This window comes from Nicotiana sylvestris, chromosome 5, assembly GCF_000393655.2.
Source record: "Nicotiana sylvestris chromosome 5, ASM39365v2, whole genome shotgun sequence".
In the NCBI taxonomy this organism is placed as follows: Eukaryota; Viridiplantae; Streptophyta; class Magnoliopsida; order Solanales; family Solanaceae; genus Nicotiana; species Nicotiana sylvestris.
The window spans coordinates 54,203,198-54,275,286 of NC_091061.1; the positions used below are offsets into that span (position 1 = coordinate 54,203,198).

Consider the following 72,089-nt stretch of genomic DNA (forward strand, 5'->3'; position numbering starts at 1 on the left):
TTATTATTGCTTGCTTGTTTGATTTTTGTTAAAATTGTTTGAATGACCGTGGGATCGTGGGGAGTGATAGAAAGGTCGAAGCCCATTAGCAATTAATTTGTTCCATGTTTTAGGCATCGGGTTCAGCCGGATAGGAGAAGGGGTTAAAAGGGAATGTTCATGAAATATCGTTTAGTAAAAGTATTCCATAACTCATGGCCCTCACGAGTGTTATAATTTATATGTTAAAAATGAACTTCGGGGGTGCATTTCATGTGACCCGGTTCTAATTTCTATCAAGGTTAAATAGAATGTGTCGTGAATCACGGGTGCATTTCATGTAGCGTGATTTGCGATATGTTTTAAATAACCTTGAAATAATTCTTTAAATAAATAAAAGCGGTTTTAAAATTAAAAATGCACATAGGTTTAAAAGTGTTTTAAAATCAGATAATAGGCCAATTATAACAGTTGAGCGACCGTGCCAGAACCACGGAACTCGGGAATGCCTAACACCTTCTCCCGGGTTAACAGAATTCCTTACTCGGATTTCTTGTTTGCGGACTGTTAAACAGAGTCAATCTTTCCTCGATTCAGGATACTAAACCGGTAACTTGGGACACCATAAAATTATCCCAAGTAATGACTCTGAATTTTTAATAAAATAATCCCGTTTCGATTGTCACTATAAGTTGGAAAAAACTCCCATATGCCCCTTTCCGGGGGTGTAGTGAAAAAAGGAGGTGTGACAGCTCTGGTGACTCTGCTGCGGATCGAACCCAGAATCTCTGGTTCAGGGTTCAGAATTCGAGCTTAGATTAAGTGTTATATTTGGCTTTATCTAATTTTGTTACATGTTTGGGCCTAATGTGCTAAGTGTTGCTTTTACCGCCTTGATATTATCTGAACTGTATATATAAACTGCTACGAAACCTCCCTTTTCTCTCTCCTGAGGAGTGCATGCTGGTCATGACTTCTTTCTGTTAGTGTCATATCCCAAATAGAAGAGGTTCGGACAAGTTGCAAAGCCAGATGATCTTTTAGTTACCGATACGTAGCCCACCCTCGGCTCGAGTTGTCCGCTCGGGTAAGCCAGGTCTAGAACAAATAAACCCAGGTTTTTAACCTAGTATAACAATACCTTATGCCGGATTCCTAGTAGGAGCGTTTATTTGCATCATGTGCATTTGACTTTGGAGACTCAACACAGGGGTTGGGTATGTCTAGGACAGGTGTACCCGAAGTGAAAAGACCATCCTGATGCATCATAATGTGCTACATGTTGCAATTTTCAAGGGTAAAAGGGTCATTTGGTGGACCAATGATAGTTGAGGGTCATAATGTGCTACCTTATGCCGGATCCCTAGTCAGTTGTTTTTTTTCTCACCAGTATCCAATCTGCCCGAACTACGCGAACCTGATTCTCGTCTTTCGGGGCGTGATACGTAGGCAACCCACATAGGGTCCAGTCTTCCTAGTAAATCTTAGGTTCTCGGCTTTGCGGGGTCCTAGCCAAATTTTGCATTTCTAGCCACCTTTTGGCCAAATAAGCCATTTTGCAAAAATAGCCTAAATCATGTCTTGCATGTGTCTAGTAGGGAATGTTATTGTCTCACATAGTGTTGGTTTAAGTTTTCTTATACAGGTGAGGATTTACTTACCAGAGTTTGAGCATGACAGATACCCTAGGATCACTGCATTCATGAGCTGCTCGAGTAGCCATTTTATATATTCGAGTCTATTGTTCATGTTATACTTTCTAGTCTTGTATAGTAGTATTCAGTCATTTAGTTGATTTTTTTTCTGTCTGTCATAGTCTAGTTAAGTTTGTCAGTATTTTGTTATTATTTCCCTTTTTGTATTTGAAAATGTATTATGAATCAAAATCCAAAAAAATATATTTTGCGTTTTATATTTCTGTTAGAATTTTCGCTAGAAATACTACTCCTAGAAATTGAAAAAAAAAATCAATTGAGATGGCTTTTCCTTTAGGCAATTAATACCTAGAACTTAAAATAATTGTTTTTATATTTCCCTTAGTATATTAAGACTAAAAATCCAAAAAAGAAGAGAATTTTCTCTTTAAAAGGTTTTCTTTAAGATATTAATTCCCAAAAATCAAAAAAAAACTTTTGAGGTTCTTCTTTGGAGAATTAATGAAAAATGAAAAAAAAATCTTTTTTATTTTACAAGAACTTTAGGACATTGTACATAGAAGAAATAACATACCTTATCTTCTGCTTATTTTTAAAATTTCTCCTTTAGGTAATTAAAAATTGAAATTCAAAAAAATAGTTTTTATCTTTTTCATTTCTCGTTACGAAGTTTTTCTTCAGGGATACCAAATGAAAATTCAGAAAAAAAAAGAGTCAAAAAAAATATATCTTTCTTTTCTACGATTTTTCCTCAATAGAGTATTTGTTTCCAAAAATAAAAGAAAAAGAAAAAATCCGTTAAGCTTGAGTTTAGAATAGGTTATAGAACATTAAGTCTAGAAAATTTAAAAAAAAAGGGTTTTGCTTCTTTTATTTCTCTTTTCTCATCGGATTAGTCATTAAGGTAAAAAAAAAGAATGTTAGTCTGTTTCCTTTATTCCTGATTTTCCAGAACTACGCAAAGATCTGATTCATGCGGCGTCATGATACGTAGGCAACCTACATAGAGTTCGGTCGAATCATTTTTTTATTATTAAAAGAAAAAAAAGGAAAAAAAGAAAGAAAAAAAGAGGTGAAATTGTGGGATGTGAGATATGAGAGAAAGAAAGAGTGATGATTAAAAAAAAGGAAGTAGAAATGAAGGAAAATGGGCAAGCCAGCAAATGCTAGAAAAGCAAAGAAAAGAGAGGTTGAAATGAACAAATTGGGATGATGTCAACTGACCTTTGTACCCTCGAAGTCATTTTAGAACCGATAATTATGGCTAGGTGTATTGCACATAAAGTGAAATTATCTTATGTTAAATGCTCTAACGCTAACGTGATGGCTTCATTTTGTTATATTCATAGCAGAAGAGTGGTTGGTTTGTGGTTTTAAAGTGGTAACTCTTCTCTTCAACATAAAGTCAAAAGGAAATGGTAGATAACAACAGAACTGAGTTGGTTGATACCGGCGCTCGAAAGCAGTTGGTTGAACAGGACAATGGGTTGGTTGAAGAGGTAAAGATGTTAAAACAACACATGGCTGACATGTATTAGGCTTGGACGACTGGGAAGGCGCCACCCCCGCCACCACCTAGCTTTCTAGATGTTGCCCTTACCCAAACTCCTGACGCAATGCTAGATGATCCTTCATACTCTCCAGATCCACCCGCTTATCTCCAAGCTCATGATGCCCAATATTACCCCTCAGAGGTTGCCCACAAGGTTCCTTACTCATACAAACAGGGCCCAAGGGACGAGCCTCATGTTAAAAACGAAAGGTTCACAGGAAGAAAAGGGAAAGATGGGGCACCCAGGAGGCCGAAAGGCATAGAACCATCCTTAAAGAACAAGCAAGGAATGGGAGACCAGGGAAGCATGGCTTACAAAGAACTGTTTGTGTCCCCTGACGTTCGCCTGCCGTGGGGTTTAAAGTGCTAAAATTTAACTTGTATGATGGGTGTGGGGATCCGGTAGCCCACCTGAAGCTTTATTGCAGTGAAATGAGAGGTGTTGGAGAGAAAGATGACTTGATGATGGCGTATTTCAGTAAGAGCCTGACTGGGGCAGCTTTGGACTGGCATGCTCGTCAAGATGTTGGTAAGTGGCCTACATTGGGTGACATGGCTCAAGATTTTGTTCAATACTTTCAATACAAATCAGGCATTACCCCAGACCGCTCCTCCATATCTAGGATGGGAAAGAAACCGGAGGAAAGCTTTAGAGAGTTTGGGCTCAAATGGAGGGAGCAGAATGCTCGAGTCAATACCTCGATTGGTGAAGAAGAAATGGTTGAGCTTTTCCTACAAGCCCAGGGACCCACCTACTTCAGTCATTTGATCCCGCCGCTGGGGAAACCTTTCAATGATGTGTTAAAAATGGGGGAGCTAGTAGAAGAGGAAATCAAGTCAGGCAAAATCATGAGTTGTTCGAAAAACATTCAGAACATCCCAGTAAGCTTGGGTAGAAGAAAGAGAAACAAAAAAGATGATCCAATGGGCTTTCCCGATCAACACTTCTAGCCTCGACATCGTCCCCGTGGATATCCTTATGCACCAGATGATCTTCCCCAATGCCACTTATCTCCATAGAACTCCCAAAGTCGTACATCACTCTCCCAGTACCCAGCTTTACAAAATGCCTATCTACCCCCGCGAGCCTACCAAAAACCCCTTGGATCGGGTTCCCGGCCTGATCAATCCTTTAAGAACGACAGGTTATAGAAGAAGAAGACATTCACTCCGTTGGGAGAGTCATATGCCAGTCTGTTCCAGAGACTAAGGAAATTGGACATGTTGAAGCCGACCCAGATAAAAATGTCAGACCCTCTTCCAAAGAAGTTTGATTTTTCTCAAAGGTGCACATATTTCTCGGATACCTCGAGGCATGACATAGAGAAGTGTTGGAATCTAAAGAATGCAATTTAGAAGCTTATTGATGCAGGCGACATTGTCGTGCAAAATCCAGATGCAGCAGACATTACCCAAAGTCCGTCACCTGTGCATAATGAGACGCATATGGTGAGTATGATTTATTTTGAAAAGGAATGTGAGAATTCTTCTGGGATCCTAGGAGGTCTACGTGCTACGAAGCTTTCAGTGCTATCAGAGGATGATCCTAAGAACGAGCAGGCAAAGGGAACCCAAAGGCAATCTGTTAAGAACAATGTGATGGAGACTTGTGAAGGTCCTAGTATTGTTGATGCAGAAGTCAGTGGCTAAGATGTTGAGTTTGATGATTGGAAAGACGCTCTTTTCTTGGTTAGCCAGGGAGGAGTTTTGGTGGTTTATTTTGTTGTCATTTCTGCTGTCCAGGTTATTTCAGGGTTGTAATCCGGATATTGTCTTGTGACTTGAACCCTTCTATCCTTTTATTTTGCTTAGTTTGTTTAGTCATAATAGCCCATTTAGTGTTGTCTAGGTTTGCTCTAGGTTTGTAACCCCAGTTTAGTTTGTTTGTTTTGTTGTCCAAACCCTTCACCATCTGTCTAATGCAATTCTCTGTTTTCTGTGATTTCTAGTCATTTTCGTTTAGTTCTCTTTTTTTATAGTTCTTTTCCTGTTGACTCTAGTGACATGACATGCACGCGTAATTCTCAGCCTGGTGTTAAAAGTCAGTTTAATCACGAAGCAATGAAATAATGCTGAAGATGTAGGGACATTGGAGGGAAATAAGTAAAGGCATTTTGAGATCACTTCAAGCCCGAATTGTGTGAAACTGGGGCAGGTAGAACATAAAAATACACTATTGAAATGCATCATGTTGCATCGGGTGAAGATAATGGCAAGTTTGCCCCAAATTTGTAGGGGTCGTTCATGGTAATGAGAGTGAGGGTGTTGTCCAATGAGGCTTGGTAATTAACAGATGTAGAAGGCGAATGCGTGGATATGGTTATCAAGTCTAATGCAATCAAAAAATGTTACAAACGTTTCCCTTGATTTGTTTAAATTGTGTAGTTTTCACTTGGCATGTTTTGGAGATTGGAATGAGGAAGGCATTTTGTTCTTCTATCTAAACACTTTATCCTTCGTTACCCCTTTGAGCCTTATTTATTTTCTTTCATACCCCTCTTTCAGAATCAGTAGCAAAGATCAGAAACACAAGCGTGAAAGATGAGTAAAGGAAAAAGAGAAAAGAAAAAGAATGAAAAGAGAGAGAAAGAAAAAGAAGAAGAAAGAGAAAAGAAAAAAGAAAAAAAATAAAAAGAGAAGGAAAACAACAACAAAAAGAAAAAAGAAGGGAAGAAGAGAAAAGAAAAATCACAACAAACAAAGTAATTCCTATAACATGAACTACGTTAGACCTGATTCCTTTTAAGGATACGTAGGCAGCCTCACGGTTCGGTCCCATCAAAATAAAAATCCAAAAGTCCCCAAGCAAGAAACTGGGGCAGAAGTTGTGGTTGTTGTAAGAAATCTGATTCTGAAAGTTGTAATTTTGAACCCATATAAATTGTTTTGAGCCTTTGATATCCTTTCTTTCTAACCCGATCCAAAAGCCCACATTACGGTCCAAAGAAAGACCTTCTGATCAGTCTTCGAGAAATGCCAGGTCAAACAATGAGAGGTAATGCACATCAGGGCCAACACTTTGGTCCAAGCAGGGAAATGTTAAAAATGAGAGGGTCTTATTGGTGAAAACCTTCACGGGCACCGTAAGATGATGGAAAGATGAGAGAAATAAAAAATGAGAGAGTCTTATTGGTGAAAACCTTCGTGGGCACCTTGAGGTGACGGTAAGTTGAGAGAAAGAACAAATGAGAGACGGGCACTACAAGTCGAATAAGGATTGTGAATCAGATTGGATAATCGGAGCATTGAAGACCAGTTTCACGGTTTAAAGGTACAACAAGAGTCGAACATCAAGCATACTTGACAGAATAGGCCACAGGTGCATGTCATGGTCATTAGAGTTGGTATCCACAACTGATAGGTTTCTACTTGGTAGTTTTCTCGTTAGGAATCATTTTTTTCCATTGTCCTTCACTCTGTTTTTTTTTGTCTTGTCACTTCCTCTTCCTAAGTCTGTGCGGTTAGAACAAGTAAGAAATGACTTCAAAATTTGCCACCAGCTATCCAATTGCACAAAACAGGGTCTGGCTAACACATCAAAATGTCATAAGTCAGAAAAGAACAACAAGAGCATTGAGCTGGTAATAATCAACATGTTTTGGGATCCTTATGAAATACAAAGGTTTGGTACATATCAATTCAAGAACAATGCAACAGATGGAGGGTATTAGGTGAATGGATCAAAGGTATTTTTGGTGAAACACGACAGTTTGGTACATATCAATTCATGAACAATGCAACAAGATGGAGGGTGTTTGGTGAACGGGTCAAAGGTATTTTCTGTGGTAAGATTGACAAAAGGTGTTTAATTAGTGACAAGCGAGGTCTTCCGAGCAGAAATCAAAGTTATCGTGGCAAGTGAAGGAGCAATAGACCTCAAGGCCAAGGCCAGTGGTTTAAGTCAAGAAAGAACAGCATACGCACTAAGTGAGTGGCAATTGACGTGCTTTGGGATTTATGTGAGACACAAAAGTTTGGTAAATGTCAAGTCATGAGCAATGCAATAGATAGAGGGTATTGGGTCTGAAGGGGGAAGAGGTATTTTCTGTGATAAGGGTGATGAAGAAAGCGGTCAGTCAATAAACAAGTAAGGTCTTCGAGTGGAAATCAAAGCTATCATGGGAATTGAAGGAGAAATCGCCTTCAAAGTCAAGGCCACAAACCAACCACCATATTTTAAACTGACAAGATTTTTTTTATCTGAAACAGGGGCAGGAAATTTTGTTTGTTTCGGAGAAACCCACCGCAAGGAAAGGCAAGCACCAGATAGGTTTGACCGTAAACTCTCAGGACCCTCCTGGATAATGGGATTTCATTTGAAGTTTTCAGGACCCTCCTGGATAATGGGATTTAATTTTTAAATTTTCAGGACCCTCCTAGATAATGGGATTTAATTTTAAAATTCTCAAGACCCTCCTGGATAATGGGATTTAGGTTTTTAAGTTTTCAGGACCCTCCTGGATAATGGGATCTAGTTTTTAAATTTTCAGGACTCTCTTGGATAATGGGATTTAATTTTAAAATTCTCAGGACCCTCCTGGATAATGGGATTTAGTTTTTTAAGTTTTCAGGACCCTCCTGGATTATGGGATTAGTTTTTTAAGTTTTCAGGACCCTCATAGATAATGAGATCTAGTTTTTAAAATTTTCAGGACCCTCCTGGATAATGGGATTTAATTTTAAAATTCTCAGGACCCTCCTGGATAATGGGATTTAGTTTTTTAAAATTTTCAGGACCCTCCTAGATAATGGGATCTAGTTTTTAAATTTTTAGGATCCTCCTGGATAATGGGATTTAATTTTAAAATTTTCAGGACTCTCCTGGATAATGGGATTTAGTTTTGAAATCTTTAGGACCCTCCTAGATAATGGGATTTAGTTTTTAAATCTTCAGGACTCTCCTGGATAATGAGATTTAGTTTTTAAAATTTCAGGACCCTCCTGGATAATGGGATTTAGTTTTAAAATTTCAGGACCCTCCTGGATAATGGGATTTAATTTTAAAATTTTAGGACCCTCCTGGATAATGGGATTTAATTTTAAAATTTCAGGGCCCTCCTCGATAATGGGGTTTAATCTTAAAAATTCTCAGGACCCTCCTGGACAATGGGACTTAGTTAAAATTCAAAACGTTCATGAGTAACAGATCTAGCTAGGCTCTACCTTGAGGAAATATAAGTCTGGCTTTGAAGTTTTCATGCTTAGGATAAGATTCAATTTGAAATTTTAAGGACCCTCCTGAATAATGGGACTTAGTTTAATACCTCCCTTAGATGCTAAGATTTAGCCTAAGTTTCACCGTTAGGAAGTTGAATTTAGCTCTAAAATTTTCACCCTTAAGATGAGATTTGATTTTAAATTTCAGGACCCTGCTGGATAATGGGATTTAGTTTTAGGTGTTCAGGACCCGCCTGGATAATGGGATTTAGTTTTAGGTATTCAGGACCCGCCTGGATAATGTGATTTAGTTTTAAGGTTTCAGGACCCTCCTAGATAATTGGATTTAATTTTTTGTTGTCAGGACCCTCCTGGATAATGGGATGTAGCTTAAGACTTTCTTAGATAACAAGATGTAGCAGGAGTAACACCTTTAGAAGATATGATTTAGATTTTTAAAGCCGTCATTTAACTAGGAGTTTTCAGGACCCTCCTGGATAATGGGATTTAGCCTTCAAATTCATAGAGATATTTGTAACATGATTCAATGCGCCCAGCATCAAACTGGGGCAGACATTTTCTTTGTTTTGTTTATTTTATGGAAATCAGGCGCCCACCTAGAGAACAAGGGAATACATTTTTCAAATTCAGTAATCAGGCGCCCACCTGAAGAACAAGGGAATACATTTCAAGTTTCAGCAATCAGGCGCCCACTTGGAGAACAAGGGAATACATTTCAAAGTTCAGCAATCAGGCGCCCACCTGGAGAACAAGGGAATATATTTTAAGTTCAGCAATCAGGCGCCCACCTGAAAAACAAGGGAGTATAGTTCAAGTTTCAAGGGAAAACAGTTCCGTAGGAAGACAGTTCAAGATTTGGCAATCAGGCACCCACCTGGAAAATAAGGGAATTCACTTCAGAATGCAATTCAAGTCAGCAACAAAAGAAGATCGCGGCAGGAATGCGAGTCAACAGTCCGAGATGATCAACAGAAGTTAGTCACAATCCAGAATGATAAAAAAAACAAGGCAAGAAGTGAATCCAAATGCAGAAGTTGATGAAGGATGTGAGTTGCTCAAGACATGACCGAGGTCACAAGCCCTGCATGCCTAGTCTTGATCCGAAAAGCTGAAGAAGGGGGAACTAGCACCTGCAACTAGCAAGCAACAAGGTTCAAATCTAAAGTTTGCATGAAGAACCACTCAAGACTCAAGATCAAGCTTCAGAAGACTTATATATAGGAATCTTGTAACTCGTAGTTGATAGGCTTAGCTAGTCTTTTTCATGTTTTGATTTTTGGTGTAACATCAGGACCGCGGACCGGAACCGCGGCGGAACGGCATCTCGACTGGCTCTCCACCTCGGCATAGTCCATCATCTCACTCACCTCTGAACTACACGTGGCCTGATTCCTTTATAGCCAAGAATATGTAGGCAGCTCAGATACCAGAGCTCGGTCACATTCCTCTATCTCTTAGTTTTAGTCTCTCTAAATAAGGGTCGGGTCAAAAAACCTGTCTAGTCGTTCTTTGTCTGAAAATACTTCGTCTTTCCAGTCAAAGAGGGGCAGCTGTAGACATATGATTTTTGACCCTCCCCAAGATTTTCCATATTTTATCACGTAAATATTTAATTTAGGCTTAATATAGCTATTTCAACTATTTTTACTCTTTTACTTTATTTTATTACAAGAAAATGAAAATTACAAAAATAAAATAGGTTCATTAATGTTTTGTAGTCATTTTTAATCTTAAAAAATACAAAAAATAGTATCGTATTTTTATTTTAATATGATATTTGAAAATACCAAAAATAGGTTTGTTTTAACGGTTAGTTTTATTTTAATAATTATTTCAATAGTAGGATTAATTAATAAATAAGATCGTATTTTTAATCTCGTTCGCAAGGAAAAAGTAAAACTTGGGCTCGAGCAACCCATTTTTAGGCCTAATTTTGGACCTAGCCCATAATCCCCAAGCCCATAATTCCTAGGCCCATACCCCTTAACCTAAAAAACCTTCTATATAACCAAAACTAGTCTTAAAATAACCCTAGACTACACTTAGAGAATCAGCCGTTACACCCAAAGGAGTTATCTTCTTCAGGACCTTAAACCTAGGGACTAAAGATTTCCCCCATCGTTTCCATTTCCGTGAACACACATAGAATCCGCCACATAAGAGACAACGACTCCCTTCATCGTCTTCTTCAATGGAGACGGGTATGTTCCCCTTCATCTCCTAAAGGCCCCAGCTCTTTTATCTCCTTTCCAATTCCATAGGAGAAGTTTCAGCCATTGATCCAAAACCAACGACCCCAACTTCATATCCAAAAGCCACAAAAATCAACCATGAAACCCAGTAAAACCATGCCCCAAAACTGTCCAAACACAGCAAAAGCACAGCAAAAGATCTAGCAAACCGCAGTAGCTCTGGCTTTCCCATTCCACTTGTGAAATCGGTTCTGAAGCCACGTAAATTTATCTCCGCTAGGTCATTGCTTTTTCCGGCATTTCGCCAGAGTTTCACCTTCTCCGACCAGTTTGTTCTTACTATAAAACGTAGCATCTTCAGCTTCTTTAACTACTGCTAGTCTCTTAAGTCGAGCTCAGGTCGTCAAGGTCGTCGAAGTTTTCGGCGAGGTTCCGGCGCTACTACATTTTTGTTCGAGTGCATGTCTGTTATTCGAGCGTCAAAACAGTGTTGTGAATAAAGATGTGCTTCATCGAAAGTTCAGTGTAGGTAACGGAAACTGAGGTTCGAGGTTCAGTCTAGTCGCCGATTCGAGTTCTGCCGAGATTGTCCGTTCGTTAGTTCCACTCGCGGTTCGAAAATTGGGCTTTTCAATGGAGTTTCTTTGATGTTAAAAATAAAGAAGTTGCTATTAAAAGGTCATATTCTAACTTTGCTCATCTTTCAATTTCCAGATCTTGCGCCGTGGGTGTTTGAGTTGTTTTGTTCAATTTCCTTCGTTCCAGTTTTATGACTCACGTGATACTAATATCTTGGCCCTTTCATTTGTGATGTTTGTTTGTTTAATTAATGAATCACATCTGAAGTTTTACGTAGTTGTTTGTCTCTATTATTTGTCATATTATCTTGTTTCCTTTTAGATGTGGTTTATGTATTCATATTGTTGCAGTTTGCCCATTTGTATGAGTTGAATTAGCAGGTTTACAAATTTGTTTGGTTGATTAATTTCGTGTGTTACAGATTAGTTATTGTGTTGTTTTAATCAACTGTTGCCTTGATTTAAAAAGTGCACATATACTAAATATATACATAGTAGAAAAAGAATAGCAGTGAAGTGGAGTGGTGGTCTCTCTACCGTGAATGTGTTGGTTGGTTCTCTTATTTAATGATGGAGAATTATGTGTTAGTTTCTACACTGTCCCTTTTTTGGTCTCTTGCATTTGATATCCAAGAAATCAAATCTACTCTTGTCATTTATCATATGCACAACCATAGGGAGGCAAACAAATTTTCTATTTGTCACTTGCCTTTAAGTTGTAGTTCGCAACAGTCCAATTTGCGCGCAGCCTTGGGGTTGGAAGAGTATCATGGTTGAGGTCAAAGATATATTTTGAATTAATTTATATTTACTGATTGCAGTCATTATTATACAACCATGACAGAGAAGTTCAAAAGACTAAGACTAATAGGCTGCTTAATTAATTTAGTTCATATAGTCCGAGGTGTGCCATCCATAATTTAATTATCCATGGCCCTCGCAAAGTACAAACGCGTAGTTTCTTTAGGCGCGTATTTTAATAATCTATTTTCCTAAACTGGGGTGCATATTTATGTGACCCAAATCCAAATATGAACGATGTTAAAATATGTCAAAAACCATGGGTGCATTTATGTGACGTGGTTCGAGACGTGTTTTAATAATGTTGACATTTTCTTTAAAAAATAAATAAAAGCGGTTAAAACTAAAATTTGCACATAGGTTCATAGTTGTTAAAAATTAGATAATTAAGCCGAATATAATAGTTGAGCGACCGCGCTAGAACCACGGAACTCGGGAATGCCTAACACCTTCTCCCGGGTTAACAGAATTCCTTACTCGGATTTCTGGTTCATGGACTGTTAAACAGAGTCAAGCTTTTCCTCGATTCGGGATTCAACTAGTGACTTGGGACACCATAAATATCCCAAGTGGCGACTTTGAATTTAATAAATAAATAAATCTTGTTTCGATTGTCCTTTAATCAGAAAAACTCCCTTATACACCCTTTCCGGGGGTGTAGGTAAAAAGGAGGTGTGACAACCCTTGACTCGAATATTCTTGCTATGTTATCTTCTAACCACGAGGGGTAGAAGTACACATAACCGGCGTGATATTGATCTGGCTCAATAGTATCCTTTTCCACAATAATTTTCAAGTGCCATATATGTTGCACCTCGCATTGTATGGAATGGCGTCACCTTGAAAATCGGCTTTGTAATGACTCATTTTGGAGACTCGTGGTATGAGTTGATTTCTACTAACTTGTCTCATAACCTTGATAGGAACATAGGGATATATTCCGGTTAACCCAATCAACACTAAATGTGGAACGCCCCTGGATCTGATGATGAATTCATCGGTAGGGAACCACTCGAACATCCAATAAACCTGGTCCTCGGTCAAATTGTTGAAAAACTGTGCCCATTCTGTAGCATTTTCTGGCTGTGCAAATCTGTCTGGGATAAAGGTCATTCTTTTGGGATGGTAGAAAGCGATGTGATCATTCCAGGGTCTCCTTAGAAACTCTTGGCGGTACTGACCGCTCTGAAGATGCTCTAACAACCAAATTTGTAGTAGCAAGTTACAACCCCCAAAGTGTTTGAATCCCTTCTTGCAATGATCTAGAGGCCGGTATATGTCTGCTACAATCATCGGGACAATAGTATAGGTTTGTCCATTAATTCCCTCTATTAAAGCTCTGGTTACCATGGCCAACCTGGTGTGGATTCTATCCCCCTGTCTTGGGAACACTATCATACCTAGAAAGCAGACGATGAACACAAAAACCCTACGATGAGTCCAACCTAGGGAAGTGATGGAGAATTTATCATGAAAGATACGGTAAGATTTATTGTGTCTGTATCGTTCATAGAGGAAGTCAAAGGGTATGTAAGACTTATTCAGGCACTCCATTTCCTCGTTCTTTCTCAGGCCCATCATTTTCAGAAACCCCCAAGTATTGTGGTTTTCTAGCACTAGTAAACCGGGACTATCCCATGGTAATCCAGCGAACCCTCCTATTTCCTCCCGCAGAGAAGTCATTTCTATGTCTCCAAAATGGAATACATCTCTTTCTTCATCCCAGAACATAGTAGCAGCTTCGATCAGCATGTTGTTTGGTTGAATGTCCAATAAGGAAGGTAGATTTCCAAGAACCCTTTTCACGCGGTTTTTATCGCTTGGCAAAATATTTTCCCACCAGTCCAACAACAACGATGGTATACTTCGGACCATGCCAAACATGGGACTTCGTGCCTCATTTTCTGCAAAATAAATAGAGTTAGACCCTTGCCCCCTCCGGATTCGACTACTTACACATTAACGATTAGCATCTCGGTATTTTATCTCTCCAAATAATGCACATATCATGATTGCATCCATTGGGATTATGGAAATCTCGGTGGAATTTGGACAAGGCTTTCTTAGAGGGTTATTATGTGGACAGCATATTAACCTACTAGTTTTGACCATGATACATGTACAGTTATTTATCAGAGCAAGGTTTCTATAGAAGTCTAGACTGGTACCCTCAAGAGGACAACTTGAGGGAAAAAGGCACGGAACTGTCGACTGCACCACTGATCAACTAGTTTTATCGCAAATAAACCTTTTCAAATTTAGAGGGTAATTTTAGGAAGAGCGCGGACACTCATCAAGTGCCGCTATGGTATTAGTACGCATGAGTAGGGTATGATTTTGAGCATGGATTTATGCAAAAAGAAAATAATACGTTGTCAATTATTTGCATGTTGAATAATGATAAAATGCGGTATTTAATAATTGTAAAGACATTTAAGAAAAGAGAAACAAGGAGACAAGTCAGTTTCCATAGTGAAAGTGATAAAGCAGGGGAGGGAAATCATAAATGAATAAGGATAGGCAGACAAATCAACATAGAAGGTAAGGGATGTGAAAGTATTAACGGAATAATAAAGACATACCTAGAGACTAATTCACAGACAAGTTCGTTATGGTAAGAGCCTAAAGATATCCCCAGCAGAGTCGTCATACTGTCGCGCCCCCTTTTTCTTGCAAAATCGGGTTTCGACATTTTTTGGGGACAACTCCTTTCCTTTTGGGATTGGGTAAGGGATTTGAAGAGTCGCTACCTAATGGATTATGGTGCATTAGGGCACCTAACAGTTAACTCATATAATCAATTTACATCACCAGAGATCACGTAAGGGCTTGAAATTACCTTGAGGGAAAGGTATTAGGCACCCCTCGAGGTCCACAATGGTGGGTCCCGGCCGAACTTAAATTAAGTGAATTAGTCTTATGGGAAAATAAAATAATTTAGACAAATAGATATTACTTTAAAACAGGAATTAAAGGGTCTTACGTTTTTTAGCTTATAGGATCATTTCCATGCAATACTTGGTAACTTTCCCCAAGTTGGGGTGCTACACATAGCATTAGCGCACGGGTCATCATTTCCTTTACTACCCAATTACTATCTTTCAGTTGTTACTTAAGCGTTCTAGTAGCTTATAATGCGTACCTTATGCGTGCTCTACCCACCCCTTACTTATGATCCTGGAGGTATTTAGGATCTCTATTTTGGATAGTTCTAGACTTACCTATGTTGCTTAAAATGGGAAAAAGCTAGGCGACAAACAAATAGACACCAAATGCACGCAGTTAAATAGATAACTTTTAGGATCCTAAAGGCAGGATATCTATAAGAAAGCAGCTTATTAAAACGAGTATTGGGATCTACGGGCTTGCCTACTGATTTGATTAAGTTCTAAATCTGGGCATGTTTCAAGCAGTATGAGATCACAGTGTTTGGCCCAGGATTCTTAATAATCCTACAGGTTTGCCTACTGATAACCAGAACAGAATCCTATAAGCATGATATCTAAAGGTTGACTAAAGACCTATAACATGATTTCTAAGCGAATTACAGATTTTTAACTCATAGAAACAGATTTTATCTCTTTAGATCTTATAGGCATGCTTTCTAATTAATTTAAATCCCTATAGGCAGGATTTCTAAGTTTATAAACTAATTTATACTCTATAAACATGATATTTATTAGATTAAATCCTATAGACATGATTTCTAGGTTTGAAACTGATTCCATTATTTCCTATAGGCATGGTATCTAAGTGAAAACTGATTTTTTGCTCCTATAGGCATGATATCTATTAATCATGTATGTGCAGAATTTTTCAAGCACATTGCTAAGGAAGCTAATATTCAAACAGATAGGATCCTATAGACATGGTTATTGATGTATGTAAATTAAAAATGTGCATGGATCCTATGGACATGATTTCTAATGCAAAGGGTCTATAAACAGGATTTCTAGCATGCGAGTGAAATACAGAACAAACAATCAAAAATCCTATAGGCATGATCTCTAAACAAGTAGTAGCGTCCACATGATTCAACATGAAGAACCTATAGGCAGGATCTCTACCCAAGTTTAAGGATATAAGAAACCCCCCCCCCTCCTAATTTTACTAATAAGCCCCAAATCCGTTTATAACAGAGGTTATTACAGCCCAGAATGAATAAATTACATAACAGAATCTATTAAACTATAGGGAGCCTTAGCAGGCCCAATATAAACCTAGGAACCTGGTCTTCAATCACAACAACTTTGAAGCAATAGCAGTGATCCATTCATAGCACAGTAAGTCGGGCTTCCAGTGTGTCAAAGTAAACAAAGAGTCTTAGGGACCCAGGCAATGCTCACATTAGAACCACATGTTTAACACAGAATTCATAAATTATTGGAAAACCAGCCCCAATGTGCCAGAGTTCAAAGGAGTCTCAAGAACCCTAGGTAGTGCTCACACTGGGGTGGTAGGAACCGAATGGATTAATAGTAGAGATTTGAAAACCAGTACATAGAAGGTAAGAGGGACAGCTTTAGAAAACAGTTTAATTTTTGGAAGCAAATAGATTCAAGCTATAGGGTTGAAAACAGAGTTGTACAAACAGAATCCATATTTAGAACATGATTCAAGCATACTGGTATTTGTGTAAACTGGATAATCATATCAGTAATCACAAAGCAAGGACACTTGAATTAACAGACATAATTAGCCACATTGATTAGATGCTTGCAGTATCCATCCATGTTCAGATCAGAGAACATATAACTGATTTAGACAGGGTTTCACATTATTGGAGATAACTCAGTTTAGCATGATCAAGTGGAGTCAGGCAATCACATAGCAAACAGAATCAGGATAGGAATTGAAACAGGTTAATCAACCAATGCATAGAGGAAGGAATTGCAAATATTAGGACATACCAATTGAGAAGAAAGAAAATAAAGATGCAATAACAGTTGAGTTCCAGAATAATTTAGCCTTGGCTTTCAGCCGGCCAAATAATAACCACTTAGTACAGAAATTATAGCAAGAGAGAGTTTAAGTTTTGTAGTGAGAATATGAGAGTTCCCTTATTTCTGAAAGGGAAAAGGGGAAGGGTTTTATAGCATACAATATAGTAGAACAAATAAGGTAATGAACCAATCACATGCAAATAATGTATAAAAATCAATTAACAATCAGTTAAGGTCTACATAGGTCAATTAACAGGCATAAAATCAGGTTAGCATCAGTTAATGGAATCAATCAGTAGTCAAATAAGGTAAGGAATAATTCCAGAATAAATTAAAAGTCGACTTTAATAATTAGAACATAAAATCAGGCCAGTAAGGTTAACTTAAGGGAAGTACCACAAATTATTAATCAAACATTGGTCCAAATAAGGTAAGAACAGGTAAATCGAACAAGATAAGAAAATATCAGTATCGTACAGGAAAAGAAAGATTAAAATCTCAGTAAAGGGTTTCAAAACCCTAATTTTTAGGTAAACCATAAAGTCAGTAGAAAAACAAGGGCGAAATAATCACACACTGTGTACGATGAACATAGACAAGAGATTTATTCGAAAAGCACAAATAATCGAACTAGAGAAGATCTGAAACCCTAATTTTAGGATGAGTAAATTAATTAAAAAGAAACTATAGGAATAACATAGATACACAAAAACATTAAAGAGAATATCCTCAAAATTAGGGAACACTAACAGATCTGAAAAAATCTGGGCCTTAATTTTAGGGTAAGCAATTAGGCGAAAAATCTTTTTAACGAAATCATGAAAAGATTCACAGATAGTCATGCAGAAACATATATATGATTTTTTATGAAAAATAAGCATCAAATCTCAGCAGATTTCAAAGGACCTAAACCCTAGCTTTAGGGTAAAATAAGGAATAAACAAAATTTCAGAGATTCAAACCATAAGGAGACAGAGAAAGAACATAGATGGAAAGAGATAAAGATTCGAACCAGATTTGGTTCAAAACAAGAGAGATCCACTTGCCATGTTAGGCAAGTGATTATGTAATGCCATAATCGGTTAGCCAGTAGAGAAAGGGAGCCGGACAAGGTGAGAAATCACCAGATAATTCCATATCTGGTTGGAATCGAAGGGGATTTGGGTGACAACGCTTAGGGTTTGACAGAGAGAAGGGGGGAAGTTGAGAGAGTTCAAGGGCGGCGGGTTTGGGTGAATTAGGGTTAGGGTTAGGAGTTGGTTAATTAAAATGAGGGGAAGGGATATGGACCGTTGATCTCAGAGATCAACGGCCACGATTAAAGGGGTTCTGGGTCGGGTTGTTAATTAGGTAAGGGTAATTGATCTGGGGGTAATGGATAGTGGGCTAGGTCCGAAAGTAGTTAATTAAAAAGGGGCTAAATTTTAAATACTCAATTAATTTAATGAAATAAATTTATAAAATAATTTATAAATTCTAAAAATGTCATTTGTGCATAAAATGATTTAAAATAATCACTTAATATTATAAAAATATAAAAAGTTATTTTTCGTATAAATAATGTAATTATGCATATATGGGCTATTATTGCAAAATTCTTGCACTTATAGCTTAAAGATACAAATATAATTATGCATAAAATGATTAAAGCTTAATATAAATATAAATGATAAAAATCAAGTAATAAATTATTTAAAAATTATTTGTGATGCAATTAATAATTATTTAGGTAATAAAATGTTAGAATAAATTAATTAAAATCCTTTTTAAAATTACAAAAAATTATGAAAAAATACTGGTTGATGTTCATGCACTATTTTGAAAGTATGTGTGCATTTAAAAATATATGAGGAAAAAATTGACTATCGATAGCTACCACGTTTTTTTGGCTTTGTCTTTATCCAAAGATTTCAATTAATCAACCACTAATTATTAATTAACTTGTTAATTACCCCATCATCCAATAATTCACATAATTACGGATTATCTCATATTACTTAAAATACTTACTCACTTTTATCATACCTTATACACCTTACTATCATGATCATGTGGTACCTTATATGGTAGTAGTCCATAAATGCTGGGTATTTTAGCTCGGGCCATAGTTTATCCCAAATTGTCAAACTTCGACGAAATTCACTTTCTTCGACTTTCTTACCCTCTCACCTTCACGAACTTACTCATCACTTGTTTGAAATAGCATAATGCTTATAATCTCAAAATAATCCCATTCCCGAACTTACGTCGATTAACTTACGACGAAACTTTAATGTAAACAAAAAATACGGGATGTAACATCTCATTTCCGAGCTTTCATCAATTTATTTATGGCATACTTTCACGTACGAAAATATGGGGTGTAACAAAACCTATGCAATTCCAAAGAAAGATTCATCTTTATTAGTTTAGTGAACATGTTGCAATGACATGGTAATAGCATGGCTACTTAATTCTCTAAGAAAAGAAATAGCTGAGAGTGTTATTTACTCACAGACAACTACAATTCTATAAACTGAACTAGAGAAAAGGTATGGACAACCTGATGGTACAAAGCTATTTCAGCTTCAAAGAGAGCTGAACAATATCAATCAAGGAACTAGTGATGTAGCTACTTGATATAGGACCAACTGAAAGAACTAAATACTTTTATGACATGCAGTTGTAGAGCTAAGGAGCACAATCGCAAAATGCTTGAGGATCAGAACTTAATACAATTTTTTATGGGGACTAAATGAGACGTATAGTGCAGTCAAAGAAAATGTGTTGATGATGAAGCATCTTCCTATCACAGCACAAGCTTACTCTATCATTTTGCATCGGGAGTCATAAAGAGAGGCACATTCTACTCATCAAATTCCTAATGACTCTTCTACTTTCAAGACTGGGCATAAATGGACTTCATAAAAGAAAGTTATGGAAACTAAAGGGGCAAGTTATTATCCACTAAGAAAGAATGATTCATTTGCAAGAAAACAGGTCATGAAAAAGAGCAGTGCTATAAATTAGTAAGATATTCTCAACACTTCAAGATTAACAGGAAGAACATGGGAAATTTCGAAAACCAGCAAGCAAATGTTGCAGATGTTGAAGGATCTCTCACCTTAGGAATCAGAGGAAATGCAGTCTCAAATTTGATTAATAGCTAAGGGTTTTCTAAGGATCAATGTGCCCAATTGATTCAATTATTCCAATCTCTGTAGCGAAGTGGTTTTATTGCCTCAACTTCTGAACCCACCACAAGTGCAAACTTGGCTAGTATTGAAGCTGGTTGCAACACTAATTTAACTTCTTTTTTTCTAGTATTCCCAGCGTTCCTTGGATAATCGACTCTGGTGCTGCCCAACACATAACATTTAATAAATCTCTGTTACATGATGTTATAGTACTTAGAACACCTATATCAGTTAATTTGCCTAATTCATATAAAGTAAAAGTTACTTGTAAGAAAAGCTTCAACTATTTCCTCGTGTTGTGCTTCACAATGTACTCCATATTCCAACATTCAAGCATAACCTTCTTTCAGTTAAGAAAATATGTAAGCAATTCAATTGTGGTCTAACATTTGACAAAATCGGTTGTTATTTACAGGTCCCTTCCTTGAGGAGGGGTCAAGTTTTTGGTGATTTCTCTATTGAACTTTACTTGGTGTTGAATAACTCTCTTCATATCCAAGCAACACATGTCAAGAGCATTGCTCCAGTGTCTTCTTCCAACGAGTTGTCCAAGTCAAGTTGGTTAGAGTTTGTTTCTTTTCTAGTTTTTGTTTGTCAAAGGCCTTTGTGCCTAAGTCTTCAAAGTCATGAAAATCTCAGTAATAATAAAAGTGCTTCAGTTTACAATATTACTGAATTGGAGAATTTTTGGCATAATAGACTGGGACATTTGCCCTTTCATCGATGAAACATATAAAATGATTACCTACAAAGTTCACAGAAAAGAAAAAATTTCCCTGTGCCATTTGTCGTTTAGCCAGACAATCCAAACTCCCTTTTATTGCTAGCACTATCATATCTAAAAACATATTTTGATCTTATTCATTTAAACATATGGAGACCATATAAAACTTATACTTACAAAGGGAAGAGGTATTTTGTCATAATTATTGATGATTTATCCAAAATCACTTGGACATTTTTTTCTCGATACTAAATCCAGTGCATTTCCTACATTGAAATCCTTCTTAGCACTTAATTGAAAGACCTTTTTTTGCTATTATTAAGGTTATAAGATTTGATAATGCTTTTGAGTTGGGTACATGTCAAGTTTCTAAAGATTTTTTCTCCTCACAAGGAATACTCCATCAAATCTCTTGTGTTGCGACACCACAACAAAAATGGTGTTGTAGAGTGCAAACATAGGCACCTTTTGAAGACTTTTAGAGCCCTTCTTTTCAGTCACATGCCCCTAAGAAATTTTGGGGGAACTCTTTGTTGACTGCCACCTACTTGATAAATAAGTTTCCGTCTAAGGTACTTCAAAATAGATCACCATATCAGGTTCTTTTTATAAACAACTAGTTTATTACTCTCTTAGGCCTTTTGGATGTTTATATTTTAGTTGTACCTTGTCTCAGTATAGGGATAAGCTTGATCCTAGAGCAATCCTTGGTATTTTTCTTGGATATCCATTTAAGAAGAAATGGTATAGGATTCTAAATTTACTCTCTAATCAGGTCATTGTTTCTAGGGATGTGAGATTTGCTGAAACTATTTTTCCTTTTTCCTATTCCACTCCACTGTCTAAGTTAGTTCCTGCCAGCTTCCCTCCTACTCATGAGTCCTTTACTCTCAATTTTGTTACCCCACGGACTCAGCATACTTACTCTCATAGTTCACTTGTTCAATCGATACCATCTCATTCCTGTCATAGTTACTCTCTTATCCCTCTGTCTAGTCCTAATGTATCTCCTTTCTCAGTTCAATCTACAACCTTCATCAGAAGTTTTATCCTCCCTACTAGGGCCAATTTTGATACGATCACAAAGAAAGCATCACCAACCAGTCTATTTGTCAAATTAGATTTGTAATACTGCATATTCTACTTTTTCTCCTAATCCCCCTTTACTTTAATACATTCTTTTGCCATTACTGCCTAATATAAGATAATTAGACAATGATAAATTTCATCTGTCAAATACAAGAACCTACTTCTTACCATCAGGTAGGCAAGGATTCAGGTTGCCAACTTACTATGGAAAGAGAATTTGAGGCACTGGAATCCAATCACACTTGGGACATTGTTACTTTGCCTGAAGGAAAGAAGTCTTTGCCCTACAAATGGATATATAAAATGAAGTTAAAGTAAGATGGATCCTTAGAAAGATTAAAGGCACGTTTTGTTATAAGAGGGGTTACACAAAAGGAAGGTTTTTATTATACAGAAACGTTCTTGCTAGTAGTAAAACTAACAATAGTTTGATGTATTCTTATCATTGTAGTGAAAAGAAATTGGAAATTGTACCAGCTGAATGTAACAATGCCTTCTTACATGGAGATTTATATGAAGAATTTTACGTGTGTTTTCCTTCAGGTTTAACTCCTACTTCTACTTCTCTTGTTTGTAGACTACACAAGTTGTTGTATGATCTTAAACAAGTATCTCACTAATGGTACGCTCGTTTATCTACTGCTTTAGGTACAAGGGTTTCAAGTCATCCCTTAATGACTATTCCCTCTTTTTTAAGATCTCAGGTGAATTGGCCACTTACTTGCAATTTATGTTGACGATATCCTAATTACTGGGAACAATGCCAAATAAGTTGTCATAACGATTCAGTCGGTCATTTTGAGTATTTAACGTTGTTCCCCTATTTATTACCTTCTATATGTTATATGTGGTTATGTGACTCATCGGGGTATTTGGTTTTGGTTTTGGTTTTGGGGGAGTTTCAGAATGACATGGGATACATAGTCTCTAAGTTGGAAGTTTAAGTTGAAAGAGTTGACCGTAGTTTGATTATTATGTAGACGACTCTAGAATAAAGTTTTGACTGTTCCAATAACTCCGTATGGTGATTTTGGTCTTAGGAGCGTGTCCGGATATTGATTTGGATGCCCGTAGGTCATTTCGGCTTGACTTAACGAAAGTTAGAAAATTGAAATTTCATTTCCGTTCTCCGTTCTTCTTCTTCTCCTCCTTCCTCCTCCTTTTTTAATTAATTGTGAGCACACAACTATAACTATAAAATAATAAGGTATATGCTGCAGAAAATCGAAGGCTTATTTGCTTATTTACAGTTAAAATTGAGTGGATAATATTCCATTAAACTTATATCACCTATCCTTAATAATTTGAATTAGTTTGATTTGAGAAAATTAAAGAACATCATTGTGAGTTTTGTTGAACTTAAAAAAGTTAAAATGGGTTTATTGATTTTTGAGGTTTAAGTTGAATTTAACCATTAAAATTTGTTGGGATTAGTACTAAAGGTTATAGATCAAAGTTGTAGTTGATTTAGCCTAATTTTAAAGCAGAACTTGGTAATAATTTATTTACATATTTGTATGGGTCTAAATTTGACCAACCACGACCTGCGACGAAGTACGACAAACGACCGGATATCTTCGAGTCGATGTCCCGAGGGAGACGACCTTAGGGCAAAAGAATAGACCGTACGACCCTTGTAATAGTGTAAGCCCATTAGGGAACATTAGGAATATTCCGTCGAATATTCCTTGTATTTTGTTTCTTACAATTTAGAAGAGTTTCTCCCTGTTATAAAAGGGGGGGGGACAATAACCATGTAAGAGAGAGAAAACTATGGGAAAATCACTATTTGAGAACGAAAAGAAACTTATTGACGATCATCTCTCTACCTATTACTTCTTCTAGAGTTTATTATACTCAGCTAAGATTTACCCCTTCATCTTTGATTGATTTGTTCAAAAGGTTTTAATATCTTTTGAGTCAAACAATTTGGCGCCATCTGTGGGGATTTCTATAGTTGAAATCATAATTTCCATCTAGATTCTTGAAAGCAATAATCAATTTTTCCTCAGCTTCATAAAAATCAGCGATGGCGGGAAAGGGAGAAACGAGGCTAAAGGCAGTAGTGGATGTCACGAACAACCTCCTGAATTACCTCAACGAAGCCAGCGGAGAAGATAATGAGAATGCAACAACAAGTGTTACACCGGAGGGGGAGATCTCACCTCCTCCTCACGGGGATCTAACGATCCTGCGCGAGAGGGAAACCTCAACCTCCATAGCAGGAGAAGCGCCACCAGTAGTCAAAAGGCTACTGGAAGAATGGTTAACGAGTGCCTTGAGCAACATGCTTGAGAAACCCATTCAGGGAGGCGTCGAAAATGCGCCACCCACAGAAATCACAACTGCTGCCGATGAGCCAAATGCTACACGAATAGGTAATACCCGCACTGTTGCTGATGCATCTGACGACGCACTTATGGCCATCTTAAAGAAAATGGAAGAGATGAAAAATAAGAGCAAAACACTCCGCGACCAGATGAAGGAACATCAGGAAAGGGTCGATAAGATACCAAGCGCTCCAAAGCTATTACGAAAATGCGATATGGGCCGATTCGTCGAACAGTCGTACAACAAAGAGGAAGCTCCCCATTCTATTATGAAAACCTTCAAAATGCCGCCATACTTGAAAATATATGACGGGACCACAGACCCGGAGGACCACTTAATCAATTACGTTACCGTAGTGAAGGGTAATGATCTATCAAAAGAACAAGTACCATCTGTACTGCTGAAAAAGTTCGGTGAAACTCTCACGGGGGGAGCATTGACATGGTATTCCCAACTACCAGCACGATCGATATCGACGTTCGAGGAGATAGCGGATAAATTCGCTACCGCTCACGCGGGAGTGAAGAAGGCCGAAGCTAAGGTTAATGATATCTTCGCCATCAGACAAAAAGACGGGCGAGGGACTTCGGGATTTCGTAGCACGATTCAACAGAATAAGGAAGAGCCTACCGAACATGTCAGAAAGGATGACAGTAGCAGCCTTTCAAAATGGGTTAAACAGGAACGGATCAAAGGTAACCAAAAAACTACTCAGATACCGACGGTTTGTCTTTCCCTTACTATGATGCTTTGGTTATAACTTTATGCATCGCGAATACCGATGTAAAAAGAATAATGGTGGATGAGGGAAGCAACGCGTGTATTATTCACCCATGAGTTCTCATGCAAATGAGGATCGAGGATAAAATAATAGCACGTTGCATAACACTAACTAGTTTTAATAATGCAGTAGAGCGGATATCTGGAGAAATAGTACTACCTGTCCTGGCATGAGGGGTTACCCTGGAAATGACATTCCACATCATGAACCACGAAATGGCATACAATGCCATCATAGGACGACCGTGGATACACACCATGCGAGCCGTCCCTTCAAGCTTCTATCAAGTGATCAAATTTCCCACCCCATGGGGGATATTCGGCATCCGAGGCAAGCCATGTACCACCCAAGAATGCTATCGGATCGCCCAAGATTGCACACACACCAAACAACTAAAAGGGGCAAGTGCGGAAGCATAGCAATCAGCCATGTCGGGAACCAAACCCGACACACAAGTAGAGGAAGACCTGGACGTCATAGAAGCTTGCAAGACAACTATAGAAGATCTCGATCCCATCCAATTGGATGGCACCGATAGCACAAAAAAGGCTTACGTTGGACATAACCTCTAATTTTGGCACTTTGTTAGGATTTATGGTAAAAATTGTGGCAATCTATTAAGATTTGGCCAAAAAATCAGGTAATCTGTCGTGGTTTGTGACAAGCAAGATTTTCTCATTATTTACTATCCATACGAATTTGTAAGAAGGAGGTGAAACTAACCTATACACTTAAAATTGAAAATTCGAATAATCAAATCAATCAATTCATAATTGAATTTAAAAAGATTGATTCGATTAGAATATATTTGGATTGTATTTTAAATTATTATTTTTATGAATCTGAAAATTAAATTTTATTATTATTTTTATATTCAATTCGAATTATGCGAATACTCAGCCCTAGTGTATGTAGGGGTGGGCATATATCGGGTAAAACCGATAACTCGAACCTTTAATTCTTTATTGAGTTATCGGTATTGGGTTATTGGGTTAACGGTTCGGTAACGGGTTAAATTTTTTTTATTGGGTTATCGATTCGGGCTCGGTTTGCATTTTTGTTATTGGGTAAAAACCGATAACCCAATAAGAATGATGTAATTTACTAATTTACCCTTAAGTATATACTAGGGTTATTTATTTTCCTAATTCCCTCTTCACTCTTCAGTCTTCAGTCGTTTGTCTCTCAGTTCTCATTCTTGTTTCCGTCGCAGCCCCCAAGAGTCAAGACGCAAGACTCACCACCAGTTCTCCGCCAGACATCAGTAGATACTGCACAGAAGTGGGAGCGTGCTTTCGTTAAGAAACAACAAAAGTTGGCAGTTTACACGTTCTGGCAGTTTGATTTCTTTGTTTTATATATTGCAAAATTTTTTAGTTGTTTTATCTTATCGGGTAAACCGATAACCGAACCGATAACGATATATAACCGATTAACCGATAATGTTCAAAATCGAACCGAACCGACCGATGCCCACCCCTAAGTGTATGTTTAAACAATCGGAAAAGGGCCTAAAATGCCCCTCAACTATCAAATTTGGTCTAAAATTGCCCTCCATCCACCTTTTGAGCTAAAAAACTCTTCCGTTAATGTTTGGGCTCACAAATGCCCTTCTTACTAACGGCCCACATCAGATTTTTAATTTAAGTGACGTGACATTAAATTATTGGCTAATTTAAAACCCACCCATACCCGACCCACCACCCAAAATCAATCCATATTTTCTAAACCCAAAAACCCCTCCTCAACAAAGTACGACTGACTCCTCCTCTCTAAATTAGGGTTCCCCCAATTCTTGCTGCTCCCCGTAAATCATATGGTTGTTATTTGCTATTTCTCTTCCAAGATTCAAGTTGAAGATCAAATATAAAATCCTATCTTTGTTCAAGTAAGTTTTGAATGTTTTTGTTGAATAAACATGGTTAGGGTTATTAGAAATCTTTCATCTAGTGTTACTTTCGAGTTGTGGGGAATGTTTACTGCCTTTTGATGCTTTTGATGTCAATATTTATCAATTTTGAGGTTGCATATGGTCCCCTTCACTTTTTGTTGTCTGTTTTTAAATTATTATTTTTATGGATGATAGCAATTTAGGGTTCAGATGGGGCCTTGTTGTCTGCTCAAATAGTTATTTATTCTAAGTTTTTGTGTTTATTTTTCATTTATAGTTGGTTGTGGTCCATTAAACTTTATTCTTGTTTGTACTTTAGTGTATTAAATATTGATAGATTCCTTCTAACTTTTCTGTATATATATATGATGGGTCACTTTCTACTTTCTTGTATGGATTGCATGTGACTTCAATGAAGAATGGTTGAAAAGGTGGACTTGGTCTTGAATTACGGGGGCAGATGGGTCTTGAAACCTCAAATAGTGTACATTAAAAAACTAACTTACGTGTTGCAGGCCTATGATGTGGATTTGCTGTCTTATATAGACATTTGTTCAGAATACGTTGAAAAATGTGGGTTTAAGAAGGTGGAGCAACTTCTGATAACAGGGCCTTCGAGTAGATACTTTCTAGTTGAAGGTGATTCAGGAATCAGAACACTACAACAACTCTTTTCTGACAAGTTTAGTGTGCTTCAATTCTTTGCTATTGATGAGGGTGAAGAACATGTGCCAGCTCCTAGCATAAGTCACCATAATAAACCTTATAGTGTCACAGTAGATGTTGGCACCGATTGTGAGTCAAGTGAGGAAGAGGAAGCATATGAACTTGACTCTAGTGATTATGATAGTAATCAATTGGATCTCTTTAGTAAGGAAAGGACTAAAGAAGTTAATGACAAACTCGACAACTATAAAGAGTTGAAAGAGGGTATGAGTTTTAAAGATTTGGATGAAGCTAAAAGAATTGTGGGGTTTTATGCAATTGCTAATAAAAAGGGCCTTAAAGTTTTTAAGAGTGACACCAGCAGAGTTAGTTATAAATGTGATGTTGGTTGTCCTTTTAGGTGCTTGATATCTAAGGAAAATAAAGATCAAGGATTTAAAATTAAGATTTTGAAAACAAGACACAATTGTCAGCCAGCATACAAGAATAGAAGAGCTACTCCTCAAGCTTTAGCGCACTATTTCAAGAACAAAGTCCAAAATAATCCTAAATATAAAGTGAAAGACATGAGGGTGGACCTAGAGGATCAATTCAATATGAATGTTAACTATTCAAAGATGAAGAGGGTAAAGAGGCTTGTGCTAGAGAAATTGGAGGGTAGCTTCATTGATGATTACAATAGGTTAGAGGCATATGCTCAAGAGTTGAGGGATAGTAACCCTGGTTCTGATGTGGTGATAAACATATCTAAAGATGCTTTGGCAGAAGGAAAAAGAAGGTTCCTTAGAATGTATATTTGCTTCCAAGCTTTGAAAACAGGCTGGAAAGCAGGTTTGAGACCTCTTATAGGCCTAGATGGCACATTTCTAAAAGGGAAGTGAGGGAATTCTACTGGTGGCCATGGCACAAGATTCAGTGAAATATTTTTATCCTCTTGCATGGGCAGTAGTTGATAAAGAAACTGGTAGAACCTGGAAGTGGTTTATGGAGTTACTGAGAAATTCCTTGGAGCTTGAAGATGGTGAAGGAGTGACATTTATGTCAGATATGCAAAAGGTAATTGTTTGTCAATTTTTTATCTCTTTGTTTAATTTACATTTTATTTGTAACTAACTTTTTTATTGTTGTAGGGGCTTTTGGAGGCTGTTTCTACTGTCCTTCCAAAAGCAAACCACAGATGGTGTGCTAGGCACATTGAAGCTAATTGGAGCAAAAATTGGAGGGGTATAGAGATGAAAAAGTTAATATGGTGGTGTGCTTGGAGTACCTATGAAGAAGAGTTCAAGGATCAACTGAAGACTCTGGGTGCTGTTCATGAAGATGCTGCTAGGGAACTAATACACTACCCTCCTCAATATTGGTGTAGGGCTTATTTTGATACTAAATGCAAGAATCATATGGTTGATAATAACTTTACAGAATCATTCAATAAATGGATTCTTGAAGCTAGAAATAAACCTATAATTAAGATGTTAGAAGACATTAGATTAAAGGTAAATTTTGTATCTTTCTTCTGTTAACTTTTTATAAATTGGTTGTTAATTTTTTTCAATGATCTCCTTTTATTGTAGGTAATGAATTTGTTGAATAACCGTGAGGAGGAATGTAGGAATTGGAAGGAAGAAATTAGCCCATATGCCATAGAGCTTTACAATGATTACAGAGTGATTGCAATAGAGTGCAAAGTTGTCTTTAATGGAGATTACGGATATGAAGTGGTTGAGGGTAAAGATAAGTATATAGTGAACCTTGAATTAAAGAAGTGTACTTGCAGGGCCTGGAATTTGACAGGAATACCATGTCCTCATGCCATCAAAGCTTTAATGCACGACAAACAAGATCCATTAAGCGAGGTGCATTGGTGGTATTCAAAGGAAGCTTATATGTTGGCATATATGCACAAGTTACAACCTGTGAAAGGTGAGAAATTTTGGAAAATTGAGCCAGAACATGCAATGGAGCCACCATAAGTACATAAAACGGTGGGTAGACCAAAGGTAAAGAGAAAAAGAGAAAAGGATGAGGCCAGGAAGAGGGAGGGGGTCTGGTCAGCTTCAAGAAAGGGACTTATAATGACATGTGGGTTCTGTGGTACAACAGGTCACAACAGAAGAAAATGCCCTTTGGTAACGGTCATTTTCACATATTTTCTTAACCTACAAAATTTTTTAATTCATAATGTTTTCTAATGAATAACTCTTGTAGGCTAATGGTGAAGGAACTTCCCAAACAGTACAAGATGTGCCCTTGACGGCACCCCAAGACAGTCAAAATTCAGAATTTGCCTTCATGCCGCCTCCGGGTGTGAAAATGACCTCTCCTGAACATTCCAGTCAATTTGCTGGACTTCAAAATACAGTTCAACAATCTGTTGCACCTTCAATACTAGCTGATGATGAATATGAAGGTGGATATTAAGATGAAGACGAAGAACCAGATGTGATGCCTAAGGTGATATTTGAAGCTATGACTAGGCTTCAACAAAGAAAGTTGCATCAAGAACCTATTGGTACCAGGAAGATTGCCTTCAAAGGAGATATAGATGGTGTCAATGTGCCTATTGATCTGCCTTATTCACCAAAGAAGCTCACATGGAAAGGAAAATCGGCTATGTCCTCAAGCCAGTTGGTAGCAGAAAAGGAAAAAAAATTGGAAAACCGAAGACTAAAAAGGCCAAGTATTAAGTAGTATGTTCAGTTTAATGACTTTTGTATAAACTTTTGTGTAATGACTGTGAATCAGTTGATTCGATTGTTGATTCAGACTTAGTGTGAGTTTCATGACTCTATTTTAAACGTACTGTTGCAGCAAAGTTGCTTTAAGAAATGCTCTCCAGTTTCAGTTAATTTTGTTTCATGACTCTGTTGCAGCAAGGTTGTTGTGCAATTTGTTTAGGGTTGTTGTGCTCTCGAGTTTCAACAAGGTTGATGTGCAATTTGTTTAACCCCCATACATGTTTAACTCAAATACATGTTGCAGCAAGGTTGCTGTAAAGAGAAAAGGGTTCAGATTCTTAATGACGATGGCCATTTCCATGTTAAGAGTCTGCTTAACAAATAACTCGTAGTTACATGGTTGGTAGAAGAATCCAGCTAGCCAGGTTTCATTCCAGATCCGACTAGGACATGAGGCATAATAGATCACCAGTCAAATAATAAGTTCACTTAATAGAGAGGTGAGATGAAATATAAAAACAGAGCATGTCTTCTAGTTCATACAGAAAGTGCACTACCTAAATTTAGTTTGATTTAAGTTACTACCTTGAATAATCACTTCTTCACCTAAGTCTATTACAACCTGATATTACATGCCTTCAACTTTTCCAGGAAAATGTTGCTAATTAGAAATTGAGAAGTCAAGACTGTAGTACAGTTTAGCAATTTATATAGTTATTTGTTATTACCCAAGGCTCTTGGTTGGCAAAAAGAAAAATAGGAACGAAAGGGTGGATTCTTAGTGACATAGTATTACCCCACTAGATTTGTTCATGTTGGTATACTTTGTGCTCATGTTTAGCAATTTTCTGGTTGTTTAGCCAGAATGCTAATGGGAAAATCTGACTTTCCATATGCTAATGGCAATATATTGTTCAGGCAATAAAGAAATATGCACATTTCCTTCATTCACCAACCAAAAGAGCTAATTAAAATAACAAAAATCTCCAGATTTCATTCATTTAACAACCAAAATAACCAGTTTAAATAACTAATATCTGCAAACTTCCATCATTGATACAACCAGGATATCATACCTAGACCTAACTAATTCACATAAAAGAAGTACAAAAATATGTAGATCTGTTGGAATTTTTCATCAGCAATGGCCACCAACTTCATTACATCATTCTGCCCGCTATAAAAATAGCAAAAAGAATCCATGACCACGTAGCAAGTCTTTTCCGTCGCTTCAATTTCTGCTCCAGGTTTGAAACTTTCTCCTCCAATGATACGTTATTCACATCTGCAGCTTTACCACCAACCATATCATACACCATCTTCCTGAGGTTGTTCCTTTCTTGACGAAGGGCATTCAATGAAAGTTTTTGCTTGTGGATAAACATCGACACATGAGGTGGAAGTTCTTCATCGCGCCATTCCCAAAAACGACAACCATTAATCTCGTAATGACGACATTTATAAATCTACGACCACCATTCGAAGGTGTTGTAGCAGTAAAATGGTTGGCAATCAATCCGCAATAACATGTACGATTGTCACCTTGGTCACGAGAAGCAGCAGAAGAAGATTCCGACATTTTAAGCTAAAACAAGATGGAAAAATCTAAGAACTCTAATTAGAAGAAGTTGGGAGCAGCAAGAATTGGGGGAACCCTAATTTAGAGAGGAGGAGTCAGTCGTATTTTGTTGAGGAGGGGTTTTGGGTTTAGAAAATATGGACTGATTTTGGGTGGTGGGTCGGGTATGGGTAGGTTGGACATAATATGGGTGGATTTTAAATTAGCCAATAATTTAATGCCACGTCACCTAAATTAAAAATCTGATGTGGGCCGTTAGTAAGAAGGGCATTTGTGAGCCCAAACATTAACGGGAAGGGTTTTTTTAGGTCAAAAGGTAGATGAGGGCAATTTTAGACCAAATTTGATAGTTGAGGGGTATTTTAGGCCCTTTTTCGTTAAAAAACAATTGAATTTTTCTTTTTCAAAAAACCGAAAATCAGAAAAGAAATGGTAACAAACGCTAACCACGCCAACTGAATTTCTCTGGTCGAATCTGGGGTACGGCATCGACCTATCAATACCGAATAGCCCCCTTTTGGATACAGGAAGGCAAACGAAGCATCTGGAATACTCTTTTCTTGTCGAAGAAGATTTGTAAACAGAAATCATAATTCATTCAAATTCCCACCGTCATCTCCAATTTGGTGACAATTTAAAGAAAGTAAAACGGTACAAATTTGGATCAATTCTCTTGTTCCTACAGTTGCAATTCATTCAACAAATACACAAATTAGCAATGGAAAGAGGAAGGGGTAGGTGGGGTTCAGTATCACGTGGGATGCTACCTCTGTTAGCGCTACATACAGTAAGCGAATACTGCAGACTGGAGAGGAAACCGCCGGTTACAGCAGGACTTCTTGCGGCTAATACAATTATATACTTAAGGCCCAGTTTTCTTGATCCTTTACTCCCTACCATCAGTGAAGTCTGGTTTAATCCTCACCTCATCCTTAAGGTATAATCCTATCTTCGCTTTCAATTTTTTGTAGCGGATTTAGGATTTTAACTTGGATGGATTCAACCTTAAAAATCTTTTGGAAAATATACTTCTAAAATGATGAGTTTAGAAGCTCATATTTGCTAAAATTTTGTTTATTTTCTGGGTTTGGTTGCATTGGTAGCACTAAGGCTGCATTTGTGTGGTAAAAACTTACCCACATCTAATGATAACGTGGTACTCCCTCTGTTCCAGTTTATGTGAACCTATTTACTTTTTGGTCCGTTTAAAAAAGAATGACCCCTTTCTAAATTTGGTAACAATTTAGCTTAAACTTACAATTCTACCCTTAATGAGAAAGCTTTTATAATCACACAAATACTTTGGGCTCCTTTTTGCTTTGTTTAGGATCAAAAATTCCAAAAGTCTTTATTTTTTCTTAAACTCCGTGCCCAGTCAAACAGGTTCACATAAATTGGAACGGAGTATGTGTTTTTGGCATACATTTTTATCACCTTACTATGGTTAATTAATGTCCATCTTCACCTTATTTATTACTTAACTATGGTAAAGTACATTGGTTTGGTGAAAACACCGGGTGATGGCACGTAACTATGCTAAGTGATAACAGGATGTATAGATTTCGACACCTGCTGGATTTGGTACTCTTCCTTGAGCAGGGAGTCTATCGAAAACAACCTCTCTATCCTCAAGGTAGGGGTAATGTCTATGTATACACTACCCTCTTTAGACTCCACTCATCGGATTATACTAGGTTTGTTGTTGTAGTTGTTGCTGGATTTGGTACTCTTAGGTGTCCAGGGTTCAATATTGAAATAATTTCAAGGCTTGAAATCGTGTTAGATGTTATAGATATTACTTCGAACAAGGACTATATTTTTGCTTTTCCATATTGTAATTGCCTATTTTGGCTTCTAGCACAATGTGCTGATTATTTTTTGAATATGCTGGACACTTCACCTTCTCAAAAAAAAAAAAATTACTTCGAACAACTTATTTTTGTAACTGCATATTTACAATATGGCCATTAACCCTAGGATAGATTTCTTGAAGTAAGCTATAAGTTTGGTTAAAGTTGGATGAGTACCAGTAAATGACTCTGTCAATATAGACGATTTATTTTCAGTTTTGGCTTCAATAGTTCATTCTATGATGCTATTGAAGTGAAGATTCTTAGAACCCCAAGTACACTGATGGAGTAGCTCTGCCAACCATTTGGTGATCCTTTCGAATTTTGTTGAAATTTCATTGCTACTCACATTTTCCCCGTGTTACATATCCAACAAATATGTGCTGCCAATAAATGCTCACTTTTTTTATAATATTTTGTAGACTTCTTGGTTACTCACATTTCCCCATATTACGTATCTAACAAATACATGCTGGAGTGGGAAAGGGGAGACAATGGTGTAGACGTGGAACAGGTCATACGGAATTATATACGGGCCTTGAATTTGAACTTAACAGTTAACACATCAAAACTACCCTTAGTTAGCCATCATCTCTAATCTGTAATGTGGCATGTTAATTTTTTTGTTCAGCTATTGGCTATTCTATCATTTAATGAACTTGGAAATCTTTGTTTAGTTTTGAGTTTCTCTTTTATAGCAACAAGATTGCAATATCTTTTTATAACAGGTATCTCTTTTTCCTATATAACTCAACAAATTCTGCTGAGAGTGTAACTTTATTTTTCTCTTAAATTTGTTTCTTTATGCTGTGAGTACTGTGTGAAAATGTTGTCTTATTAGGAAGAACAAGCTTCTCCGAGTTGTTTGATAGGTGTAGTGTAGGATTCCGATGTCCTATTTCTATCCTCTCTTTGAAAAATAAGCTTATAGGGTCTATTTCTTCAGTTAACGTGTTATATAATGCAGATTTCTCTGTCAGGTTGTGTTTTAATATATCTGAAAATTAATGGCTTCTATTGAACAACTAAATTTTAAAAGTAATGGACCCTAATATTACTGATTGTCTGAAAGGCATGCCAATCCTTCTTTATAACTTGTAAGTGTGTCTGAGGTTATAAGTTTTTGCTCGCAAGCTGCACATTTTGTTGATATAGTTTTTAGAAGATACAAATGACTGTGTTGATCAGAAGTTGTAAAGTTTTCCTCTGCTGTTACAAGAATTTGCATGCTTTCATTGGCTTCTTTATTATGGTACTTTCTGAAATAAAATACGAGTTCTGTATCAAGTATGGACTTTGTGAATTTTTTCATACTATAGTAATTTTAGACATACATGCCCCGTGGACTTGATATGTTCACACTCCTAAATTCCTTTTGCCATTGCTTTTGATGTTGCTTCTCTGCCGTATTGGTAGTGAATCATATGACTGCAACTCTTGTCTTGAGCTGTATGTCAGGGTGTTTGGAAGTCCGAGTGGACAAACTGTTATATTGTCTTCACCCGATAGACATTTTTCCTTGTTTATGCAGTACAAGGACCTGAAACGATTCTTCCTGTCAGCGTTCTACCATGTGAACGATTCTCACCTAGTCTACAATATGCTTTCTCTTCTGTGGAAGGGGATACAATTGGAGACATCAATGGGAAGTGCAGAATTTGCATCGACGGTTGCGGCCTTAGTTGCTATGTCCCAGGGCATTACACTAGTACTTGCAAAATCACTTCTTTTGTTCTTTGACTACGAGAGACCCTACTACAAGGAATATGCTGTGGGCTTTTCTGGTGTCCTCTTTGCTATGAAAGTTATTCTCAATGCACAATCAGATGATTATACATATGTGCATGGGCTGCTGGTGCCTACTCGATACGCTGCGTGGGCAGAACTCGTTCTCATACAAATGTTTGTACCTGGTGTCTCATTTCTTGGGCACCTTGGTGGAATACTTGCTGGCCTTCTGTTTTTGCATTTAAAAGCTTCGTATTCAGGTGCAAATCCACTAAGGAACGTCATGAGAGGTCTTACCCATGCACTGAGCTGGCCTTTAAGGTTTGTGAAGTGCTTATTCCGAAGCCAACCAAGGATTGCTGGTAGAGGAACCGTTGGTGGCAGTCAGACAAGAGATACATCTCAAACGTGGAGATGCGAAGCATGTACATTTGATAATTCAGGCTGGTTAAGTGTTTGTGAAATGTGTGGCACAAGTCGTACTGATGATGGGTTGTCATCTCTTAGTTCAACAGATGAGATTCAAGACCTATCATTGGAAGAATTACGGCGTCGCAGAATTCAAAGATTTGGTAGATGATGAGAAAGATTGGCTCAAATGATCATAGATGCTATTATAGCTTTCTCTGAAAATAGTCACGTCAAAGTAGGGTAGTAGAGGCCTGGAATTCCATAAAGGGTATCTTGTGGATAATCACTGTGCTTAATAGCAGTTAAAAAAAAACAGTAATTACCTAATACTGTTTGGTACAGGAGGCATGTCTCCATTAAGTTTGTAGAAGAGATAGTAGACTTTAGAAGCATGCAAGTTGTTCCATGGACAGAACATTTTGGCACATTGTGTTACTTTTATCTTGTCATGAAACCGAAGGGCTCGTTATCGGACGTAAAACCTTCTGTTATGTCCTTAAGAAGTAAAATTTTCTGCTAGCTTCCATGTCATGTCTTGTCTTCTTGATCGTGGCATACTGCCAGAATGTCATATGTGACCAGTTTGATTGACCTTGCCAATAGAGGTTTTAGGTTTATCTGATGAACATACTGCAATTTAAATAAGAGATCAACGTGAAACATTTCTGCAACTGAAGCTCCTGCTGCAGTTTGATCTCTTAATTGGATTAGTGTATATGTAGAGTTCACTTCTTCCCCACACTGCAAGGGAAAACCATTCTTTTTCTTTTGATTATTATATTATTACCAGTATGGACAAAACATCTATCAAATATGTCTCGCTTAGATGATAAAAAAGGCTCGACTTCATTGACTCAGATCAACTGATGGACTGCGATGTGCTTTCAGTAATGGGTGCTTCACATGCCTTATTCTTGATTTCTGGGTTAGGTTACTGTAGTCGGGGGAACTAAATAGCCTTTTGGAATCCACAGTTAGCATTGCTTACATAAACAACAAAGCTTTTCAGCTTTGAATGTCGTAAAGGAACACACTCCCAAAGCAAATTTGATTTCTTCTTTCATTTGCCTCTCCTGCTAAGGGTGTCAATGGTTCGGTTCGGACGGTTATTTTTTAAAATTTATACCATACCAATATTTTGGTTATTCTATTATGCATAACCAAACTCAGACTTTTCGAAACCGTCCCAGTCATGTCGGTTTCTCTGCAGTATCGGTACGGTTCGGTTAATTTTCGGTATTTTTTTTGAATGTCATGTAAAAGTCACTAGTAGAAATAGAATGCAATAACATACGTACTTTTATAAGACATAACAAACTCTCTATATATTTTTACTCTCCAGAGTATAGATCCATCAACTATTCTACAACAGCATAAAAGAAACTAAACAAAGATATTAACCAAGTGAAAATATATAACCAAGCTGGAACTCAAAAATAAAGTCTATAGAAGATTAAATATTTATAAAGATAAATCTAAATTATATGAAAGGAAACATATTCAATATATTGTAGTTTGCTACTAATCGCTAGAATAGCTCGTGTCTTGCTAGTAAGTATGTTGGAAATAATTTAGTTTTAATAGGAATATAATTATAGGTTTGAGAATTAAGATTTTGAGTTAAGTTACTTATTTGCTTGTAATCGTTTTCACAATTCTAAGGTCCAAGGAAAATTCTAATACATTATTATTCTTAAACTTAATATATAAATATATTTTTCACATGTAAATTTATTCGGTACGGTTCAGTATTTTTTCAGTTTATTTTTATAAAATAAAAAACTTACCCTAATTATTGGTACAGTTATAAATTTATATAAAAACCTACGGTTTTATTAAAAGAAACCTGTTCCGTACGGCACGGTTTGGTCAGTTTACACCCCTATCTCCTACTGTGCCGGGGAGGCAAAATCATAGCTGTTGGAATTGAGGTACGATGAATTGGCATTCTACACTTCGGGAGTATCTATTTTGGATATTGGACTATTTGATAAAGGCTTTTGCTTCATTGTTCATTATTGACAGAAGTTGGCAAAAATTTAAGGGTCATCTATTATGTCCCATTTAATTGTGAAGAAGTAGTACATCACCATAGAGTTCTTTTAAAAGAACAAATAAAAAAGAGAAAAAACAGACAAGAATCGTATGAGGTTACATCAGTCCCTCGTAGTAAAATAACATATGCAAATATCTGCCTATCCGGTCTTGGGGTCCTCTCAATCTCAAATGTTGTCTTCCACAATCAGTTGCATGTGAAACGGCACTGATCATAACCTGTCAAAATGTTCAGACAACGTCAACTATATATCACAGGACTAAAAGTACACTGCCATGCCAACGCCACACTGTCAATGGAGGCACTTCCAACCCTTTTGCCTATTAATGTGTAATTGTAATTGTTAAAGTAACTGTTGTTTGTAATGTACTCTCATAGAGTAAAGCTTTTAAGGTAGTTGAGAGTCTTACTTGGATCAACAGTGACGAGCATAGCAGTTCCTCCAAAGTCACAAGTCCCTCCGCCCTGTTTTTTCTTCTGCCAGTAGCTGTTGAAAGCGTAAGAAGCATGAGAAAGCAACGTAGCCGGTTGGTAGCACGCCCCATTGGGCTGTATGGCATCACAACCAGCCCCAGAACCACAAGCATAGTCCAGTGCCTGTTGAATCAAGTCTGCTGGTACTGTTGGCTTAGCCACGCACCAAACTGCATTCTCAGGTTTCTTATTAGGAGCTGGTGGTGGTGGCGATGAATGACTATTCGGTGGTGGCTGCTTAGGTGCATTATGCTGTGGACTTTGTGCATTTGGAGATGGGGGTGGCGGGGAAATGGAAAGTAAAGGTGGTGGCACAGCCCCTGAAGGAGTAGGAGGAGATGGTGGCGGCGGGGAAATGGAAAGTAAAGGTGGTGGCATAGCCCCTGAAGGAGTAGGAGGAGATGGTGGCGGTGCAGAAGTGGATTGTAATGGCGGTGGCATTGCCCCTGAAGGAGTAGGAGGAGAAGGAGTGAATATCCCATATGGATTAGGAGAGTTCCCTGGAGTTGGTGGTGGTACAGCTCCTGAAAGCAGAGGAGGGGAAGTGTATATTCCATATGGAAAAGGGTTCTCTGGACTGGTTGATCCAACCTGCAGCAGTCTTACTTTCCTGTGCAGTCCAAAGCCAGGATTTATCCCGGCTCTATCTGCATTTTTTTGGCAAAAACAAAGCGTATGAGTATCAGTGACGGATTCAACTATGGGTTATCACAAGTTCAGCAGAACTCGGACCTTATATGTATATGCGTGCGAAATAGAAATGCAGATGGAATTAAACTCAGAACTAACAACGTCTAGATTTTTTGAATGTAACAACAATGTATGTTGAAAGGGTGGTGCAGTGGACTTCAAATTATATGCATACTTACCACATAGACCAAAGGGGCTTGAGGCTAGCAATTGAAATGTGTGTAAAGCAAGAATGTAAAATTTCATAGTGCTACTTCTTGAATCCATCACCATGTTGAATAATGAATATGCTCTTGCTGCTGCAAGCATTCGAATAAGAAGAGGGAAAGTGGGGTCCCTAAAGTGAGAGCAACAGGTAAAAGTTATAAAACAGTAAACTTCTGATTCCAGAAAGAAGCTGAGCTGTTACTTAACTAGCATAGCAAACTCATAAAAATGAGGACTTTCTTCTGTTTGTTCTTCTCTTTAACTATATATTGCTTTTCAAGCCAGAATATATGTTTTCTTGGGATGTCAGGAAACTAAGCAAAAAGAAGAAAACATTGGTTGCTTTTGGAATCTATCTTTTGCTTGTCAAGTACTTCACATGTTCTCTCAAATTTTAGTCTCTCTGCTCACATAAATGATTAAGCTTTCTTGTCTACCCTTTAATATATATTTGTACAGCATTTGGAATCAACCTCAAAACAATACAAGCAGTAACTTTTTAACTTTAGTTGATCATTCATTGTCTAACCTAAACAATAGTAGCATATGTAAAATTTTATGCAAACAGTGCTAATATTGCCACAATTAAGCTTGTAGACGGGTCTGAATATGCTATGGGATTTTAATAAAGCTACTTATATTCAAGACTGATGTTTACTTACATTATTTTTCAAGTGGTATAGTGCTTACGTAATTTGAAAAAATAGATTTTCAGTACATATATTAAATTTTTCGGTAAAGTGATAGAATTAGATAACACCACCTGAGGCAATGTGTCTCCTCCACAGCTGAAGAAGTACCGAATGGATGAATCCAGGACCATTAAGAAGTAGCATTCTCTGTAAATTAATTTTATGTTACTGATACTCTTTCTTTTTAGTATGGAAATGTTGCACCCCATGTTTTCGTACTTAAGAGTACGTCGTAAGTCAATTAATGTAAGCTCAGAAATGAAATCATCTTTGAAAAATTTATAAAGTAAGTTAATCATGATACCGTGGAAGTTAATAATATTTAAGATCATGAACAACAAGTACCAAGATGGTTGGAATGCTTAGAAGCTAAACGAATTGAAGAAGATAAGTTTTGTCGAAAGTCGACAAGTTTGGTGTTACACTATGTGCGTTCTAAGGTGACGTATAATGAATACGAGACTTTTTAATCATGATTGAATGAGTGTAAAGTCATAATATGACTATATATGATGTTTGGACATAAAATATAATGTTTTGGAAAAATTGGATTTAACTTACGGAAAAATCGAGTTAAGATTTGCCTTGTAACGAGCCGTTTTGAGAAATTAAATTCATAAGCTTTATGATGTCATTTTGGGACATATATCATATCAAAATGAAGGTCTTGGACCTAGTTTCCAATGGTACTAACCATTTATTCATACGACATGGGAGTAGAGAAATAAGAATTTTTAAACTAGGGTCACCAAGCCCGCACTTCGGAGAAACTGGCAGGTTTATAGGCCAAGTTGCGATGCAGTTTTCTCCCAATATATTGAGATTTACATGGATATATTTATATGGAATTAAAGCGCTATGTGTCTAGTTTCCAACTCCACAAACCGTTTGCCAATACGATATCGGAGTAGAGAGATACAAGTATCCGAAGTGGCACTGCTCAAGCTGCCAAGCAGGCAGCTTACCCACCTGCTTGGAGAATTGAGGCGGTGGGCTTATAAGTTGTCTTTATCCATAATATTTTGTCAATATCCAGTGATCAATTACTGCAAAACACTCTCAAACTCTCCAAGAACTTGTCCAAGTTTCCAAGAACTAAGCTCAAGAGAAATCAACACAAATCTTCATCAAAGGTGTTAAAGACTACAAGAGAATACTTCTATGATGTTGTGGTGTGATTGATGGCTATTTTGAGCTAAGTTGAGATGGGGTTTCGAGTTGTATCTGTTGTACAAGGTATGTATAACATCTTCTTGATTGTGCCTAAGGTTAATCTTGTGTTGTTTGAGTGAAAAACCATAAGATGCACTTGAAGGAACATGGGATACGGTTGTCTTTTTGGTTGGACTATTTTGTGGTTAAAAATATGATTTGTGGTGGCTGAAAATTGTGAGAAATAATTTGATAATATTGTGGATACTGTTGTTAAGCTTTCCTAGGTATTAATTAAGTTGATTGAAGAAGAAAAGATGAAAAACAAGTGATTGACGATAAAAATTAAGGTGCTAGGCGTATAGGGCTGTTTTGGAAGGCATTTTGTAGAGGTTTTAAACAAGTAATAATATGGTACATATAAGTATGATGCTTTAAAGGTTGTAAACTAATTTATGGAATAAGAGTTGGATTCAATTTATATCTTGTTATGAGTAAAAAAATGAGCTTGCCGCTCAATATGATTGCTAAGATAATCGGAGAAACTCATATTGGATTATATTGTTGTTGTTGCTAGTGTTGATTATAGTTGTTGTTGTTGGGTTGTTGATGACCCTTAGTGGTCTTTCGAATATATTAAAAATAGGGGAGTTGCTGCCCGATTTTCCTTAAGTCATGCGACTAGCCAAATACGATGGTACGACATTATATGTTAACGACAATATCATTTCACTTATTGTAGATGCAAGAAGTTGTGTTGAGCTTGGTTGAGTAATAAGGAAGAGATCATACAGGTATGTTAAGGCTAAGCCCTTCCTTCATTTTGGCATGAACTCTTAATTACACAAGTTTGATAACGAGGCATAAAGAGAAATTCATATTCCTGAATTTATGTACATTTTTCTAGTCTCATAAGTTACACTATTATCCCTTATCATAATCAATTGAGTATTGTCTTCTTCCAGTCAAGAGAGCTGTCACAACCCAAACCGATGGGCCGCGAGGGGCACCCGGTACCTTACTCAACTGAGTACCAACATAACGTATCTTTTCATATCATACTATCATAGATAACTGAGCCGGAAGGCTGCCGTGAGATAAGTAGGATACAACATGTAATACCAACTTATGCATACGACATAAGGGCCTATAAGAACAAAATAACCACTCATATACTGAACATAGGATGACAAGTCCAAACAATCTTTTACGTACATGACATCTGTCTACAAGCCTCTAAGAATACATAATTTTTATAAAGGTCGGAACAGAGTCCCGCCATACCAAACAATACACGTCTAAATCATATTAACCAAACAAGTAACTTCGAAGCAAATGGAGCACACCAACATCTTCCGCTAAGCTGATAGCCTACTTGGAGGATTCTTGACCTGTCTATTGGGACCTGCAGGCATGAAACGCAACGTTCCCAAGCAAAAGGTATGTCAGTACGAATAATGTACCGAGTATGTAAGGCACATAAATAAGTACATAACAGAGATGGAAGGAATATAGGGTAAATGACTCAACTTGTAAGTCTAGATAACTCTGTAATTGATGAAATAGTTATAATGTCATGCATATGCATATGAATGTCATGTCGTGTATAGGTACATGTTTCATAACATCATCAAGCTTCTGAGGGCATCCCATCATATCATCTCGGTCACTGTGGCAAAATTATTAATGTATACCAGCTGATCAGGTGGTGGTGCGTATATAACGCCGTAACCTTTTCCCATATCCTATATAAATATAATATACATATATACGCATATATAACGCCATCCGGTCATGGGTCAATGTACATGTATAAATATATGAAATGCATAAGAAATACATTAATAAGTTTTTCTCAGAGTGCCATAAAAATCCATGTGACTTTCGGATAAACTTTATCAAATACGTATTTTTCTGAGACCCATGAACAGAAGATATAATAGTAATTCACATGGGGAATCAAGAATATAGGCACCCCTTGTATTTCGATGAATAGAGTCATTTATGAAAGTTGTGCATTTTTTCTTTTCGTTTGTGCCGTATAGATCATGCCAAAAGAAAGGAGGGGTAGCCTTAACATACCTGGACTGATTCTCTTGACAATTCCTCTAACACACATCTATTGCGACATCACGTAACGGCGGATCGAAGTAGGGAGAAAATCCATATTATATTCTTAGGAAAGATTGCACCATACTTCCTTGAAATCGCAAATCTCACGTTGCTATAGCATTGTAAGGGTTTTATATAAATTCTTGTTGAAGCACGTTACTATAATGTATAATCTTGGATGAAACTTTCTTGCTGATCCTTTTCAATGATTTGTAGAGACACCAAATGAATTAGAATGGTTTGTTTTTGTTTTTTAAGTCTTTAGGTGTGGGCCCCACACTTTTGATGACTAAGTCACATAATCCTTTAGTTGTGACACCTTTCCATGTGATTCAAGAGTCACCAGTTGATTCTTTATCCAATCTCATGGGCTTCCATGTTGGTGGTTATAAGGTTTATCCAAAAATTATCCACTTAACTCATTACTTAATTTGTTAATCCCCATTAACCAATAATTACTCAATTATCTACATAATTAGGAATTATCTCAAATTACGTAAAATACTACTCACTTTTAACATACCTTATACACTTTATTATCATGGTCATGTGGTACCTTGTATGGTACTAGTTCATAAGTACCATGTACTTTAGCTCGGGCCGTATTTTATCCCAAAATGTCAAACTTCAACGAAAATTCATTTTCTTCGATTTTCTTACACTTCACCTTCAAAAATTTACTCATCACTTGTTTGAAATAACATTATGCTTATAATCTCCAAATAATCTTGTCCTTGAACTGAGGTCAATTATCTTACAACAATTTTACGTATAATACTGCAGGGCGTAACATCGTCGTAATATAATACTGCAGAGCGTAACATCATCGTAATGCAATACTGTAGGGAGTAACATCATCGTAATATAATACTGTGGGGCGTAACATCATCGTAATATAATAGTGTAGGGCAGAATATCGACATAATACTGCGGGACGTAACATCATTCCCCCCTTTAGAATATTTGTCCTCGAATGTTGACTGATGCACTTATCTTTCTCATAACCCATAGCTATTGCAAATACTTTAATATTCTCCTTTCCATTTAGGCAAGTGTTATTTGAATAAATCTAAAGGCCAGGGCATTCCCCCCTTTAAGCCTCTTTCTCACACCACGATTGGTAGTTTGAATCCTTCTAATCTTGTAACTGTTGCTACCTTCTATCATACAGCCTGTACGACTCTAACATTGTATGTGTGCCTATGCGATGTTTCTCCCCTCTTTCCTCCAGCTCTTAGCCAATCTCTAGGCCTCATTTTGTGAACATATACAGAGCTTGATAAGATGTCTCTCTGGAAATCTATAGGTATACTGAAGTTCTTCGATTGGTACTTTGTTGAACTTACGGATATTGCTATATCTTATTTCATAGACTCGGTTATCCATTCGTATGACTTCATTACATCTAAGTAGGTCAGTATACCATCGCTCTTACTTCGATTTATTGTTACTGATATCTGCTACCAAACTCCAGGTTACTCTTGTTGCTTATCCTACATGTATAAATCTAAGTCCTTTAATGCTTCTTCATCACTGTTCATCTCAAGAATGATGGTCTATTCTCATCTCATACTTCGTAACTTTTATCCATCCATTGTTGATTCACCTCAATGTTGATCTGCAATCCACTAATATTAACTTGGCCTCTTATGTAACACTGTCGCTAGGGCTCATGTTGCAACGAGGAACATCTGGAGTAATTTCCATAATCGTATTTCATAGCATCCCAATGTGATTCACCTTACGTGGGTGTTTTAATCCTGTACAATTTATGAAATTGCCTTTTTTCCTCAAATTATTACTCAATAGAAGACCCAAACGCCATCCCTTATTTATCACAATTACATCCTCATTCTATTACTAGGGAAGCATTCCATTTCTTCTAGATGCTATTAGTCTTAGACTCCTTTGAGTTTATTCAGGCTATACTGAACTTCCTATAAATTAGAGAAACCATTAGCTCTCTTATTTTCATAGGCTTAATCCTGAGGACTTATCCATTCTTGTCACCTTCTCACTCGCCCTTTCTTATCCTTACTCCTGTCCTTTACAACCTTGTCGCTTCACCACACAATAGCTTGCGACCTACACATATCTATTAATATTACTCGCAACCTTTCAACTTGCTTGCATCATAGATTTCCTTATGCCATTCTGAAACATCACGCGAGATATCACATCGTCTCTAATTCTTCTTTACTCTCTTAATCAAGCTTCTCGATACATAGAAACCATAGGCTGGAAAATATGCCACTAACGATGCCACTATCATTCCTGGATATTGAATCCCCACACTTCTAGCTTTCTATCCGAATTAAGGACTATTCACAACCTTCTGCATTTGGGTGACTTGTATATTGTCCACCTTTACCTTACTCATCTTAAAGTCTCACGTCATATCTTCCATCTCTTTCATAACTCCCTTCCATATAGGTATAATTCACATCTATAGCTTGAAGCTCTCTTATAATACTTGCACCTCTGGTGCATGCACAATATGATGGTAGCTCTATACTGACTTTTTATGAGGCTGGTATTCTCCTAACTGGCTTTCTTATAGAGCCGTTATAGAATGTGGTTGTTGTACTATGTCTCCTGCTCCTCTGATATTAGGAGTGATTATTCTATGTTCTCAATCATGATTTCTATAATTTTGTGGGTCCAATAATCAGATTCCTAATTTAATTGGTAGATGTAACTCTTTAGTTTCCTCTTCTTTTTGATCAGCCTTTATGTAGGCTTAAGCTATCTTCCGATATGCGGATCATGGCATTTAGTTATTACTTTAGCATTTCATGGACGCTATGGAAAACCATGATACAATCTTCTAATGATTCAATCCTTTGTCTATGGCCTAGACCTAATTCCTTCTTTTAACTTATACCAGAGTCTTCTACGGCTAATCATTAATCGAATAATTCCTTTCATTCCATTTTAGCTTTCTTCAAACGTAAGCAATTTCTTTTCCTGGTCTTTTTGCCACTTGTTGCGTGTATACTTAGTTTATCTAAGTTCTCACGTATGTCGAAATTTTTGTGCAGCTCATATGATCTCGAATATTACTTTTAGTTTTACTCCCTGCTCATTAGCCATGGTGGGTGCCACTTTCTTTTGGAGTGCACGCAATTTTGTAGTGAGACTATTGTTATACAATCATTTTCTCTTTAGGTCACTGTGCTTAGGTTAAAGCATTCTTCCTTATTTCCTCAAATAGTATTTCATTGTAGTACTTAGGGAGGATCCTCTGACTCTTATAAAGCTGCGAGCTTATCACATCCTATGCTTGACAGAATTTTTGATATTCTTCTTCGCCTATAATTACTCGTAGTTACTTATCTCCACGCCCTCGTGCTTGTAGGGTTGCTTCTGAACTAATATTTTGACTGACTTCCTAGTGGTACTCTCTTTTATTTTCGTAACACTCATACGGTATCTTTATCTACCACAACTCCTATCCGAATATTTCTCAAAGATCATGATGTTATAACTGTGAGGCTGAATTCCCTATGTTGGGGTTCCCTATGTTTATCTTGCACGATCTATTGATTTGTCTGTATCCTCTTGTCTAGCCATACCTAGGCTCTTCCTGAATCAACTACTAACTACTTGTTGGCCCATTCCCGTATCAATATTCCGCATAATCTTTCTTGGGTTATTTCCTTTGTTTTAACTTACCTCTCGCAATGGATCCTTATTAATCAATAACATCTCGGGCAAGAACCCTTACTTCCTCTCCTTGATGCTGTGTTTGCATAATGCTCTGGAATCATAGCATATCTGTAGTCTTTGAATAAGTGCAATCTCATCCCTTTTTCATTTTAGCGCATTCTTGCTTTACCATTCCATAATTACTAGAACCACTTAATTCTGACTTAATATCACATCACTCCATATTCCCCCTTTAGGGGAGTACTAATATTTAGCGCTACGATGATCTACCTATAGATGTTTTACCTCTTCATCTTTGGCGTCCACTCACATCATTGATGACCCTTACTCTCCTTGCAGTGATCCTTCTGTACCAAGGATAGCAACTTTCTTTACTCGTGAGGGTGACACTTAGTATAACTGGCACATACAGTCCCTTAAGCTTAACTTTGCTCACACTGCTTGCTTTAAGGAAACGTCTTCCTGAATGACCATTCTCTGAATTTCTCATAAATCTTCTTCTATTGTCCATTCTATTATCGCCGAAATGAAATCTAAAATTCTCTTGGTGCTGGCTATTATCAAAGCACTCAATCCCTAATTTATGTTTAGTTAATCTTGTTCACCAGTACATACTGATTTATATTACTCTAGGGTCTAACTTTTCCTTTTGGTAATCACATTAGAGTCACGAACTTATTTCTCAAAATGAAGATATGACTTTATGGCCTATACTCTTTTGTTGTCTCAAGGCCTGTCACCTCTCATCTTTTCCTTCCCTTGGCTACAGACTCTGTAATATTTTTATTATTTTCATTTTTTTTATACCTTTGTCATCCATGTATCACATCTTACTCATAATGCTTCATTAACTCTCTTCTTTCCCTGCTAACATTTACACCTATCATTTTATTCGGAAAATTCGAACAAGACATTTTTTAATTCTAGCTCCCCTTGCTCCACCTACTGGCTCTTTGGGTTGCCTAACTTCTTTCTTTACTAGGGACGGGAGCCATACTTAGGTAATATTTATCCCTTCCAGGCTTTCCGTGCTTATCTTCCGATTTTGTTTTTGATCATGGTAGTATTCATATCTAATTGTAATATTCTAGAGTGCACCATCTGGATGTCTCACAAGATTTTCTCGGAATGCCATAAAAATCCATATGCCTTTCAGATAAACTTTATCAAATACGTATCTTTTTGAGACCCATGAATAGAAGATATAACAGTAATTCAGATGGGGAATCAAGATATAGATACCCCTTGTATTTCGATAAATAGAGTCATTTATGAAAGTTATGTATTTTTTCGTTTTGTTTGTGTCGTATAGATCATGCCAAAAGAAAGAAGGGGTAGCCTTAACATATCTGGACCGATTCTCTTGACAATTCCTCTGACGCACATCTATTGCAACATCACGCAACGGTGGATCGAAGTAGGGAGAAAATCCGTATGATATTCTTAGGAAAGATTGCATGGTACTTCCTTAGAATCGCAAATCTCACGTTGCTATAGCATTGTAAGGGTTTTATATAAATTCTTGTTGAAACACGTTACTATCATGTATAATCTTGGATGAAACTTTCTTGCTGATCCTTTTCAATGATTTGTAGAGACACCAAATGAATTAGAATGGTTTTTTTTTGTTTTTTAAGTCTTTAGGTGTGGGCCCCACACTTTTGATGACTAAGTCACATAATCCTTTAGTTGTGACACCTTTCCATGTGATTCAAGAGTCACCAGTTGATTCTTTATCCAATCTCATGGGCTGCCACGTTGGTGGTTATAAGGTTTATCCAAAAATTATCCACTTAACTCATTACTTAGTTTTTAATCCCCATTAACCAATAATTACTCAATTATCTACATAATTAGGAATTATCTTAAATTATGTAAAATACTACTCACTTTTAACATACCTTATACACCTTACTATCATGGTCATGTGGTACCTTGTATGGTATTAGTTCATAAGTACCATGTACTTTAGCTCGGGCCATATTTTATTCCAAAATGTCAAACTTCAACGAAAATTCATTTTCTTCGATTTGCTTACACTCTCACCTTCAAAAATTTACTCATCACTTGTTTGAAATAACATATGCTTATAATCTCCAAATAATCTTGTCCTTGAACTGAGGTCAATTATCTTACAACAATTTTACGTATAATACTGCAGGGCGTAACATCGTCGTAATATAATACGGAGCGTAACATCATCGTAATGCAATACTGTAGGGAGTAACATCATCGTAATATAATACTGCAGGGCGGAATATCGACATAATACTATGGGGCGTAACAAGAGCAGAGAGCTTATACATATAGTATTACAGTATTTTTATTATCATCGAGCTATAATCGATAGGCAAGCCCCTATTGGGCAACCTTTGATCAGATGGTAAGTTATATGCTGAGCCTACTGTGGCCGAGCTCCTATGAGCGACCCCAACATGGCCGAGATATAGAGCCTAGTATGGCCGAGCACCTATAAGCGAGCCTACTACGGTAGAGTAGTTATATATACACCGTGCCTTATAGGGCCGGACAACTATTTTACTTACTATATTGAGAGAGTTGAGTCAGTATCAGTAGGTAAACATATATTCAGATTATGTTTGACTCTTAGTTACTTTCAATTATCATATTATCAGTTCAGTTTCAGCTTTCAGTTATTCTGTTGTCTTATATACTCGGTACATTATTTCGTACTGACGTCCCTTTTGCTGGGGGATGTTGTATTTCATGCCTACGGGTCTTGATAGAAAGTTGGATAGATCTTCCTAGTAGACAGAGTCAAACATCAGCTTGATTGGTACACTCCACTTTCTCAGAGTTACGAGGTCTATACCTTGGAGACTATTTTATATATACAGGTTTGATGGGTAGGGCGAGGCCCTGTCCCGATCATGATACAGTTCAATTATCTCTAGAGGCTTGTAGACAAGTTCGATATATTTTGGTCTATCAGAAGACGTTCATGGCGGCCTCATACTGCATATATATATATATATATATATATATATATATATATATATATATATATATATATATATATATATATATATGCATCTTTTGGGTATGTTTACCCCTCATATGAGAGAGATGATATTTTAAGATGATTTAGAGTATGGTCTCATAGGCCTAAGTTAAGGGTTACCCCTGCAGAGTTCACAGTTACAGAGTGGTACGCTTGGGCCGAGTATGGCATCGGATGATCGTCGCGACCTATCAGTTTGGGTCGTGACAAAAGTGGCATCAGAGCACTTCTATCCTAGGGAGTCTACAAGGTGTGTCTAGTAGAGTCTTGTTTATGGGTGTGTTGTGCACCATACTTGTAAGTAGGAGGCTATAGGGCATTTAGGACTGTCACTCTTCCTTCTTACTCTAGATGACGTGGTAGAGCTCAGTTGTAAGAACTCAATTCCCTAAAACCTATTTTATTCATAATACAATGATGCCTACATTTTGAAAGATGGTTGGTAAGGGATTGCGCGTAGTTACAAGTTTGGTATGGAAGAGGTGAGTAAGAGGAACTTGATTCTGCATGATGCTTATAATGAGTAAATGTAAGGTCTTCAGTAGATCATGTGTGTACTAAGACATGTAAGCTTCTTATTGAGGAGCCCTGGCATGAATATTTATCCACCCATATGGTGAAAAGCAACGAGAGAATCAGAAGGTACAAGTTTCAACAAGTAAATGAAGCAAGGTGAAGAAGGGTACAAAGTACCCAGTTAGTAAAGATGAACATTATCTACAATTCAGGAAGAGAGACATAAGCATTTTGAGTTACATTCAATAGTAACATAGGTGTGTACAATTAGCCCGACTGGGGTTAGAGTAACCCAAAATGATGTATGGATTGTTTGCATCAGTTGACATTTTCAAAGGATATTGCAAATGTGCTGATAGATCTCCTTGTGAGACACCCAGATGGTGTACTCTAGAATAATACAACTAGATATGAATACTATAAAGATAGGAACTGGAAGCCTTGAAGGGTCATCGATGATGTGAGAAGACGCCAAAGATGAAGATGTAAAACATCCCCTAAAGGGGGGAATATTGAATGATGTAGCATTAAGTCAAAATTAGGTGGTTTTAGTAATTTTGGAATGGTGAAGGAAGAATGCGAGAAAAAAATGAGAAAAGGGATGAGATTGAACTTATCCAAATCCTACTGATATGCTACGATTCCAGAACATTATGCAAACGCGGCGTCAAGGAGAGGAAGTAAGGAAAATATTGATATGAAAATGGGCCAATGAGTAGTTAGCAACTGATTCAGGAAGAGCCTAGTTACGTCTAAACAAGTGGATACAAAGAAATCAGTCGATCGTGCAAGATAAACATGTAAATCCCAACATGGGGAATTCAGTCTCGCAGATATGACATCGTAACCTTGAGAAATATTAAGATAGGAGTTGGGGTAGTTAAAGATACCGTATGAGTGTTATGGAGATAAAAGAGAGTGCCATTGGGAAGACAATCAAAATATCATCTTAGAAGCTACCCTACGAGCAAAAGGGAATGAAGGCAAGTAGGTAAGGATAATTACAAGTAAGAAAGAACATAAAAAATTCTGCCAGGTAAATGATGTAATAAGCTCACAGCCTTGCAAGAATTAGAGGGTCCTCACTAAGTACTACAAATAAAAACTAGCTAAGGAAATAAGGAAGAAGGCTTCAACCTAAGCATAGTGACCTAAAGAGGAAATGGTCTTGTAACAACAGTTTCACTACAACATTGTATGCACTCTATAAGAAAGTAGGATTCGAGATCATGTGAGTTGCACGAAAATTCCGTCATGTGTGGGAACTAAGAAAAGATAAGTATGCATGCTACAAGGGTGCATAAAGACTAGGAAAAGTAATAGCCTAAGTTTAAAGAAAGCTGAGAAGAAACGAAAGGAATTATTCGAACAATGGTCCAGAATTACTTACGTTATGAACGCACATAAGATTTCGGAATATTATCCATGCAGCATATATGTTGACAATCATACAACCAAGAAGACTCTGGTATAAGTTAAAAGAAAAGAAAAGAATTGAGTCTAGATCATAGACAAAGGATTGAATTGTTAGATTATGGTGTCACGGGTATTCCATAGTATCCATGAAAGGCTAAAGTAATAACTAATACCATGGGCCGCAGACCGGAAGATGGCATAAGCCTACATAAAGGCTGATCATAAAGAATAGGAAACTAAAGAGTTACATCAACTAAGTAAATCAGGAGTCTAATTATTGGACCCAGAAAATTATAGAAATCGCGATTGAGAACATTGCATGATCACCCTTAATATCAGAGGTACAAGAGAGATAATACAACAACCATATTATATAACGGCTCTATGAGAAAGCCAGTTAGAAGAGTACCGGCCTCATAAGAAGTTAGTATGAAGCTCCCACCAAATTGTGTATGCACCAGAGGTGTAAGTATTACAATAGAGCTTCAAGTTGTGGATGTAAATCATACCTATGTAGAAGGGAAGTTATGAAAGAGATAGAAGACATGCTGCAAGATTTTAAAGCAAGTAAGGTAAAGATGAACAACGTACGAGACACTCAAGTGCAGAAGGTTTTGAATAGTCCTTACTTTGGATAGAAGGCTAGAAGCGTTGGGATTCAATATCCAGGAAAGATAGCGGTGGCATGCCTTCCAGCCTATGGGTTCTAGGTATTGGGAAACCTGATTAAGAGAGTAAAGAAGAGTTAGAGATGATGTGATGTCTCGCTCTATGATCCAGAATAACACAAGGAAATCTATGATACAAGAAAGTTGAAGGAAGGTTGAGAGTAGTATAAATAGACATGTATAAGTCACAAGCTAAAGTATGATGAAGCGAAAAGTTTTAGGAAGACATGAGTAAGGACAAGAAAGGGCGAGTAAGAAGGTGCTGAGAAATGGATAAGTCCTCGGAATTAAGCCCAGGAAAACAAAAGAGCTGATGGTTTCTGTAAGTTATAGAGAAGCTCAATATAGCCTAAAAGAACTCAAAGGAGTCTAAGACTAGTAGCATTTAGAAGAAATGGAATGCTACCCTGGTAATAGAATGAGGATGTAGTTGTGATAAATAAAGGATAAAGTTTGGGCCTTTGGTTGAGTAATTATTTGATAAAAGGGAGATTTCATGAATTGTATAGGATTGACACACCCACGTAAGGTGAATCACATTGGGATGCTATGAAAAACGGTTATGGAAATTACTCCAGATGTTCCTCGATGAAACATGGGCCATAGTGATTACGTAAGAAGTTTCAAGTTATCTGTGGTAAATTGTAGATCAATATTGAGGTGAATCAACAATAAATGGACAAAAGTCACAAAGTATAAGATGAGATTATGTCGTCATCCTTAAGATGAATAGTAATGAGGAATCATTAAAGGATTTAGATTTATGCATATAGGATAAGCAACGAGAATAACCTGGAGTTTGGTGGCAGGCCTAAGTAATTACAATATTACCTACCTAGATATGGTAAAGTCATATGGATGGTTAACTAGGTCCATGAAGTAAGGTATAACAATATTCGTAAGTTCATCAAAGTACCGAGCGAAGAACTTCTGTATACCTATGGATGCCTAGAGGGACATCCTGTCAAGCTCTGTATATGTTTACAAGGTGAGGCCTAGATATCGGCTAAAAACTGAAGGAAAAAGCTGGAGTAAAGAGTCGTATAGGCGCCCATACAAGGAAAAAGTGGTACAGGCTGCATGATAGAAGGTAGTAGCAGTTACGAGATTGTAAGGTTTTCGACTACGAGTCGTGGTGTCAGAAAGAGGCCTAAAGGGGAGGGAATGCCCTGGCCTTTGGATTTGTTCACAAAGCAGTTGGCTAGATGGAAAGGAGAATATTTAAATATTCATAAGAGCTATGGGTTATGAGACTGATAAGCGCATCAATCAACATTTGAGGACGAATGTTCCAAAGGGGGGAGTGATGTTACACCCTATGTTTTTGTACTTAGGAATATGTCGTAAGTCAATTGATATAAGCTCAGAAGTAAAATCATTTTTGAAAAATTTATAAAGTAAGTTAATCATGTTACCGTGGAAGTTAATAAAATTTAAGATCATGAATAACAAGTACCAAGATGGTTGGAAGGCTTAGATGCTAAACGAATTGAAGAAGATAAGTTTTGTCGAAAGTCGACAAGTTTGGTGTTACACTATGTGCGTTCTAAGGTGACGTATAATGAATACGAGACTTTTTAATCATGATTGAATGAGTGTAAAGTCATAATATGACTATATATGATGTTTGGACATAAAATATAATGTTTTGGAAAAATTGGATTTAACTTACGGAAAAATCGAGTTAAGATTTGCCTTGTAACGAGCCGTTTTGAGAAATTAAATTCAGAGCTTTATGATGTCATTTTAGGACATATATCATACCTAAATGAAGGTCTTGGAACCTAGTTTCCAACGGTCCAAACCATTTATTCATACGACATGGGGTAGATAAATATGGATTTTTAAACTAGGGTCACCAAGTCACGTTGCCGAACTTCGGAGAAACTGGCAGGTTTATAGGCCAAGTTACGATGCAGTTTTCTCCCAATATATTGAGAGTTACATGGAGATATTTATATCAAATTTAATACCTATGTGTCTAGTTTCCAACTCCACAAACCGTTTGCCAATAGGATATCAGAGTAGAGAGATACAAGTATCCGAAGTGGCACTGCTCAAGCTGCCAAGCAGGCAGCTTACCCACCTGCTTGGAGAATTGAGGCGGTGGGCTTATAAGTTGTCTTTATCCATAATATTTTGTCAATATACAGAGATCAATTACTGCAAAACACTCTCAAACTTTCCAAGAACTTGTCCAAGGTTCCAAGAACTAAACTCAAGAGAAATCAACACAAATCCTCATCAAAGGTGTTAAAGACTATAAGAGAATACTTCTATGATGTTGTGGTGTGATTGGGGGCTATGTGAGCTAAGTTGAGATGGGGTTTCGAGTTTTAGCTTCTGTTCAAGGTATGTATAACTTCTTCTTGATTGTTCCTAAGGTTAATCTTGTGTTGGTTGTGTTGTTTGAGTGAAAAACCATAAGATGCACTTGAAGGAACATGGGATGTGGTTGTCTTTTTGGTTGGACTATTTTGTGGTTGATGAAAATTGTGAGAAATAATTTGATAATGTTGTGGCTGCTGTTGTTAAGATTTCCTAGGTGTTAATTAAGTTGATTGAAGAAAAAAAGATGAAAAACAAGTGACTGCCGATAAAAATTAAGGTGCTAGACGTATAGGGCTGTTTTGGGAGGCATTTTCTGGAGGTTTTAAACTAGTAATAATATGGTACATGTAAGTATGATTCTCTGAAGGTTGTAAAAAAATTTATGGAATAAGAGTTGTGTATACGGCAAAGATCGGCGGTCCAATTTTACAGTCACCAAGGCGCCTCGAAGAATTTACCTTCCGAAGGCTCGAAGCTTAGCTCGGGGCTTCGGTCTCGAGGGTTCTCAGTAATCTACTTCGAGGTAGTGTAGGTAACGGTCGGCCTCGAGGCAGGGTAAATCAATGGCGTCGGTGGATCGGTGTGAGGTTCCCAAGGCACGTGACTAGAGCTGACAAAGTCTATTAGGCTAGTCTAAACCCATACCATAGCATTAAAAGGCTGTACCAGCCCCATATCTTTGTAATAAATGCATTTATACTATGTTGGAATTCCCCCTCATATATAAAGGGGATCCTTGTCACTTTGGAATAATGTGATGTTCAATCTTAAATACAAAAGAACATTCTCTCTGCTCTCTAACATATTCTCTTGATCTCATTACTCTAATTTATTGCTTATATTCATTGTGTTCTATTTATTGTTCTTCATTTATTGCTTATCATTGATCATAAAGAGCCGTCATCTTAGCTCTCATAACTGTTAGTCCTCCCTCAGTCGCTCTAAGTCGGCCGCCCAACTCGACCTCGAGGCCCCATATACGACAGCTTGAGGACCTGATCTCCAGCCGTTTGGTTTGACTATCACATCGTTTTAAAGCTATAATCTTGCCTACTAATCTTTTTACTTAGCATCATTGCCTAACAACAAGCATAAAAATAGATCATGTATTTTTAGAACCACAAAATTAAATTTAATTGTTATTACTATTTTCACGATAAACAAGTTGGATTCAATTTATATCTTGTTATGAGTAAAACAAATGAGCTTGCCGCTCAATATGATTGTTAAGATAATCGAAGAAACTCATATTGGATTTTATTATTGTTGTTGCTAGTGTTGGTTATAGTTGTTGTTGTTGGGTTGTTGATGACCCTTAGTTGTCTTTGGAATGTATTAAAATCAGGGAAATTGCTGCCCGATTTTCCTTAAGTCATGCAACTAGCCAAATATGATGGTACGACATTATACGTTAACGACTGTGAGCACGTGATTTTTGCCTCACGAAAACTACTCCAAAATAAATCAAAAATAAAATAAATTTCTTTTAGTGTGCAATTTTTGAATTTGCGTGGTGTTAAATATTTGTGTTATGTCCGTAAATATTTACTTTGTCATAATAAAATGAAAATTAAAATAAAATATATGTTTCATGCATATCTAGGATTTAATTATGCATTTAATAATTGATTCAAAATAAAATCACAAAAATATGCATTGGTTCTATTTCAAATGTTTCACTATGTGATTAATGTTTTATCTATGTGTTAATGGTTATTAAAAGGTAATTAGTATTTTTGTAATGATAATTTTTGTTTTTATTATTTTAATTAAGATTTTTTTAAAAAAAATTAATTAGGAATTCAAATTAGAAAATGAAAAATAAGTTATAATCGGATCTGGACCTAAATCCAGGCCCAAATAAAATGAATCCCACAGCCCAATCCAACATCCCCATGTCTGGTCCAATTCGAACAAACCTAAACGACGCTGTATAATTACTTCAAATCTGGGCCATTGATTCGTTTCAATCAAACGGTCTAGTTCAGCCATTGCTTAAAGGAAACGACGACGTTTTAAGTTATCAAATCTGAACCGTTCCTCTATCTTGATCCAACGGCCTCAGGAATTCACCCAAACCCGATCCATTTCACCCCCGGGCTGACCCTTTCCCTCGACTTAAAACAAATGACATCGTTTGGTTAATTAAGATGATCCTGACCGTGAATCTTACTTGATCGGACGGTCAATATCCCTCCACCCCTTCCCTATATAAAGTCCCAAACCACTACCCCGGCCCCCTAACTAAGCACCCCCCTTCCTTACTATTCATCATCGTCCCCGAATAACACCCCTATCCCTAGCCGCCCTAGCATCCCACCGCCTGAAACCCGGCGGCAACAACGCCGCCGGTCACCACCTTAACACCCCAGACTCCTCACAACCCCCTCTTCACGGATCTGACCTTAGTTTGTTTCGAATCAGACCCCAACTCTTCGAATATTAAATCGAAGGTTGGTCTGAAAACTCAACCCTTTCCAATGGCTTCCAAAATAACACCACAGCTTCCCCTAGATACCCTAGCTATGGATCTAGTGTTGGTTTGGTTCAAATCCCCTCAAAACTCTTCGAATCTTCTTTTGAAGGTTCGAATCAAAAATGAACTCACTCAGATCCCTTTCAAATTAACACCAAATGACCCCTAGGCTTCCCTCACCCTTGTGTCATCTTTGGTTCCCTTCGAATCTGCCCAGAAATGTTCGGATTTAAAATCCAAAATCTGAAACCCTAAATTTTCCAATCTTGGAATCTTTTTCAATTCAAACGAAGGATTGAGGTTTAATCGACCCTAGTCAAAGTATTTTCAGTTGAAAATACTTCGACTAAGGTCTGTTTGATTTCAAAAAAATCCGAATCCAAGTTGAGTTTGAGTCCGGTTGAATTTGAAGGTTCAGAGGTATTTTTCTTATTTCTTTTTGTTTCCTACATGTATAATTGTTTGTTTCAATAACCTGTTAATTTTTCATATTTTTGTTTGATTAATTCTGTCATTTTGTCTCATACCCGTATGTTTGATCAAATAAATGAATTGTTTCTATTGGCTATGTTTGTTCACAGTGTGTGTAATCGACTCGATTAAATTCGTCGATTAGTTACATTATGAATTCCCGTTTGTGACAATGCAAATTGAAACAATCTGTTTACCTATTGTTTGTGGACAATTGTTATAGATAATCAGTTTGATTAATACTCGTCAGTTAAATCATCCTCGATTATATTTCAATGAGTCTGTCAAAAGAATGTTGCGTGTATGTTGATTTCTAAACCAGTTGGTTCCAGGGCATTGTCAATATATTGACAATGCTCCTGTATTTGTTTGCTTTTAGTTCAGTTTTGGATTTCAGTTGAAATAATCCTGCATGTTCTGTGTAATGTTAGTGTGTTTTATTCAGGTTCAGTGTTCAGTTGAGAATCCCCTGTTTAAATTCAATTCTTGTCAGTCAGTTATTAGAAATATGATATATGGTCTCAAATCATAGGGTTGGTTATAGCTGTGAGAACAGATTGTAGAATCTGTTCTGATTTTTTCGTATAAAAACAGTAATAACATCAAGATTTCAGGGGCATTTCTGGGATAAAACAGTGAAGGTAATCTGATAATAATAGTGGGTTGAAAGTGGAATGTTAATGGCTTTATTTAATGTAATAATGGGAAACAAAGGGTAATGGGGCTGCTGAAAATCAGGATAAGATCACCTAATGGGATTTAAAGTATTTAAAAACAGATTTTAATGGAACTTTCTGATTTTTAAAAGAAGAAAGGGGTCCAGGCAGCACTTAAAAAGAAGGGCAGACCTGTATAAGATAGAGGGGATTGGGACAGATTTTGGAATCAGTTTTGTTTCAGAGAGTTTTTAAGAGATCAGATTTTAAGACTGAGATTTGAGAGGAGAGATTTTAAGAGAGATTAGAGGACTGATTTTGAAATTCAGATTTTGAATAAAAAGAATACACATAGAGTGAGATAAAAAGAAAGAGAATTAAGCTGAAGAGAGAACACACACACACACACACACAATCTGAAACAGAGGTAGAAGAAGAAAGAAAAATCAAAACACATTTTTCTTGAATCTGTCCGGGTCTGTTTTATAGATATTGTTCGGTTCAAATCTGAAATTTTTCTCAAGTTTCTGTCACTGTTCATCTGGGTTAACGGGTCTTGTTCAGACTTGTTGTGTTATTGGTATATTCTGCTGATTTTGTTACTGCTGCTACTGCTGAAATTTACTCCTTCTACCTTCATTTCCAGGTACCTATCTTTTAAAATCATGTGGTGAAAAGCTCCAACATGATGAATAGATGAAGTTTGAGAATTATAATTTTTGTCTTCCACTTGTTTAAATTCAGTAATTCAAACTTTTGTTTTGTTTCGTATGGGCTAATATGACAATGTGCTTGATACGATAACCATTAGTTAAGTATTCCCTTTTGAAGCTTGTATAAATGTTATAGCGAAGTTATTCATTTCGAATTTTCATTCAGTATAAGTTGTATTGGAATCATCAAAATAGGGAATATGGCATAAAAAAGGGGCCATTGATTACATCCCATAATGTCTTTAGCTAAATGTAAAGTAGAATGGAAGTATCAAGAAGTTACATTATTAGTATATCTTGTAAAAATATGATTTTGTTTAGATTGATATAAGTTATATGTTCATATATGGCATGATGACAGGTATATATATAATCATATGAGTAAGGTGAGTTGATATAGCTCGTTACGATGTTAGAATATTATAAATGTTTAAGCGCACAACTACGTTGCATGTAATGCAATTTTATTGAATCAATTCGAATAATAACCCCTTTCTCATCAATTTGATTATTTAAACAAATTAACTAAGCAATTATAATTTTGGATTAAAAACAAGCATATGAGAATGAGATGCTATGTATAAGCATGAATGGCAACATTTTATATCAATGGTAAGTAGAAATAGAATCTGCACCAAATAAAAATAATGAAAAATTGTTCAAAAATACTTCTTCCCTTCATAAATCATTTTTTTTCATATGCAATTCATTCTTTGGTATATATATATATGTTGTATTTGCTAAAAATAGTATTAATCATATTTTTATTCTTTTCTTTGAATTTGAATAGTTTGGATGAATATAATTTATACTCGGAAATTATAATCGACGAGCAATATTTAATAAATTGTGAATCCTTTTAAAAGAATTTAAAGGCATCCCTTAAATGTGAATTTCTCAGGATTTTCATATAAAATGTGTAGATATAATAAACAATTCGTGGAAAACCCATAATACCATTAAGAATATTTGGCGTAATTAGGGATGCGTTCGCGTAACCTGATTATATTTCTAAAAGCAATTCGAATTATGCGTTCGCGCAACTTCGAATGAACATTTTAATAAAAAGGATTTCTCCGAGGATGTCAAAATAATTTCATGTAACCCGAGATGTGCAGTTCATTGTATAAATACAAAGGTGACGATGTTCTTAATTTTATTTTAAATTTTGAACATATGAGTTTTAACAAAAATATAATATGGTCAATTTTATTGTGTACACGTATGCGTGGCACGATCCCCTGTAATTATAAAAGGTATATAATACGAATATACGTACGCGTAATTCGTTTATATAATTGTAAACAATAAGTAAAAGCGGTAGTAAAATCATGCAATAAAAACGTATTTAGTAAAATCAAGATAATTAAGCCAAGAATAAAAGCAGTTGAGCGACCGTGCTAGAACCACGGAATTCGGAAATGCCTAACACCTTCTTCCGGATTAACAGAATTCCTTACACAGGATTTCTGGTTCGCAGAATAACAAATAGAGTCATATTCTCCTCGATTCAGGGATTAAAACCGGTGACTTGGGACGCCTTAAAATTCCCAGGTGGCGACTCTGAAATAATGAAATAAATCCTGTTTCGACTGTCCTTCAATTGGAGAAAACTCCCTAAGCGCCCCGCGGGTGCGGAAAAAGGAGGTGCGACAGCTCTGGCGACTCCGCTGGGGACGAACCCAGAACCACTAGTTCAGGGTTTAAGAATTCAAGCTTAAATTAACTGTTATAATTGGCTTTATTTATTATCTGATTTTTACATGATATATGCTCAATATGCTAAATGAAATTTTTACTGCTTTAATATTATTTGAATTATGCATATACAATTGCTACGAAACCTCCTTCTTTCTGAGTCTTCTGAATTTATGGTGCACACGTGCGCGTGGCCCACCTTTCTGTTAAAGTCATACCAAATAAGACAAAGTTGGGACAAGTAACTAGGCCGGGTAGACTTTCGTGCTCCCGGTACGTTGCCCCCGCTTCGGCTCAAACTGTCCGTTTGGGTAAGCCAGGTTTAGAACAATATGCCCCAGGTTTTTTCACCTAGAATAACTCAGCCATGTACCGGATCCCTAGTAGGAACGTCTATTTGCATCATGTACATTTGGCCTTGGAGACTCAACACAGGGGTTGGGTCTGTCTAGGACAGGTGAACCCGAAATAAAAAGACCATCCTGATGCATCCTACTTGCTACCTGTGCATTCATTTGCCTCGAACATGCTTGTTGACCAGCTTAAATGAAATCATGCTGAGAATCGAGGAATAGAATAGGTTGTTTTAAAAATTCCCAAAAAATAGTTTTAAATCTTGAAATAAAGGTATTTAATAAATAAAAAATTGAAATTGATTTTTTTTAGTGTATATTTTCAAAATGAGTCTTGACTTTATTAAAATTAAATTTCAGATACAAAATGAGCACCACGCAAAACCCCCCATCCACGAATACAGAAGAGTTTCTATTTCAGCTTCAAATGTGGTGGTATGAATTAGGCGAAGATGGTCAAAAATGGGTCGTCAAGCATTTGGAAAATCTCACGGATGTCATGAAAGTTAAACCCCGTGATGATCTGATTGCGGCGTTAGTAACTTTTTGGGACCCTGTTCACAATGTCTTTCGTTTCTCGGACTTCAAGCTTACTCCTACATTAGAGGAGATAGCTGGATATGCTGGTTTTGACGGAAGTTTAAGAAATCAAAGCCTGATATTCACAAAGGCTCCCTCGGTACATTGATTCTTCGGTCTTCTGAACATCAGCAGTCAAATCAGGAAAAGCAATGTCATCAATGGATGTTGTTCTTTCAACTTTTTGTATTCAAGGTTCGGGAAGTCAGATGGGTTCGAAATTCATGAGAAAGGCCTTACTAACAAGCAAAACAAAGACACTTGGCAGATTCACCGTCGCTTTGCCTTCATGGTGGCTTTTCTAGGAATCATGGTCATCCCAAACAAAGAGCGAACAATTGATATTCGCACCGCGAAAATCCTCACCACCAAAGAAAATCACACCCTTGTCCACATCATTCTCTCAGACATTTATCGGGCTTTGACTTTATGTAAATCAGGAGCAAAAGTCTTCGAAAGATGCAAAATTTTGTTGCAAATGTGGGTGATTGAACATCTCCAACAACATCCCAAGATCATACAACATGGGCCAAACAATGATAATTGCATCGAGAGTTATGAGGAAAGAATAAAAAATTATCAGGCTCCAGAAGGGATAAAAGCATGGGTATCTCATCTAAGGGCTTTAACGGCAAATCAAATTGAATGGAGTTTGGGATGGCTCCCGATGAGGGAATTGATACACATGTCAACCTCAAATAGTTATCCGCTACTATTGGGATTGAGAAGCATCCAGCCGTATGCGCCACTAAGAGTCCTAAGACAACTAGGGAGATATCAAGTTGTTCCTGATGATGAAGATTTGAGTATGCAAGTAATCGAATTACACCCTGAAGCCACTATTCCCGAGGTTTTAATTCAGCAAATGTGGAATGGATGTCGATACTTGAAAAGTGATACTCAAGTCCCAGACACTACAAGGGGTGAAATAAATCCTGGGTATGCAAGGTGGTTCGAGAAACGGTCTCGCGTGGATGATGTACCAGAACCTGAGCTAAGAAGGCCAACAAAAAGACCCCATATTCAAAACTTTAATGATAAAATCCAAGAGCGGTTAATCTGGGGAGAAAAGGAAAAAGGGTACAAAGCAACTATCCATGCCCTAAAAGAAAATCTGAGAAGCCTCAGTCTGGAGAAAGATTTGCAAGCACAAGAAGCCGAAGGCGAGAAGAAGAGTCTAGCTTGTGAGAATGAAAATCTTCATGCTCGATTCCAAAAAATGAAAAGAGTTTCTGAAACACCAAAGAGGAGCTGGAAGGATCAAAAAACCATCGCCAATCTTTTTGAAAGAATGCAAGATTATGATTCCATTCTTGCGGAAAACGAAAGGGCGTTGAGCAAAGCAAAAGAAAGGATCCAACAATTAAACGAAGAGGCCAGATCTAATAAGGAACGCCAAGAAGGCAATCCGAAGAAGACAGGGCACAATTCAAGAAGGAAAAAGACCATTGGATACGATCAGAAGACCAGCTTCGTGCACAACTAGAAGAGGCAAGAAGATGCAACAGAGAACATCAACAAGCAGACATCGACAGGGAAAGAGCGCATGCAAGATTAGAGCAGGCCAGACTCCGAGCTCTATTAGAGTCAGCTCTAGATCGTGAAAATCGTGTCACAGATATAGCCACCACTCGCCAACAGCAATTGCAGAACCGAGACCAATGTCTCCAAGATTTCAGGGCACAAATCCACGACCTGGCGGTCTACACCTCTCAAAGTTACGTAAACTGCCAAGGAATGGATTATGAAAAGTTTACAGAGCATGCACCCACTTTTGCCCGTCATCTAGCATTGGAGTTGGAAAGGATGTATCGTACGCTGGGAGGTCATCCAGGTCAAGCCCCACATTGAGCAAATAATCTAATAATTTACAACACAAGTGGAAAGTGGGGCACGTTGTGAGATGTTACGAATTGTATCTTTTTATTTTGATTTAAGTGTGTGTGTTTCAAGCCATTTTCTTACAAAGTTTTCAAATGTAATGTTTGTTCATCTTTGTATAATGAATAAAAGTGTTTGCCTCATGTCCGAACTACGCAAGGTCTGATTCATACGGGGGCATGATACGTAGGCAATCTTTATAAGATTCGACCGCCACAATAAGGAATATAATAAATAAAATTAAAAGTGAATAACAATAAAAGTTGGGACGATACAAGCAACCGAGCAAATGCATAATAGAAAGGGATTATTTGTCTAGGAGCATTGCATCTCAACGTGTAATTATATATGTGTTAAACTCTCAAAACTAACAAGTTTGTTCATTTCCAGAATTCAAGCAGTTAGTTTCTCTAAAGAGTATACTGGCATATTATCATTATCACACAAGATCAAAAGGACCAATACCCGAAAGTATGTCTATCCCAGATGTTGACACAGGTATGGAGCTAGAGGAGATGGATGTCGGGAAAATGAAAGAAGAGATGTTTAAACTCAAGCAGCAAATGGCTGAGATGTACCAAGCCTGGTCTACAGGACAGTTACCCCCATCTTACCCAACTAACCCTGCTCCATCAATGACCCAAACTCAGGATAATATTACCACTGAATTATCCCCAAATTTCCCCATTTACCAACACTACCGAGGAACCACCTCTCAGACACCGCAGTCTCCCCCTCCTAAACCAGTTCCATACTTTCCTCCACCTGTAACTCCTGTCTTTGTGGCACCTCCCCCGGCTACACTCCACAAATCTCCTAGTGAGCCTACATTCCAGGCCCAGGACAACCAATATTACCCCCCGGAGCCCACCCTCAAAGCCTCTGAAATCCATTCAACTACTCCTCGTTTTGACCTCCCAACCGAAATTAACAAGCCAGCCAAAAATGCTGAACAAGAAGAAATGTTCAGGAAGGTCAAAAGTCTAGAACAATCGTTCAGAGACATGCGAGGATTAGGTGGGCAAGTCAGTGTGGCCTACAAAGATCTATGATTATTCCCAAATGTACAATTACCAGTTGGCTTCAAAATGCCCAAATTTGACCTATACAATGGGCACGGCGACCCAGTAGCCCACTTAAGGGGTTTCTGTAGCAAGATGCGAGGAGCTGGGGGAAAGGATGAATTATTGATGGCTTACTTCAGTCAAAGTTTAAGCGGATCAGCTTTGGAGTGGTATACACGCCAGGACCATGGGAGATGGTACACCTGGGATGACCTGGCACAGGCATTCACATACCATTTCCAATACAATCTGGAAATCATCCCAGATCGACTATCTTTGACAAAATTTGAGAAGAAACACAATGAAAGTTTCAGAGAGTATGGTTTCCGGTGGAGAGAACAGGCAGCAAGAGTGGATCCTCCTATGAAGGAGAGTGAAATGGTAGACTACTTCCTCCAAGCCTTGGAACCAACTTACTATGCCCATTTGGTTTCAGCGGTTGGGAAATCATTCAACGAAGTAGTAAAGATGGGAGGTATGGTGGAAGAAGGCCTCAAGACAAATAAAATCATGAGCTATTCAGCGATTAAGGCGACTACTCAAGCTATTCAAGGCGGGGTAGGAGGAATCGGAAGAAAGAAGAGGGAGGAAGCAGCAGTAGTTGATTCAGGAATTTGGTCAGGACCAAGAGGTTCACCGCCTTACTATAATCAACAACGACCTCGCCAATCAACTTACCACCACGATTCATCCCAACACTACTATCACCCTTCAGAGCGTCATTTTTCCATTAACCATGAACAAGCATACAATCAGCCACCTGTTCACGCTAATTGGCGTGCTCCTGCCATACCAGGTACTTACCCACGAGCCTATCCTGGACCAGGTTTCAGGCCGAGGCCAGCATTCAGGGGAGAAAGGGAACAGAAAAAGAAAACCTACACTCCATTGGGAGAGTCATACACCAGTCTGTTCCACAGGCTGAGACAGCTGGACATGCTAAGACCAATACAATCCAAGCTACCCAATCCTCCTCCAAAGAATCTGGATTACACCATTAGCTGTGAGTATTGCTCCGGTACACCAGGCCATGATACGGAGAAATGCTGGCATTTGAAAAATGCAATACAAGAGCTGATTGATACTAATAAAATCGAGGTTCAAACCCCCGAAGCTCCCAATATCAATAGAAATCCAATGCCAGCCCATCAAGAGGCCAATATGATAGAAATCATACAAGCTGATGGGGAGACAAAGAAGCCGTCACAAACTGTCATGATGATCAAGTCTCATGAAGCCAAGCCAGATAAGCAGTTAACAGAGGAGAAGCCGGTACCTAAGCAGAACAGAAATGGTGATGAACCATCTATGATAGTCGAGGAGGGATCATCGAGCAAAGTTGCCACAAAACAAGAAAGGCCGAAAGTGATAGTACCAGGGGTTGCCAACAAACCCATTGTATTCGTGGAAGGATCCCATACAGATCGGGTTATTATCAAACCTGTAACCCAGTTACCAGTGATCAACAACAAAGCTATTCCATGGAACTATGAACGGGTGACTGTAATGTACAAGGGAAAAGAAGTCAAGGAAGAAGTCTGTGAGATGCAAGGCTTGACTCGTTCGGGAAGATGTTTTACTCCCGAAGAGTTAAGAAAAACTATAAATAATCCAACACCAACAAAGAAAGCTGTGACGGAAGAAGAAGCGGAAGAGTTTTTAAGAAAAATGAAGCTCCATGATTATTCTGTTGTGGATCAACTAAAAAAGACGCCCGCTCAAATTTCATTATTGTCATTACTGATCCATTCAGAGGAGAACCGTCTGGCTTTGATGAAAATCCTGAATGAAGCTCATGTTCCTGAAAAAATCTCTGTAAATCATTTGGGAAGAATAGCCAACAGAATCTTTGAGGCAAACAGAATTACATTTTCTGATGATGAATTGCCTATGGAAGGTACTGAGCACAACAGAGCTCTTTACCTCACCGTGAAATGTGAAAACTCCGTAGTAACCCGGGTATTGGTTGACAACGGGTCAAGTGCAAACATCTGCCCTCTCTCCACTTTAAGCAAATTAAAAATTAAAGAGGAGAGGATCCAGAAGAATAGTATCTGCGTACGGGGGTTTGACGGTGGAAGCAGAGATTCATTTGGCGACATAGTGTTGGAACTAACAATAGGGCCAGTTGAATTCACAATGGAATTTCAAGTGTTGGACATAACTGTTTCTTACAACTTGTTGTTGGGTCGACCATGGATCCATGCTGCTAAAGCAGTCCCGTCAACACTACATCAGGCTGTCAAGTTTGAATGGGATCATCAAGAAATAGTTGTGCATGGGGAAGAAAGTTTAAATGCTCGCAGCAGTGCCATTGTACCGGTCGAGGGAATAGAAAATGACCAGGGACCATGGGTATACCAAGTGTCCGACACAGTGACGGTAGAGAAAATTCCAGAAGGGAAGTACCTTCCGAATCCAAAGATAACCTCTGCTTCAGTCATGGTAGCTTATGAAATGTTAAAAAATGGTTTTATACCCGGCAAAGGTCTGGGCTCATCTTTGCAAGGAATTATACAACCAGTATCTCTCCCCGAGAACTGGGGAACATTCGGTTTGGGGTTCATACCCACTGTCAACGACGTGATAAAGGCCAGAAAGTTGAAACACAAGGCATGGGTTCTTCCAAAACCAGTCCCACATCTGTCAAAGTCTTTTGTCAAGACCGGTGCTAAAAATTGCCCGATAACAACAATTTCTAAATCCCGGGTCAATCCTGAGGAGGAATTAATTGAAAGATTCGAGAAATTGTTTAATGATGTGAATATGTTGGAAAGCGGAGAAGGGTGTAGCAACGCAGAAGTTCAATTCGTTGGGCCAGAAACAAAGCTTAATAATTGGAAAGCCACTCCTCTCCCCATTCGAAAGGAGTCTTGGTAGTTTATTTTGATTTTCTTTCAGTTTGTTTGGGTTACTTCAGGGTTGTAATCCCAAAGCTTATCTTACAGTTTGTTTGAAGTGTGCAAAACCTTGTTATCTTTCATCATCCAATAAAAAGCAGTTTCCTTTTTATTATCATTCCTGATAGTTTTCTTTTCTTTTTCTTCTTTCCTGTACAGTTCTTTTTACGCTGGCTCTAGTGATATGGCATGCATGAGGAATCCTCAGCCCAGTCTTAAAAATCAATCTGGTTCCGAAATATTAATTCAAGAAATATATTGTGATTATGAATCATAATATGATGAAGATGAGGTTTTTGAAGAGATTAGTAAAGAGTTAATTAACTTTGAGGAAAAAATCAAACCTAACTTGAGTGATACCGAGGACATCAATATAGGGGACACGAGTAATATCCAGGAAACTAAAATAAGTGTCCATCTCGAACCAAAGATCCGAGAAGAGTTAATTAAAGCACTCATAGAATTCAAAGATGTTTTTCATGGTCATATGACGACATGCCAGGCCTGAGCACTGATTTAGTGGTTCACAAATTGCCCACCGATCTAACAGTGCCTCCTGTCAAGCAGAGGCTGAGAAAATTCAAGCCTGATATGAGTGTGAGAATTAAGGAAGAAATCACCAAACAATTGGAAGCAAAGGTCATTCGAGTCACTCGATATCCTGTTTGGTTGGCTAATATCGTTCCTGTACCAAAGAAAGACGGCAAAATTAGAGTATGCGTCGACTATCGCAATCTCAACAAAGCAAGTCCAAAGGATAATTTCCCATTACCCAATATCCATATTTTGATCGACAATTGTGCCAAGCATGATATAGGGTCTTTCGTGGATTGTTATGCCGGGTATCATCAAATTCTAATGGATGAAGAAGATGCAGAAAAGACGGCATTCATCACACCATGGGGAACTTATTGCTACCGGGTAATGCCATTCGGTTTAAAGAACGCCGGAGCAACCTATATGAGAGCAATGACCACAGTGTTTCATGATATGATACACAAGGAGATTGAGGTATACGTGGACGATGTGATCATAAAATCAAAGCATCAGGCCGACCACGTTGGGGATTTGAGGAAGTTCTTCTTAAGACTTCGCAGGTACAACCTCAAGCTTAACCCTGCCAAATGCGCATTTGGAGTTCCATCTGGAAAGTTGCTGGGATTCATAGTCAGTCGGCGAGGCATCGAGCTAGACCCATCAAAAATCAAAGCCATCCAAGAATTGCCACCTCCAAGGAACAAAACTGAAGTAATGAGTTTGTTGGGAAGGTTAAATTACATCAGCAGGTTTATTGCTTAGCTCACAACAACCTGTGAGCCAATTTTCAAATTGTTGAAAAAGGATGCTGCGGTCAAATGGACCGATGAGTGTCAAGAAGCGTTCGATAAGATAAAAGGGTACTTGTCGAACCCACCCGTGTTGGTCCCGCCAGAGCTAGGAAGACCTCTGATTCTTTACTTGACGGTCTTGGAAAATTCATTTGGTTGTGTATTGGGGCAACATGACCTCACCGGCAGAAAAGAACATGCCATCTACTACCTTAGCAAGAAGTTCACAGCTTATGAGGTTAAGTATACTCATCTGGAAAAGACATGTTGCGCCCTAACATGGGTAGCTCAGAAATTGAAACACTATTTGTCGTCCTACACTACTTACCTCATTTCGCGTTTGGTTCCATTGAAATATATTTTTCAAAAGCCTATGCCAACAGGAAGACTTGCTAAGTGGCAGATATTGCTCACAGAATTTGACATCATCTATGTGACTCGGACTGCAATGAAAGCCCAAGCACTGGCCGATCATTTAGCTGAAAACCCGGTCGATGAGGAATATGAGCCGTTAAAAACCTATTTTCCCGATGAAGAAATAATGCATATCGATGAGATGGAGCAAATTGAAAAACCTGGCTGGAAACTTTTCTTCGATGGGGCTGCTAACATGAAAGGAATCGGAATAGGAGCTGTAATCATTTCTGAAACAGGGCATCACTATCCTATTACGGCTCAACTGCGATTTTATTGCACCAATAATATGGCTGAATATGAAGCTTGTATTATGTGGTTAAGGCTAGCCGCAGACATGGGTATCCAAGAAATCTTAGTCATGGGAGATTCGGATCTTCTGATACATCAAATTCAAGGAGAATGGGAAACCCGAGACTTGAAGCTCATACCATACCGACAATGTCTGCATGATCTTTGTCAGCGGTTTCAATCAGTAGAGTTCCGGCATATTCCAAGGATCCATAATGAGGTCGCCGATGCATTGGCTACTTTGGCATCAATGTTGCACCATCCAGACAAAGCTTATGTGGATTCACTACATATTCGAGTCCACGATCAGCACGCTTATTGCAATATGGTTGAAGAAGAATTTGATGGTGAACCATGGTTCCACGACATCAAGGAGTATATCAGGATGGGTATATATCCCGCACAAGCCACAGGAGATCAAAAAAGGACCATTAGGCGATTGGCAAATGGATTCTTCTTAAGCGGAGGAGTTTTGTACAAAAGAACACCAGATCTCGGATTATTAAGATGCATAGATGCCAGACAAGCTACGGTTGTCATGTTTGAAGTACATTCGGGAGTTTGTGGACCCCACATGAGCGGATATGTATTAGCAAAGAAAATCCTCCGAGCTGGTTACTATTGGCTTACCATGGAGCGAAATTGTATCCGTTTTGTGCGCAAGTGTCATCAATGCCAGATACACGGAGATTTGATTCATTCTCCACCATCCGAGTTGCACACAATGTCGGCACCATGGCCCTTCGTTGCCTAGGGCATGGATGTGATTGGACCAATTGAGCCGGCAGCATCCAATGGGCACAGGTTCATTCTGGTAGCCATTGATTATTTTACCAAATGGGTTGAGGCCAAGACATTCAAATCAGTGACCAAGAAAGCTGTGGTCGATTTTGTCCACTCAAATATCATATGTCGATTCGGAATCCCAAAGGTGATCATCACAGATAACGGTGCTAATCTTAACAGCAACTTAATGAAGGAAGTATGTCAACAGTTTAAGATTACACATCGCAACTCTACCCCATATCGGCCCAAGGCGAATGGAGCAGTCGAGGCAGCCAACAAAAACATAAAGAAGATACTTCGGAAAATGGTAGAAGGTTCAAGACAATGGCATGAAAAATTACCATTTGCATTATTGGGATACCGCACTACTGTTCGCACTTCAGTAGGAGCAACTCCTTATTTGTTGGTATATGGCACTGAAGCAGTAATTCCTGCAGAAGTTGAGATTCCTTCCCTTCGGATCATCGCCGAAGCAAAGATTGATGATGATGAATGGGTCAAAACCCGTCTGGAACAGTTAAACTTGATTGATGAAAAACGATTGGCCGCAGTATGTCATGGTCAATTATATCAAAGAAGAATAGCAAGAGCATACAACAAAAAGGTGCGTCCACGGAAGTTTGAAGTGGGTCAACATGTGCTGAAACGTATTCTTCCACATCAGGTTGAGGCAAAAGGCAAATTTGCCCCGAATTGGCAAGGACCATTCATTGTGACCAGAGTATTATCGAATGGTGCACTATGCTTAACAGATATTGAAGGCAAATGCATAGACATGGCGATCAATTCTGACGCGGTAAAGAGATATTATGCATAACTTTTTGAATGTTTGTATTTAGCATTATTTCGAAGATTGGAATGACAAAGGCAATTTATTCTGCTATCCAAACACTATACCCTTTGCTTCCCCTTTGAGCCATATTTGTTTCTTTCCTACCCTCTCTTGGAATCAATGAAAATCAAATATGAAATAATATTAATAAAAAAAATCACTATTATTTAATGAACTACGTTTGACCTGATTCCTCAAAGAAGGATACGTAGGCGCCTCACGGCTCGGTCATAGGGTGCATAATATGCATAATGTGCACAAAAAGAAACATCAAGAGACCCCAATCAAGAAATTGGGGCAAAGAATTGTATTGGAAATAAGAAAAAGATTCCAAGAGTTGTAATTTTAAACCCATACCAAAACTATTTAGCTTTTGATACCTTTTCCATTTCCAACCACATACCAAAAAGACCTTTCGATCAATCTTAGAAAAATGCTGAGTCAAGCAAATGAAGATGGTTCATAACACTCTGGTACAAACAAGAAAAGAAAGTAAAAATGAGAGAGTCTTATAGGTGAAAACCCACACGGGCACCATAAGATGACATAAGTTGAGAGAAAGTAAAATGAGAGAGTCTTATTGGTGAAAACCTTCGCAGGCACCATAAGGCGAAAAGGAAGTAAGAAATGAACAAATGAAGAAAGTTTGTCGGTGAAAACTCTTTGAGATATTGCAAGTCAAACAGGTCTGTAAAATGAAAAATGAAGTCGGGTTATGGAAATTTTGGGGAAACAAAACTGAGACAATTAAAAGGAGATTGATTAAAAGACTGTGTTGATTAATCCGAAATGCATACCCTGATCATTGGTGCCAGTAACTCCAATCAGATAAGTTTTTATTCTTTCTCCAACAGTCATCCAAA

At 37.6% G+C, this 72,089-nt stretch overlaps 3 protein-coding genes across 6 annotated transcripts; 2 read left to right on the plus strand and 1 right to left on the minus strand.

Moving 5' to 3' along the window:
- Positions 1–26,704: 26,704 nt before the first annotated feature.
- LOC104211835 (uncharacterized) lies at positions 26,705–30,392 on the plus strand. Of its 2 annotated transcripts, XM_009760959.2 has the most exons (5): positions 26,705–26,867; positions 27,386–28,592; positions 28,667–29,029; positions 29,108–29,662; positions 29,742–30,392. In XM_009760959.2, the coding sequence occupies exons 2-4, from the start codon at positions 28,437–28,439 to the stop codon at positions 29,504–29,506; spliced, it is 918 nt and encodes a 305-aa protein (XP_009759261.1). In that variant the 5' UTR covers positions 26,705–26,867; positions 27,386–28,436; the 3' UTR covers positions 29,507–29,662; positions 29,742–30,392. The 2 variants fall into 2 exon arrangements, with proteins under 2 accessions (XP_009759261.1, XP_009759260.1); XM_009760958.2 differs by lacking the exons at positions 28,667–29,029; positions 29,108–29,662; positions 29,742–30,392 and having other exon boundaries at positions 27,289–28,426.
- Positions 30,393–32,186: 1,794 nt separating this feature from the next.
- Positions 32,187–36,310, plus strand: LOC104211836 (rhomboid-like protein 14, mitochondrial). Of its 3 annotated transcripts, none has more exons than XM_070174397.1 (2): positions 32,187–32,727; positions 35,262–36,310. In XM_070174397.1, exons 1-2 carry the CDS (start codon positions 32,509–32,511, stop codon positions 35,946–35,948), a joined length of 906 nt encoding a protein of 301 aa, XP_070030498.1. In that variant the 5' UTR covers positions 32,187–32,508; the 3' UTR covers positions 35,949–36,310. The 3 variants fall into 3 exon arrangements, with proteins under 3 accessions (XP_070030498.1, XP_009759262.1, XP_070030497.1); XM_009760960.2 differs by having other exon boundaries at positions 32,188–32,727; positions 35,172–36,310; XM_070174396.1 differs by having other exon boundaries at positions 32,642–32,727; positions 33,341–36,310.
- Positions 36,311–37,765: 1,455 nt separating this feature from the next.
- Positions 37,766–39,442, minus strand: LOC104211837 (vegetative cell wall protein gp1-like). Its single transcript, XM_009760961.2, has 3 exons — positions 39,179–39,442; positions 38,246–38,956; positions 37,766–38,053 (listed from the first exon to the last, which is right to left on the minus strand). The coding sequence occupies exons 1-3, from the start codon at positions 39,306–39,308 to the stop codon at positions 38,022–38,024; spliced, it is 873 nt and encodes a 290-aa protein (XP_009759263.1). The 5' UTR covers positions 39,309–39,442; the 3' UTR covers positions 37,766–38,021.
- Positions 39,443–72,089: the final 32,647 nt, after the last annotated feature.

Coding starts and splice junctions, on each gene's coding strand:
- LOC104211836 (XM_009760960.2), top strand. CDS start 32,509: ATGGAAAGAGGAAGGGGTAGGTGGGGTTCAGTATCACGTGGGATGCTA. Junction 32,728..35,171: donor ATCCTCACCTCATCCTTAAG/GTATAATCCTAT, acceptor TTGTTTATGCAG/TACAAGGACCTGAAACGATT.
- LOC104211837 (XM_009760961.2), bottom strand. CDS start 39,308: ATGCTTGCAGCAGCAAGAGCATATTCATTATTCAACATGGTGATGGAT. Junction 38,957..39,178: donor AAGCCCCTTTGGTCTATGTG/GTAAGTATGCAT, acceptor AAAAAAATGCAG/ATAGAGCCGGGATAAATCCT. Junction 38,054..38,245: donor GCTCGTCACTGTTGATCCAA/GTAAGACTCTCA, acceptor ACATTTTGACAG/GTTATGATCAGTGCCGTTTC.
- LOC104211835 (XM_009760958.2), top strand. CDS start 27,290: ATGGTTGAAAAGGTGGACTTGGTCTTGAATTACGGGGGCAGATGGGTC.